General features: G+C 45.7%; 1 long non-coding RNA gene across 6 annotated transcripts; it reads right to left on the bottom strand.

Moving 5' to 3' along the window:
• Positions 1-27,919: 27,919 nt before the first annotated feature.
• On the bottom strand, positions 27,920-63,960 carry LOC122708154. 6 transcript variants are annotated; one of them, XR_006345022.1, is made up of 6 exons: positions 63,521-63,764; positions 59,402-59,465; positions 45,164-45,337; positions 43,340-43,996; positions 40,131-40,218; positions 27,920-28,297 (listed from the first exon to the last, which is right to left on the bottom strand). It is a non-coding gene; the product is annotated as an uncharacterized LOC122708154 (long non-coding RNA). The 6 variants fall into 6 exon arrangements; XR_006345026.1 differs by lacking the exons at positions 27,920-28,297; positions 40,131-40,218; positions 43,340-43,996; positions 45,164-45,337 and adding exons at positions 51,541-51,681; positions 58,104-58,158; positions 63,872-63,960 and having other exon boundaries at positions 63,521-63,682; XR_006345025.1 differs by lacking the exons at positions 27,920-28,297; positions 40,131-40,218; positions 43,340-43,996; positions 45,164-45,337 and adding exons at positions 51,541-51,681; positions 55,472-55,562; positions 58,104-58,158.
• Positions 63,961-71,909: the final 7,949 nt, after the last annotated feature.

Raw genomic sequence — 71,909 nt, 5'->3', positions numbered from 1 at the left:
GGGTTGATGGTGGCTGGCTGCGGGGTCAGGGTCACCGGCAGCAGCAGTCCTGAGAGACACAGTGTGCTGGAATAAGTACTTTTGGAGAGTGTCTCCATTGCCCTTACCACTTTGGCCTCAGCTAAAGTGCAGGGAGGAAAAACATCCTCACTCATCAGCAGAAAATTGGATTAAAGATCTACTGAGCATGTCCCTGCCCACCAGAGCAACACCCAGTTTTCCCCACAGCCAGTCCCTCCCATCAGGAAGCTTGCACAAACCTCTTATTCTCATCCATCAGAGAGCAGACAGAATGAAAACCACAATCACAGAAAACTATCCAAAATAATCACATACATCACAGATTTGTGTAACTTAATGAAACTACGAGCCATGCCATGTGGGGCCACCCAAGACAGATGGATCATGGTGGAGAGTTCTGACAAAAGGTGGTCCACGGGAGAAGGGAATGGCAAACCACTTCAGCATTCTTGATTTGAGAACCCCATGAACAGTGTGAATAGGCAAAAAAATATGACACTGAAAGGTGAACCCCACAAGTCAGTAGGTGTCCAATATGCTAATGGAGAAGAACGGAGAAATAGCTCCAGAAGGAATAGAAAGGTTGAGTCAAAGAGGAAGCAGTACCCGTTTGTGGATGTGTCTGGTGGTGAAAGCAAAGTCCGATGCTGTGAAGAACAATACTGCATAGGAACCTGGAATGTTAGGTCCATGAATCAAGGTAAATGAACATGGTCCAGCAGGAGATGACAAGAGTGAATATAGACATTTTAGGAATCAGTGAACTGAAATGGACTGGAATGGGCAAATTTAATTCAGATGATGCTTATATCTACACTGTGGGCAAGAATCCATTAGAAGAAATGGAGTAACCCTCATAGTCAACAAAAGAGTCAGAAATGCAGTACTTGGGTTTAATCTCAAAAATGACAGAATGATCTCAATTTGTTTTCAAGGCAAACCTTTCAACAACCTGGTAATCCAAGTCTATACCCCAACCACTGATGTTGAAAAAGATGAAGCTGAACAGTTATATGAAGACCTACGAGACCTTCTAGAACTAACACCAAAAAAAGATGTCCTTTTCATCATAGGGGACTGGAATGCAAAAGTAGAAAGTCAAGAGAAACCTGGAGTAACAGGAAAGTTTGGCCTTGGAGTACAAAATGAAGCAGAGCAAAGGCTAGCAGAGTTTTGCCAAGAGAACACACTGGTCGTAGCAAACACCATTTTCCAACCACACAAGAGACGACTCTACACATGTGCATCACCCAATGGTCAATACTGAAATCAGATTGATTATATTATTTGTAGCCAAAGATGGAGAAGTTCTTTACAGTCAACAAAAACAAGACCAGGAGCTGACTATGGCTCAGATGATGAACCCATTATTGAAAACTTCAGCCTTAAACTGAAGAAAGTAGGGAAAACCATTAGGCCATTCAGATATGACCTAAACCAAATCCCTTATGATTATACAGTGGAAGTGACAAACAGATTCAAAGGATTAGATCTAATAGAGTACCTGAAGAACTATGGATGGTGGTTCATAACATTGTACAAGAATTGGTAACCAAAACCATCCCTAAGAAAAAGAAATTCAACAATGGAAAACTGTTGTCTGTGGAGGCCTTACAAATACATATTTATGTAATGTATAAATGATGCTTTAATTCCAACTATTTTTTCATTTTCTTGTTCCTAATTGCTTCTAAGAATAAAGGCTTGTCTGATTTATGTGTGTGTTTATGTGTGTATGTATGTATATTCAGTTGTGTCCAACTCCTTGTGACCCCAGGGACTGTAGCCTGCCAGGGTCCTCTGTCCACGGAATTTTCTAGGCAAGCATACTGGAGTGGGTTGGTATTCCTTTCTCCAGGGAATCTTTCTCACCACAGATCGAACCTGCGTCTCCTGCATCGGCAGGCGGATTCTTTACCACCTGTGCCACCGTGGTCTCAGTTCAGTTCAGTCACTCAGTCGTGTCTGACTCTTTGCGACCCCATGGGCCTCCCTCTCCATCACCAACTCCCGGAGCTTGCTCAAACTCATGTCTATCGATTCAATGATACCACCCAACCATATCACCCTCTGTCATCCCCTTCTCCTCCTGCCTTCAATCTTCCCCAGCATCAGGGTCGTTTCTAATGATCAGTTCTTTGCATCAGGTGGCCAAAGTATTGAAGTTTCAGCATAAGTCCTTCCAATGAATATTCAGGATGATTTCCTTAGGATTGACTGGTTGGATCTCCTTGCAGTCCAATGTGAGTCTTCTCAAGAGTCTTCTCCAACACCACAGTTCGAAAGCATCAATTCTTAGTTGCTCAGTCTTCCTTTTGGTGCAACTCTCACATCCATACATGACTACTGGAAAAACCAGAGCTTTGACTAGACAGACCTTTGTTGGCAAAATAGTATCTGCTTTTTAATATGCTGTCTAGGTTTGTCATGGCTTTTCTTACATGGACCAAGTGTCTTTTAATTTCATGGCCGCAGTCACCATCTGCAGTGACTTTGGAGACCAAGAAAATAAAGTCTGTCACTGTTTCCATTGTTTTCCCATCTATTTGTCATGAAGTGATGGGACTGGATGCCATGATCTTAGTTTTCTCAAAGTTGAGTTTTAAGGCATCTTTTTCACTCTGTTCTTTCACGTTCATCAAGGGCTTTTTAGTTCCTCTTTACTTTCTGCTATAAGAGTGGTGTCATCTGCGTATCTGAGATTGTTGATACTTCCTCCGCAATCTTGATTCCAGTTTGTGCTTCATCCAGCCCAGCTTTTTACATGATATACTCTGCATGGAAGTTAAATTAGCAGAGTGACAGTATATAGCCTTGATGTAGTCCTTTCCCAGTTTGGGACCAGTCTGTTGTTTCATGTCTAGTTCCATGTCTAACTGTTGCTTCCTGACCTGCATACAGATTTCTCAGAAGGCAGGTAAGGTGGTCTGGTATTTCCACATCTTTAAGAATTTTCCACAGTTTTTTGTGATCCACAACAACAACTAAACAACTATTCCACCTAAAAAAATTTCTTGGACAAAAGAGCCTGGTAGGCTACAGTCCGCAGATCACCAAGAGTTGGACACGACTGAGCACACACACAGACACAGACACACCCTATCCTAAATTAATCTTGCTCCCCTTGTTTTAGTCTTTTCATCAACATCATCATCGTAATTTTCACACATTAAATGGCTACTATGTGCCAGGCAATATGTTAAGAACCTTAATATATTGCCTCATTTTCATTTTTATCTCCATTTTCATTTTTATCCCCACTTTAAAAATAAAGAAACTGAGATTCAGGTTAACAACCTGTCAAAAGCCACACAGATAGCACCTATCGAAGATCTACACCTTATACTTCTTCATCGCCCCCTGGCAGGGGTACCCAAGATCCCACAGAAGGAGATGGGGAACAAAATTGGTGGGCGAAGCATATCTCTGCCTCCAGGTCCTTGCCTGATCCAGCAAGAGTGGAGTTGGCACCTTCCTGCCCCTTGGAGTTCTCCAGCCTTGATGCTCTCACGTTACTGTTAGGAATGGAAATTAGCTACCCCCTGCAAGAGCTTATTGTTCAACCTCTACCAGCACACCACTGGGCTTACCCACAAGATATGTCCAGAATCTGATCATGTGTCACTACCCTCACAGCCAGTCCTGCAGCCTCAGGAACCACCATCTCCTTACCCAGATTATCGCACTAGCCTTTTAAAAGCTCTTTCTGCTTCCTTCCTTGCTTCTCTTCAGTTGATCCTCAACACGGAAACAATAATGACCTTGTCACTCCAATGGCTTCCTGTCTACCTCCAAGTGAGATCGGAAGCCCTAGATCCTTTGGCCCTCTCTCCCTCACTCTCCTGTCTCTCGTAGCTAATACTGCTCTTCGCCCTTCTCCTGGCCCCCTTGCTCCCTTCCTGTTTCTCAACCACTCCAGAACCCTCCCTGGGCCTCAGGGCTTTTGTACTTGCTATTTTCTCTTTCTGTCTGTTCTCCCTGCAGGTACCTGTATGACTCCCTCCCTTCCTGACTTCAAAACTTTATCACATTTTACCTTCTCAGTGGCTTTCTCTGGCTACCATGTCTGAAATAAAAAAGCCTGCATAAGACTTAAGTCCTCTTTCTGACTTATTTTTCTCCTTAAAAATTTTACAAATTTATCTTTATCATATGTCTGCTAATTGGAATGTGAATTTCATGAATTTGATGCTTTTTCTGTTTTTATCAATCAAGCAAGATACATCCCGTATCCCTAAAACTAAGTTTGATATACAGGCATCCAGTAAATAATTACCCAATCGTTGGTTTGTGTTGACTTACATGTGTATGACCTACACGGGTCATTTGAGCATTTTAATTCTATTGAGAAGGATGGGGCTTATCGCAGCCTTATTCGCATCTTAGAGGCAGTGTGCTGGCCCAAGTCTGCAAATTGGCAGCCTTAGACAAGTCCAGCCCAAGAAGTTGTTTTTTTTAGTCCGCTAGACATTTTAAACTAAATTAAATTAGTTGCTAACTTTAAAAAATGGAAAATTTCACATTTTAAAAATCCAGATTTCCAGCTTCTCTGGAAAAACCCAAAGACCCTGTAATCCTGAGGCTGCATTCCCACCTGGCGGCGATCAGAACGCGGGCAGAGGCTGCTCCCGAGTGTCGCCTGCTCACACACAAGTCTGGGGCCTGCCTGGTCTCCCGGCTTAGATCTGTGTTGTGCAACAGTGAAGTCCGTAGCAAGACCCCCTAAATTGGAGATCAGAAGTCTGAGTTCCAGTTCCTTATCTGTAAATGGAGATAACAATACCTACCTAAGAGGTAGTTATGAGACCTAGAGAGGCAACATTTACACGGAAGGGGCTGGGTGAGTTACAAGGCCCAGGACACTGGGACAGGATCACATTCACGCTACAGCTGGTGAAGCTCCATCCAGGTCGCGTCTGTCTGAGAATCCCGCCCGCATCCCCTTGTACCATCAGTGTCCTCTCAGCTCACACCCGGCTCCTGTGCAGAGCAAGCTCCTCAGCCCGCTCTCCGTCAGCAGCTCGTTTCAGGTGCCGAGCCCGCCTCCTCCTGGCACAGCTCCTTTAGCACGCCAGCTCAGGGCAGAGAACTGTGGTCCAGGCCTCCTGCTCTCACAACCCTGCTGCGCCGGGCCGGGGAACTGCGTCAGCAAAGCCCGGCAGGTTGACTCTCGGAGGTGATCTTAGGGTCCTGAGCAAACTGGGTCATGGGAGCCAGGTGAGGGCGTGGCCCCTGCCCGCCCACAGTGCCCACCAGCACTGCCAACTGAGCTCCGAGTGGTCCACGTGTGGCTCTCTGCCCAAGCCAGAAATGAAGGCGTGTGGCAAGGGGGGCACCAGCCCCTCAGCCTCTGGTAGATTTAGGGTGGGAATGCAACCATTACTGGGAGGCTTCCAGAATGTCTGGGGAGGCCACAGGAATGCCAGGGGAGGGGGGGATGGAGGCGTGGTAAGGATGCTGGGTTTCAGGGCTTTTTTATGCCACATCTGTGGAGCTCAGAATCCTGGCCGTGAGTGGCCATGTGCTCATGTATTAGCTGTGTTGTCTAAGGCAGGTCACAAAACTTTTCTGAGCCTGGTTTCCTCTTCTGTGAAGAGGAAATATTTTTACCTACTTTCTAGGGTTGTGAGAATCACATCAATTTAATTAATGACAGGATCATATCATGAACTCCTGTTTGTGTGGCAGACACTGTCCAAAATGCTTTAGATTAACTCTTTAGCGCTCTTCACACCAGCCCTATCACTAGGTGCTATTATTATATCCATTTTATGGATGAGGAAACTGAGGTACAGCAAGGTTAAGGAGCTTGCCCATGAATTTACAGTTAGTAAGTGGCAGAGCTGGAATTTAAATCCAAGAGGTCTCAGTCTAGAGTTTAGTACTCTTTTAACATCTTATGTCTTTGGAAAACTGTCCTGGCACAACCCTAAAATCTACATTAAAATGTAAGGGCAAATTCTTCACTCAGAGAGCTGGATGTTATTTTACTGGGAGGGTTTTAATCTTTTAAGACTTGTTGGTAAGCAGAACAGTCAGGCTGTTTGCTCCTGAGCTCCTGTGGGTGCTGCTCCTACGGGAGGTTGCAGGTCTCAGGGGCTCACGTCCCCCTGGGGAAGCTGGGACCGGCACCCTGGGGAGAGGGAAAGGTCAGCATGACGGAAGGCCCTGGGTTGAGCTGGGTGTAGGTGTCTGAGAGAGGAGACTGTGTGCAGTTTCTGGGAAGGCTTCTGGAGGAGGTGGTCCTTGAAGAGCAGGGCTTTGGGAAATGGAACGAGAACAAGGATGGGTCACCCCGGAGCTGTGGTTGTGGTTTGAGTGGGGTCTTGCCTGCCGCATTTCTGCACTGTTTTCTGAAACCTACGTGCCCTTTCAAACAAACCTCTGGCTGGGAGTGGTCCCCCCATTACTTCTGTTGTAAGCAGCAGAATTCTGTGATCACAAAGGCATTGTTCAGCTTGAGGGTGGCAGTGAATGGGCCCAGTGGCCTACTTCCTATGTAGGCAAGGGCTTTATAACAATTTCATGATTTAAACTAGGTTCCTGATCACTTTGCCCCCTAGAGGGCAAATGGCAGCTAGAGGCTGGGCCTTGTTCTTAACAGCCACGAGGAGGAGGCAGGACACAGGAACGCTGCCCTCCCTCCGCTGGCGGCCTCTGGGCCTGCCTGGTGCTAACCCCTCCAGTCTGGAAGAAGTGGGCTCAGCTTGGGCTGTGCTGGGTCCTCTTGGGTGAGTTCCTGGCAGCCCTGGTCTGGTTCTGCCACTACCCGAGTAGGTCTCTTTTCCAGAAAATCATCACATCTGTTCCTGAATTCTCTTGTTCTCCCCTCCCTGGGCATGATCAGAGCAGAGTGAGCTATTTCTTGCCCCTGTAAAAGTCATGTTTATGAAATAAATCATGTTCAGATTTCTTTAAACCAATCCGCTTTCTATAAAGTATGATTCACTTGCTCATTCATTCACAAATATTTCCTCATCTCTAAATGGGATCAATGATATGCCTCATGGGAAATCGTAGGTGCTAAATGGCTGTACATGGAAATTCCCAGAATGACACTGGGCTCCCAGCGGGCCAGGGTCAGGCTTAGCTCATCCTACCTTGCTTTCGCACTGTTCCAAGTGCTGCAGGGATTGGGGAAGTGACTGAAACAAGATCCCTGTTCTCAAGGACTTCATAGTCTGGTGCATCCAACTAATATGAAGCCATAAAAGGCCCTACAACTGTGGTTTAGCATGCAGAGTGTGCTCTAGGGTCCTCTGGGAGCCTCTCTCCCGTAATTTTGATTTTCTGGGAAGGAAGCAAGGCTGGAGCATCTGCATTTCATTGAAAGCTGCACAGGGGATTCTGAGGCACACCCAGTGTGCAAGAGGCTGCCCTACAGTATGATGGATGCCATATGGAGGTGGGGCACTAGGGAAAGGCTGATCAGCTCTGCCTGGGCCAGGCAAAGGAGACTTCCCAGAGGAGGTGCTGCTTGAAGGTTGCAGGCAAAGAAGGTGGGCAACACCCTTCAGTAGAAGAGCAAGCATACATGAAACTGATGGCATTTTCCAAGAACTCCAAGAGTCAGCCACTGCCCGAGAGCACAGGTTCAGACGTGTGGCTTAGGAGTCAGAGTGGACTGCCAAAAAATGAAGCCAGAGAAACAGACAGGAGCTTGACTCTCTAGCTCAGGGGTCATTTTGCCCTTCAGTCAAGATCTGAAAAATCTGCCATCTCTATTTGCAGGCAGGAAGCAAATGTTCACAGAAAATCTTGCAAAAAATTTTAAGAGGTTCATAAACACACCCACCACCCCAGTCCATCCACAAACATGCATGGACCAAAAATCCTATAGACTATGACTCACTAGAATATGGAGTGCAAAGGACCCTCAGGTTTATGGAAGAAATTAAGGAGTCCACTCCTGAACAACTTGAGTTTGAGATGTTTCAAATTTGACCTCCAAGTGGAAGTCTAGCAGGCACATGGGTGCAAAGATGTGGGGTTCAGTGAGAAATGTAGGCTGGACACAGAGACGGGGTCATCTGCTGATCAGGGCTTGCTGAAATCCTGGGGGTAGCTGGAATGACCCTGAGGTGGTTCAGGGTAGGTGGGGGAGAGAAAGCAGATGGGGCTTGGATATGACTCATACACATGACACTTACCTTTATTAAGAACACCACACTAGGTAAAACAAACCCTAATTATAAGCTATTTACATACTAGGAAATGCTAGTACACAGGATGCTATCCTTGGAGGAAGGGACAAGAAGAGAACGAAATGAGTGGGGTGTGAGTGACTACTCCAAGTTCAGACATGATCTGCTTGAGAGATCATTTTGGAAAGAGCCCCTGAAGCAGACAGGATTCCACAGTTCTCTTGATGAGGGGCAAGCTGCCCTGTCGGGCTTAGGGAACCAGGGAGCACATACTCTGTCCTTCAGGAGCTGGAAGTGCTCAGGGACACTCCCCTATTCTTGGGAAGAGCTTTTGAGCATTGTTTTATTTCAACCCAGGTTAGCCAAGGGACCCCTGGACATCACCACTTTGAATGATGCGACATACCTGCAGAGGAAAGCAAGGCGCACCGCGGGAGCCTCCCACTCTCTCCCATCTTTACCGTGTAATGTATAGAGATTCCTGTCAGAGGATGCAATTTAAAACGAATTTAGCTACAGATTTAATAAAGAGTCTCCTTTTAAAGAATAAAATAACTCGAACTGAGTGCTCTCATACAAAATACAGACATATGGTCAACATGTTAAAGGGCTGTGAGTCTTCAGGCTGGGCAGGAAAGCTCTCAGAATTGTTGACTTACGCTCTCCCCCTTTGTTGTCTTCTTCTCTTTGCCCTTTCTCACCAAAGCTGGGGATCTCTTGATTCATTACCTTGGGCAGTGTGGTATCGGCAGAGCAAAAATCACCCGCTGCCCAGTGTTGTCCCCTTGATTAGAATACAGACTAGATACAAGGTTTGGGAGAGAAATGTGAGACTCCATCACCCTGGCCAGAGGGACACCTCCTAAAATTCAGACAGAGTTAGTGGAGGGCGACAAAAGGGCACAAATACTGAGGAGTTTTTGAAAATCGGGCCCTGCACCCGTTTCTTCCCTCAGTAACCAGACTGAGCCTCAGAGAGGGAAGAACCCCAGGGAGATATGAGGGGTCCAAGAACAGGCAGTCTGCTCCTCACCGACAGGACAGCTCCAGGCAACAAGTGTGTACAGAAACGTTGCCTGGACCGTGTAACTCAGGGAAAGGCCTTATGGAGGCTCCTGTTTGTTCTGGCACATGGTTGGAACTCCAGAATCTTCCAAGAGTGGCAGAGAATAACGGAGAGAGCCATCAGCCTGAAGGGACTGCGGGCAGAAGACAGGGCATCTACTCACCGTGAGTCACACCCACCAAGACCATGGAGGGTGGCTGAGGTCTTGGAGGAGGCTTTCTCTGCAAACAGGCCCACTGAGAATCAGACCTAGGCATATTAGACACCACCTTGTGGAAGGAGGTTGGTTCTCAAAGATTCTGCCAGCCCAATTGAATAAAAAGTCAAAATAGAAATGAAAGAAAATGAAGCACACCTCTCGTACATATTAGTTTGTGAATGGTGCCTCATAGAATTTAAATCATATTTATGAATAGATTTCACAAATTCCTTTTAAAAAACTGGGACTTTCTGAGAAAATATAAGACAAGTGGTCACTGTACTATAAACCTAAGTCTTTAGGTATCTTTTAGAAGAAGAAGAAAAAATTATTCCAACCCCACTCTCTTTTTTAAAAAAAAAAGAAAGGAGAAAGAGGATCATGGTAGTGTTAGCAGTAATTTTCCAACCATTTCACTGAAAAAAACAAAAACCGCCCCCCCCCCCAAAAAAAAACCTTCTGAATCTAGTCATTCATTCATCTGAGGTAAATATGGAAAGACTAGAAGTATTAGCAATGAAGAGTGAAGTTACCAGAACAGGGGCTGAGGATGGAAAATGTTTTGCAATCTCGTAGCTGTTGCCACCTCAGTTGGTGTAATGGGTCATGAACACAGTGTTTTGGTGCCTGCTGCTAAGGGGAACTCGGAGGAGGCTCCAGACACAGGCTGAGTTGACCTTTACGTATTCAACGCCCCGGCAGCCTTGATGTCTGGAACAGCTGCCTCACCCGCTCCTCTGAAGTGAGTCCTGTCCCCCCGCCCCAAAAACTCTGTGAGGTGGAGCCCTGGAACCGCCTGCCTTCAGCGAATTCCCCTGGGATGAGCTGTAACCATGGAGTTGGAAAATGTGCTTGCTGAGGAAGAGGGCCCTCTGACTGCCCACTCACTGTCACGAAGGGAGAACAGGGCTTAGGCTGGCTTCAGGGGAGGGATTTGCATTAAACATCGGGGAGCATTTACATTTCACCTGGCCCCAAAACCATTGGCTGATGTCCCCCTGGAAAACTGGGGATTTATCTGTTTGTCACGAGTCAGGTCAGAGTGCCTGCAAGCAGGGGGTGACTGGTTAATGCATCATTCAGTTCTGCATTTTTTCAAGCGTCTTCCACTTTCAAATACACCGACAGACGTGGACTTGGGCGTATATTTTTATTCTCCCAGTTCTCTAAATGGTGCTGTGTCCTCTAAAACCAGCTCTCACGAAGCCTTACCTTGATAAATTTTCTGCTGCTCTCTGGAATATGAGACTGAGGCTAGAAGGTCTGTCACTAGAGCAGAGAAATGAACAGAGCAGAGAGGATGATATGCTACCCCGAGCCCTAGGGTCTCTCATCAAATCTAGGTATATGTCTGACCTCATGAGCCCACCTCCTCTGACCTTACCCATAGCAGGAATGGAGAACAGAAGCACCTTGGGTCAAGGTCCTTTGTGTCTGTCTCCCCAGATTCTTGTCTTCTAGATAAAGAACCAGGGAGAAGTCAGTGTGTAATGACTTATTCAGAGCTAACCAAGCAATGAGAGTCTAAATAACAAGTGCTAGGTGTCTCAGAGGTTAAAGTGTCTGCCTGCAATGCGGGAGAACTGGGTTTGATCCCTAGGTCAGGAAGATCCCCTGGAGAAGGAAATGGCAACCCACTCCAGTATTCTTGCTTGGAGAATCCCATGGACGGAGGAACCTGGTGAGCTACAGTCCACAGGGTCACAAAGAGTCGGACATGACTGTGACTTCACTTTCACTTTCACTTTCACAGCACTTGTAAGCCAGGCTATTGATGTGGTCTGTCTTACTGAATTCCTCAAATAGCCCTATGAGGTAAGGACAATAATTCACTCCATTCTTCAGAAAAGAAAACCAAGGCTTACAGAGCCTTAGTAACTCACTTGTATGGCTATTAAGAGGCAAGCTGGGATTTAAACCCAGGTCTATCTGATTCTAGAATCCACAGTCTTAACTCCTAGACCCTACCATTTCCTAGAGAGAATGCAGAGAGACTCATAACACATATAAAGCTGGAAAAAGCTAGGCTAGCGCTTGAAAAGAGGGGAGGTGGAAAATCTATTTTAAAATTATAGATAGCATCTTTTGTGAAAGGTTGAAAATTTCACTGTTGAAAATGGTGATGCTATTCCTACATTTGACAAATACAGACCTGGCGGTCGTAGCTGCAAAAAGCTTGTGGAAAAGGGAAGTTGGAGTAAATGAACTGGAAGCTTTGGAATGCACCAACACTTCCTCTAATTAAAGGCAGGAACTTGTTCCCTTCTTCCTCGTCCCAGTCCAGCTCTGATTCTAGGCTCTAATTCCCAGACCTTCTGATGAACTATACTCCCCACCTGTTCAACCTCAGCACACTCTAGGCCTAACCCACTGGCTTCCGGGGAGATGGCAGGCGTGGGCAGAGCCTGGGTTGATTGCTCCAAGGAGCGCTGTCAGTTCTGCCCTGCCTCCAGAAGCAGTGGAAGGAATGATACTCAGAGGAGAGCCAAGCTGTAACTCCGGAAGAAAACTGGACTTCTGTCCTGTTGCTCAATGGGTACTTGTCCAAAGATTTCATTCTAGAAACCCCCTAAAGAGGCTGAAGAGACTGGAGGGGAGGTGTCAGGAGACATCTTGGTAAAATTGAGCAAGGATAACCAGCTGCCTGGCTTGGAACAGGGGCTGGAGGGCTGGGCTACTAAGGAGTGTTTTACGACACCTGGGAGGAAGAAAGCTTTCTTGTTACAAGCCTTAAAAGTCCCAGAACATCACTTTTGCCATATTCTACTGGTCAAGCAAACCACTAAGGCCACCCCGGATCTCAAAAAGAGGGATAGTCAAAGTCTGTGGCCATCTTTAATCTACCACACACCCCCACTTTCCAGAAGAGTATGTGAGGCTTATAGTGTGATAGCTGTTTCCAGGGAATGTAGTTGTTAGACACTATATTGGTTTCCTATTCCTGCTGTAACAAGTTGCCATAAGCATAAGTGACTTAAAGCAATCAATTTATTCTCTTACACTTCTGGAGGCTGGAAATCTGAAATGTGTCTTATAGGTGAAAATCAAGGTTCCAGCAGAACTGAGTTACTTCTGGAGGCTCTAGGAGAGAATTTATTTCCTTGCCTTTTGCAGCTTCTAGAGGCTGCCTGCAGTCCTTGGCTGTGGCACTGCCCTCCACAGCGGGAACACACACTCAAAATCTGCTATCATCACACCTCCTCTCTGACTTTGACCCACTTGCCTCCCTCGCATAAGCACCTTTGTGATTAAATTGGGCCCACCCTGATAACGCAAGATGATCTTTCTATCTCAAGATCCTTAACTTAACCCCATCTGCAAGGTCCTGCTTGCCATGTGAGGTGACACATTCACAGGCTCTGAGGATTAGAATGTGGACATTGGGGGTCAATAACCTGTCTACGAGAGACCCTGAGCCTTACCTAGAGTAGGCTCGCAGCTCACGAGGTGCTTTTTGCGATAGTCAGAGTGCTGTGTCAGTAACTCATTGCCTTGAATATATAGCATAACTGACCAACCTCCAGACTCAGGCCTTCAACCTAGAAGTTGGTTTAGCTCACAGGCCTGTGAGGTGCTGAGTGGTTCTCACTTTCCCTGGTGCCACTCACATATTTGTAGGCCAGGTTTCTCAGCTGGGACAGTTGAGACAAATCGATTTCTTTCTGCATGTCTGGGATCCTCCATGGGCTAGCTCAGGTTTATTTTCACAGCAAGGGCAGAAGTGCAGAAGCCCCAGGAGAAACATGCAAGGGCCTTATAAAGCTTCTGCTAAACTCGAATCTACTGACAGCCTATTGGTCAAGGCAAGCCATGTGGTTAGGGCGAGGGTCAGGGTAGGGAGCACACCTAAGAGTTCATGCAAAGGATGTGTGTACAGAGAGTGATGAATAGGTAGGACTCTGAGTTAATTTCCCTCCTCCTGTGACACGGCTGTTTCAGTTCCAGGTGCCAGTGAATACAAAGCCCACCTGTGAGCATTTGTCATGGGTTTGCAAGGGCCAGAGATGTGGGGGCTCTCTATTCTCCCAAGGTGGCTACATCTGTATATTTATCCAATCGTATGAGCTCTCCCGGGGCTTCCCAGGAGACACAGGAAATGCAGGTTCAATTTCTGGGTCAGGAAGATCCCTTGGAGTAGGAAATGGCAACCCACTCCAGTGTTCTTGCCTGGAGAAATCCACGGACACAGGAGCTTGGAGGGCCACAGTCCACAGAGTCACAAAGAGTCAGATGTGGCTGAACATGTACAAGCTTTCCTTAACAGATGACTGGAACTCCTCCCAGTGAGAGGCAGGTTTTATGTTCCCTTTCCTCTTGAATCAGCAGGGTCCTGGGATTGCCTTGAACAATAGAGCACAGCAGAAATGATGCCATGTGACTTCCAAAGTTTAGGTCACAAAAAACTTCAGCTTCTGCCTGGCTCCCTCTATCTCAAAATGTTCAACTTTGGAACCTAGTAGCCATGTTCATGAAGCTCAGGTCACATGAAAATTTCCCCTTGAAGAGGAATCAAGGATTTCCTCCAATAGCCAGCACCAACTGGTCAGCCGTGTGAATAGGCAACCTTGGAAGTAGGTTCTCCAGACCTAATCACACCTTTAGAAACTGTAGCCTTGGCTGACATTTTGACCACAACCTCATGAGAGCTGAATCAGAACTACCCAGCCAAGCCATTCTCAGATTCCTGATCCACAGAAACAATGAATGGTAATAAATGATTATTATCATTTTAAGTCACTAATATTTGAGATAATTTGTTGTGCAGCATTAGCTAACTACTACAGACCCATTCATGAGGCTTAGGACAGAGTGAGAATACACATGGTCTGAGACTTTAAGGACCCTACGGTCTCCAGGTGACCAAACAGACACTAATGGAATCAACAAGAATGTGTGTCTTAGGCCATTGGGCTGCTACAACAGAATACTATGGATTGGGTGGCTCATAAACAACAAGAATTTATTTCTCATCCTTCGGGGGCTGGGAAATCCAAAAGCAGGTTACCTGCAGATTTGGTATCTGATGAAAGCCCACTTCCTGACTCACAAGGGGCTGTCTTCTCACTGCGTCCTCACGTGGCAGAAGGGGCCAGGGAGCCCTCTGCGGTCTCCTTTACAGAAGCACTGATCTGTTCATGAGGGCTCTATCCCTGTGACCTGATCATTGTCCAAATGCCCCATCTCCAAATACCATCACATTGGCAATTAGGATAAAGAGGGTCACAGACTTTCAGTCTGTAGCAATACAGGAAGTATTTAATGCAGTCAGGATATATTTAGGTTACTAAGAGGAAAGGTGGGTCCAGAGATATGGTGACCGTATTTTCCTCAACTCAAAATTGGGATAATTGTCTAATGGTAGCCCATTGTAGCTTTGAATTGGAACAGAATATTTAGATCAAGACTGACCAGAATAGTCAGGTTGGTATGGTCACTTTGTCCAGAAATTGTCCTGTCCAGTTGGGGCTTAATGTGATCTCTAAGGGCTATCTGTGGTGACAGCTACTGTGATGGCGAAAAAGTGAAGATTGCATGAATATTTCCAGGCTTCACCCTCTCCCTTGTCTGGGAGAGAGGGCTTTGCTCAGTCATCTTCCCATCACCTCTCCAGTGGGGGTCTGTGTGTTTTGGGCTTTGAGTTGCAGAATCAGGAGAGAAGTGAAGAAGGGATGTGCCTAGAGTTGGAAGAGGAGTTTGGGAGGCAAGAATTTTGGAAAAGAGCACCACAGGATCAGATTTGGTATACAGAGAAATAAACAGGAGAGGAAAAACAGAATTTTGAGATGTATTGTTTTGATCCTTCTCATAGGATTCTCAAGAACTTGAGTTATTTTGAAACTTTTTTTTTTTTGGTTGCCAGATTGAGTTTATTTGATGGCAAATGCTTTGAGAATGGACCATGTGGGTAATGGCTCTCTGGGGGCCATGCTGTGATTTCACAGCAGACAGAGAGTGGGGTGTGGTGAACACTTCTATGTGTAAGGAGATGGCTGGATCAGTAACTGTGAGGGGAAGAAATTGAAAGTCAAAGGAATGTTTATATGTTTCAGGCTTGGGAGCCTGTGTGACTTAGGGCCTGGAGAATTTGGGCTGCCCTAGGCCCAGCCATGTCCAGATATGTGAAAGGAGCCCAGATATGTGAAAGTCTCAAGGCTTTTTGAGAACTGTCTGTGGCATCACTGACTACTCTGGCGTAGCCCCTGGAGCAGCTCCAGGAGAGGATGGGGAAGGAGGGCTTGGCCAGAGCTTGACCAAACAGAAGATGCTGGGCTGTGGGGAGAAGCAGGAGCTTTTCAGGGCCCTCAACGAGGAACTCAAAAGTAAAGATGGGGAAAAGTTGTCCCGAGAGTAAGGGTGTGTATGTGAAGATCTCCCTCAATTTTCTGAAATTTCTCAGGGGATCGTGAGTTCCTCAAGGGCAAGGGCTGGTTCTTTTCTGCATTTGTTTCTCAGACTTAACACCATGCTCGACAGTTTGTAATTGCTCCATAATTAATATTAGAGGGAGGAAGGGAAGGAAGATTGGTTGATTCTGGGACCTCCCTTCAAAATTAGTTGGCTACCTAATTAAGACATGGCATTGTTCTCTTTGGGCTTCCCTGATAGCTCAGTTGGTAAAGAATCCGGTTGTTCTCACTGAAATCTAATTTCTCCTGGAGGCAGAGCTGGAGTAGAAGACCCTGATTTCAGTCCTAAGTGTTCAGAGTTCTAGATTTCCTTTTATCTGCTCTCGATCCAGCCATGCCTCTCCTCACAGTGAAGACTGGATGATAGGGAAGCCATTCACAATCTGCCTTGGAACTGTGGAGCCGGCAAACTAGTTACTGAAATTCTTTACAGAAGTTTCGGTCTCTTGTAAGAGACTGGCTGAAATGAGAGTTAAATGACACGTGCCTGAAAGGCCCTGACACAACCTCTAGCAAATAAATGGGTCTGAAGACACTCAGCTCTCCGTTTCTCTGGTGGGTAAACACAGTCCTGTTCACTAACTAACCTGACCGCTGTTAACACTTCATCTCTTCAAGCTGCCCTCTTGTACTTTCTCTCTCGTCTCTGGCCTTGCTTCCTCCTGATGTCCTCCAGTCTTGGTCAGTCTTGGGCCCTGACCCTATATTCCTGCCGCGTTTCTCTGGCTAGCTCTGCTCAGGCTTTTTGGTAGGACTGTGGTAGCATGGCTCCCAGGAGATGAGGGGCCCACACAAAGCCGCAGAGATAGGACTGTCCACTGCATGGCTTCAGGAAGGGTAACGCCCATCTTTCAGGTGGCTGCACACAGCATGTTGGGGGGTGGGAACTAAAACTTAAAATGAGGTGCACTGACCTTTCACAGGACTCCAGGGCTCTGTCTCGGCCCTGGGAGCCCCTCCTCCCCTAGCCTTCAGCCCCACCTCAGTTGCCAGCCTCTCTGACTGCCCTCCAGCCTCTGCCTAGATGGGGATGGCAAGCTGCAGGTTAGCCTGGGTTTCTTGTCTCATCTTCCCCAGCCTTGAAGGTGGGGATCTCACACAGGGTGCCCCAGCCCTGCTGTGGGCATTTGGAAAGGCCTCTGAGGAGCCTGTTTTTCAGATTGCACTGGGGAGTGCCCACAAGCTGGTGGTGGGTCTGTGCCTGATTTGGAGGAAGACAGTAGCGGTGAGGTCAGCCTCTCCTGATAATGGATTTGCACACGGCGAGGAACGTTCCCAGAGAGCCCAGGTGAGCGGTCAGGTCAGAGTGGAGGAAACTCAGCCACAGCCATGGCTCGCCCCATTCAGGTGAGCCTCCGCTGGTGACACCCGAGCCCTCAGGAAGCAGGAGAGCCAGCCTGCCTTCTGGCCACCGCGGGGCACCCGTGCGCTGCGAGCAGGCCCGGAGGAGCTGCCAGCGTGGCCGGTCCAGCCTGAGGAGGCCGTGGCTGGGGCAGAGCTGCTCCGAGCCGCCCTGGCAGGCTCATGTCACATTCCAGAGAGCACAGGACCGAGAACCTCGCTCGGCCTGAGACGTCTGGACTGGCATCCAGCCCGGCGTTGCCTCTTCCCTCCATACTCTTTCTGGGTCCTGAGGCCAAAGGTTCAGCTGGAGCTTCCGTCTTTCTTTTTCTGCAGACGGGCTGCGTTGGAACTGAAGAGGACAGGGAAATGGGTGGGTGTCAGCCAGGGGAACTTTCCACTTTGCTTCAGGCTGTTGGAAAGCCAGTTATCTCTAAAAAGTGGGCCGAGTACTCCAAGCGCCCAGCACTGAGCCAGCCACACCCAGAGTACAGAGATGAGGAGGCCTGGTCTCTGCTGTAAGCTGCTGTCTGTCTAGGAGGGAGGGGACTGCTCACAGAACCGTCTTTACAGCCTCACTGGCTGATACCTGCTTACATGTTCAGTCGTGTCTGACTCTTTGCGACCTAATGAACTATAGCCTGGCAGGATCCTCTATCTACGGAATTTTCCAGGCAAGAATACTGGAGTGGGTTGCCATTTCCTCCTCCAGGAGATCTTCCCAGCCCAGGAATTGAACCCATGTCTCCTGAGGCCATGTACCTGGAGGAGATCAAAAGAGGAGATACCACCAAAGTTTCCAAACCACTGAACTCCACAGACTACACAAGGATATAAACATCATCTGCTTGCTCATGGCCAGTGCCTGGCACAGCATCTGGCCCACTGGAGTAGCTTAATGTACATTTGTTGAATGAATGAATAAATGAAATGAGGTAGTCAAAGAAAGCTTCCTGGACTAAAGGGAATCTGAACAGGGCCTTGGAGGATGGGCAGGATTTGACCAGGCCAAGCTTAAAGGAAGTGTATCCTAGGCACCTGGGAGCCTTGTAAAGAGAAGCAGGAAAGGAAAATGGCCACAGAAGAGCTGTTCTAGACAAGGGAGGAGGGACAGCTTCCCTGTTACTTTTAGGATAAAGTCCAGGCCCCAGCGTCTCTTCTGAGCCCCTCTGGAGCTGGCTTTGCCTTTCACTTCAGTACTATCTCTACCCTCCAGGCAACTCAAGTATTTATTTGCAATCCTTGGAACAAGACTCTTATTCTCTCTCCTCCAGGCCTGAAAACAGTCTCACCCCCTCTGGCAGGAAGACTCTGCACCCCTGCCTCTACATCAGTGGTCTCTTCCTCTCAAGGTCTTCCCTTTCTCAGTTAGGTTGGTCAGCCTGTTACTGACCAAGGTTCTTGGCTTTCTTAATCAATAGAAATTGATCGGAGTCCTGATAAGAAATCCAAGCCAGGCTTTATTCCCCCTGGAGCAGCGGTGGGGAACAAGAACTAACAGTAGTTTCCTTTGCTTGCTCATTGGCTGGAGGCAGGAGGGGAGGCAGACTATAATTCCTTATGTTTATTTGTGTTTTGTTGTACAAGTAGACGTGCAGATGCACAAGCTTTTCAGCCACGGGTTCCAGGTCCAGCCTGTCTAAGTTCCGAGTGTGGCCACACCGCCCCACGCTTGCCTCTGTCACCATCCCTGGCCAAGAGTAAGTTGTCCCAGATTCCCCCAGAGACTGCCAATCACAGTTTGGCAATCGACTACAACTTCAGCAAACTGGGTGCCAATGTCAGAGGTGGCCAGCATCCAGGAGGCTGACAAAATGAGAAGGTGTGGCCCCAAACACGCTTGACCTTGGCTCACATACGTCTGTAAGTGGAGGGGCCTGGGCTGAACCGAGCGTGACTTACCAAGCTTTTCCATAAAGCCAAGTGTGATTTCTGATCACAGTGGTGGATGTGGATTTCCCATTAGCCCGTATAGCTCCTTGGACCTTGAGAAAAAGTCTCATTCTCCTTTGTATCACCAACTAAGCACTATACCAGCCACATTGTAGGCTTAATACTTAATTGTTTACTTATTTGGCTAATTAATTGGTCACACCCACTTAGAGAAGGTGTCATCATAATTTCTTGTCTCTGCCCTCAATCTTGAATTTCTCAATCTTAATTCTCCCTTCTGCCGGAAGGGGTACTCACCCCTAGAGAATATGCCCAGAATAGAACATAAAACCAGAAGCAGAAATAAGAAGGCTACTACAGTAAGTGAAAGCAGGTTCCCAACTAAACATTATATGCTTAGAGATAGTAAAGGTCCTCTAAAGAGACACTTAGCCCAAGCTTTCACTTTTAAGATGAGAAACTAAGACTAGGATGTGGAAATTATTTGTTAAGGTCACAAGACATCTCTTGCACATCAGATCCAGATATTTGATCCTGGACTTTGAGGCTCAGTGTTCCTTGCATTGTAGCAGACCACCACTAAGCCTCTTCCTACTGCCTTTTCCCAAGAAGGAGCCTGGTGGAAAGATCATGGTCATGTGTGCCAGTCATGAGTTCAAATCCTGATTCTGCTACTTAACTATCATTAGACCTCATGTGATATACAGATTATTCTCTTGTGAGAGAGAGATCGAGCCCCTGTATGAGGGCCAGCCTCTGAACTTAGTGACAGAGTGTCAGCAGACAGCCGACGCTGTGACTCTCAATCAACGTCAGTCCTGCTCTCCTTCCTCCCAGCTCCTGCTTCTCTGTCCTTTCCCTGGCTCTGGGGAACTTGTAACGTCTGATGAGAAGTGCTTCTGGAGGTCCCTAAGCCCATTTGCCTCCATGGATTCAGGGTCCATCTCTCCTTCCAGCTTCTAAGGAAGACATGGCAGTGGATAAAGGTGGGCAGGTCGCATCCTGAGAGCTGGGATCTTTCAGAGTCTTTGCTGAAGTTTAGCAGTGAAGCTGTCTTCTCTCTCTTGCCCTCCAGGAGGATGCGAATGGCTCCATTGTTTTGTTTTCTTAAGCTTCCCCTTTCCTTTTTCTACTCTGTGTGTTTATTTTTCCTTCACTGTCCTAATCTAGCCTCCTTTCCTCCCTCTCCAAGGCTCCAGGAGCCACCTCCACCCCTTCTCTCCTCCTCCCTGTCCTGTGATTTGTCTACAGATGGCAGCTGAGCAATGGCCCCTGGACACAGCCCTGCCTGACCCAGACGTCTTCCCAGCCACACTCAGAGCTGCCCACCACACCGCAGCTTCCGAGGCGGTCTGTCTGGGGCAGACGGAAACAGCGCAGCCGAACGGAGCCTGCAGGCTGGGCCCGGCAGCTGTCTCTGTCAACTGTCTGCTTGAGGAGAAGCAGGGCTCCAGGCTGTCTTCCCGGCTGCTCTGACAAACTGCCCATGGTCCCCAGGGCCTCTGCCTTCTCCACACAATGGATGCTACTAGCTCTCCTTGCCCCAGATCCTCTTTCTGGGCTGCACTGAACCCTTGCTGGAAAATTTCGGGGCAGGCTAAAGTAATCTGCTGGGAAAACAAACCCTTTGCCCAGCAAGGCAGGATGGGCCAAAGGGTTTCAGTTTAATCCAAAAGCTCAGAGCACAGACCAGACCTCTAAGTTTGGAGGGCCTTTCGGTTGTTGTTTTGACAGCCTGTCTTTACTTGTGTTGACTGCCTCCTTGCTTCTTTTTGCCTCACTCTCTCCTCTCCCCTCCTGGCACTGGGGAAGGTCAGGAATGGAGGGCAGGCAGGCAGGGCCAGAAGGGAAGCAATTTCACTGTCTGGTACTGTTCTTGGTCTTCAGTCTCACTAGAAGACCTCACTGATATTCCAGTGCTGGCCAGCCTGGGGAATGGCGTGACCTTGTGTTCAGGGAGTACAGTCCAACTTTATCAAAGCATCTTCATTTCCATTAATCCGTTTTAGTCCCCTAGCAGCCCTGGATAGGGTGTAAGGTGAGAGACAGGCCTCACAGGTCACAGAGGTCAGCTGTGTCCACACTTAACTCCCTCCTAGCCATTGGCATCTGTAACCATCCCTTTAGAGAACGTCTTTTGTGGATCCAGAGACAAAGTTCCTGAAGCTTGCACATATTGGCCTCCCACTGAGGTTCTTGAGAGCATGGACTCTGGTTCAAAATCTGACTCTCCTCTGAGTGACTGGGAAGCCTTGGGCAAGTTACTTATCCCCTCTGTATCTCAGTTTCCTTGTCTGTAACACAGTGGTAATATTGTACCTAACTCATAGGGCTCTTATGAGGACGTTTTATTGTTTAGTCGCTCAGTCGCCTCCAACTCTTTGTGACTCCATGGACTGCAGCATCCAGGCCTTCCTTCCTTCACCATCTCCCAGAGCTTGCTCAGACTCACGTCCATTGAGTCGGTGATGCCATCCAACCATCTCATCCTCTGTCGTGCCCTTCTCCTACTACCTTTAGTCTTTTCCAGCATCAGGATCTTTTCTAATAAGTTGGCTCTTCGCATCAGGTGGCCAAAGTATTGGAGTTTCAGCTTTAGCATCAGTCCTTCCAATGAATATTCAGAACTGATTTCCTTTAGAATTGTCTCGTTTGATCTCCTTGCAGTCCAAGGGACTTTCAAGAGTTTTCTCCAACACCACAATTCAAAAGCATCAATTCTTCAGCACTCAGCTTTCTTTATAGTCCAACTCTCACATCCGTACATGACTACTGGAAAAACCATAGCTTTGACTAGATGGACCTCTGTTTGCAAAGTAATGTCTCTGCTTTTTAATATGCTATCTAGGATTGTCAAGGAGCAAACGTCTTTTAATTTCATGGCTGCAGTCACCATCTGCAGTGATTTTGGAGCCCAAGAAAATAAAGTCTCTCACAGTTTCCAGTGTTTCCCCATCTATTTGCTATGAAGTGATGGAACCAGATGCCATAATCTTAGTTTTTTGAATGTTGAGTTTTAAGACAGCTTTTTCACTCTCCTCTTTCACCTTCATCAACAGGCTCTTCAGTTCCTCTTTGCTTTCTGCCATAAAGGTGGTGTTATCTGCATATCTGAGGTTGTTGATATTTCTCCCATCACTCTTGATTCCAGCTTGTACTTTGTCCAGCCTGGCATTTTCCATGGTGTACTCTGCATAGAAGTTAAATAAGCAGGGTGATAATATACAGCCTTGGCATACTCATTTCCCAATTTTGAACTAGTTTGTTTTTCCATGTTGGGTTCTAACTGCTGCTTCTTGACATGCATACAGGTTTCTCAGGAGGCAGGTAAGGTGGTCTGGCATTCCCATCTCTTTAAGAATTTTTCACAGTTTGTTGTGATCCACACAGTCAAAGAAGTGTAGTCAATGAAGATGAAGCAGAAGTAGATGTTTTTATGGAACTCTCTTGCTTTTTTGATGATCCAACGAATGTTGGCAATTTGACCTCTGGTTCCTCTGCCTTTTCTAAATCCAGCTTGTACAACTGGAAGTTTTCAGTTCACGTACTGTTGAAGCTCAGCTTGGAGAATTTTGAGCATTACTTTGCTATCATGTGAAATGAGTGCAGTTGTGCGGTAGTTTGAACGTTCTTTGGCATTGCCCTTCTTTGGGACTGAAATGAAAACTGACCTTTTCCAGTCCTGTGGCCACTGCTGAGTTTTCCAAATTTGCTGGCATACTGAGTGTAGCACTTTAACAGCATCATCTTTTAGAATTTGAAATAGATCAACTGGAATTCCATCACCTCCATTAGTTTTGTTCATAGTGATGCTTCCTAAGGCCCACTTAACTTCATACTCCGGGATGTCTGGTTGTAGGTGAGTGATCACACCATCGTGCTTATCTGGGTCATTAAGCTCTTTTTTTTTTGTATAGTTCCTCTGCGTTTTCTTGTCACTTCTTCTTAATATCTTCTGCTTCTGTTAGGTTCACACTGTTTTTGTCCTTTATTGTGCCCATATTTGCATGAAATGCTTACTTGGTATCTCTAATTTTCTTGAAGAGATCTCTAGTCTTTCCCATTGTATTGTTTTCCTCTATTTCTTTGCATTGTTCACTTAGGAGTCTCTTTTCTCTCCTTGCTATTCTTTGGAACTCTGTGTTCAGATGGGTATATCTTTCTTTTTCTCTTATAGGGACTTATTGATTACTGTTTAGAAGGTGTTTAGCACAGTAAGTGCCATATTAGTGTTTGCTCAGTAAGTTAGTCCCAGTTCTGAAACATGGTGTCACAGGGGTCCTAGCCTTCCCTCAGTCATGGACAACACTCATGGCTCCCTGAATCGCTTCTTAGCCAAGCTCTCCATTTGCTCAAGAAATGTCCATTGAACACTCACAGTGTGCCTTGGCCTTCAGTGTGCTGTGTGTGTGGGACAAAATGGTCCCTGTGTGCATGGAATTTACAGCAAATGCATAAATAAATACATAATTTCAAACTGTGGTGTATCATGAAGGAACGAAAAAAGTAGAAAGCTGTGCAAGAGACTAATTGGGGGAGGGTAGCGGTAACAAGATCTGAGCCCCTGTGAGGCGAGCAGAAGTAACGCCATGGCAGGCAGCTTAGATTAGGAAGGAGTAGGCCTTCCTACTTCTGGGTGGTTAAGATTATCAGGCCACCTGGATACAACTAATCAGCTTTCGCTTAACACTGACCACTGTTTGCCAATTAGGAAATTAGGAATGGGGCAGAAACCCCCGGGAAAGTCCTGCGCGCCTGAAAGTTTTGACCAATGAAATTGCTTTGCAAACTTGTAACCAATCTGCTTAAACCAACTACCAACGGCGTGTGCTCACCCTATAAATTTGTGTAACAGCTTGGGCTCGGGGCTCTCTGACCCCGCACCACCGCGTTGGACATGGCAGGAGCCCTGACTTGAGTCAGCAATAAACTTCCCTTTTTGCGAGTTGCATTGTCTTGGAGGCCTTCCGTCTTCCCGCTCAGGGATTCGGACATTGGGCATAACACCCCTAAACCAGGAAATGACCCTGAGCCCAGACTGGAAGGGTAAGGAATAGCAGCTACAGAAGTTGGGGGCTGAATATGAGCTTTCTGGGCAGAGAGAAGAGCTTGCACCTTGAGTAAGAAGAACTGGGACATGTAACAAACAAAAGAAAAGCAACACGGTGAGAGGCCATGGAGTGGGTACTGTGGGAGTGGACCCTGGAGAGTTAGGTAGAACCAGAGCTAGGATTCGGGCTTGCAGGTAACACAGAGTGTGAATTACAGAAGGGTTTTATGTGGTGAAGTGGTCTGGTCCCATTTTGGTTTTCAGAGCTCTCTGGCTGTGGTGTGGAGAGCTGATTGCTGGCAAAGTGGTGAAGAAGGGAGTGAGTAGGAGAGTGAGCAGTGGCCCTAGGGGATGTGACAGTGACTTGAGCTGGAGGAATGGCTGCTGGGGGAGAGAATGGGCTAAGCTGAGACGTGGTCTGGAATTAGAAGGAAGGGCTTAAAAGTGGCACGTGTGAGGAAGCTTTTAGGGTTTCATGGGTGTTAAGCTGGGTGTGGGGCTTCCCAGGTGGTGCTAGTGATAAAGAACCTCCTGCCAATGCAGGAGACATAAGGGACTGATGTGGAAAAAGTGGGAAAAGCTGTCAATTCCTGGGTCGAGAAGATCCCATGGAGGAGGAAATGGCAACCCACTCCAGTATTCTTACCTGGAGAATCCCATGGACAGAAGAGCCTGGTGAGCTACGGTCCATGGGGGTCGCAGAGGGTCGGACATGACTGAGAGGCTCAGCACACACGGACAAAAGCTGGGTGTGACTCAGGCTGGTGATGGGTGGATGTGGGGGAATGGATTTGAAGGTGGTATCGAGGCTGCCTCCCCACATTGTGGCTGGAGCACCCTGGTAGGTGAAGATGAAGAATGTAACACTTGCAAACATTCCTTTCCTCAACACTCCTAAACCCCATCTTTTGAATGTGCTCCATTTGCTGCTAATGAAGACTTGGAGTGCTGATCTTAGACAAACTAGAAGACTCCTGAAAATGGGTTATTTTTAGCACAGAGAATGACTGTTGTCTCTCTGTTCTAAATTCCATGCTTTCATGCCAAAGCATCGAGTCTGGGTCCAGATTAACTCTGACTCTACCACTTACTAGCTATGAGATCTTGGGTAAATTGTTTGAATCTCTCTGTGCCTCCATTTCCTCTTCTGCAAAATGGAAATAATCAGGAGGTACCTACCCCATAAGTTATTCTGAGGAGAACCTGGGATTGTGCTGAGCACATGGTGAAAATTACCATTCATAGGGTGAATGGTTATTCTTACCAGCTCTTAAGGCTACACAAAGTTTACCATCCTCAAAAACCCTAAAAGCTTTCCTATGCATGCCACTGCTCAGTCCTGCCTCATCATTCTGCGCTTGGGCACTTGGATTTTAAACTCAAGTTCAGGTGCTGACATTGATCCCTGTTAAACCCCATCTTGTTAGATGCAGTCTATCAGTTTCCTTCGGATTTTAATGAAAGGTCAAACAATGCATGCTAAGTTCATTTTGGTGGCTACAGAGGCATAATGGATGGTGCTTTCACCACCTTCTTGCCGCCAGCTTAGTGGCCCTGGCCTTGGGAGGGGAGGTGCGGGCAGCTCAGGGCTGGGATGGAGCTGGGATACAGCCGTGCTCTGTCTTGCCCTGAGGCTGATACAGCACAACCATCTTGGAGCCCTTTCTCCCAAGTCCAGTACTGGCTTTGAGTTTTGAAATGTAGGGCCAGAGGGACCTGTTCACGGTCATTTAGTGGGTTGGCCGTGACACAGATCTAGGACTCGGGCCCCAGTTCTGTCTCAAAAGGCCCCTCCACTTTACGTTCTCACCTCTTTCCAAACCACTCCATCACATCGTCTGACTCCAGACCAGAGAAGAATATAGTCCAAAGAGATGCACATCTCCTTGGAATCCTCTTTCCTCTCATGTACTTCCGTAGAGTGGATGTGTACTTGGGTCCCTTTGAGTTTAGGCACCACACCCCGACCCTGCGCACCCACCCCACCATATACCTACCATTTCTGCACCAATCAGAAGACCTTTTCCATCTTGACTGAGGAAATCTGTGCTCTGTTCTATTTATACCTCTCTTCTGAACCTTTCCAAAATCCCTCCGCATCTTGGAGTTTATCTCCTCATGGTTATGGAGGGTGGCTTTGATGTTCATGCTTAACTGCACACATTAACGAGCCTTCTTTCTTCTTTTTCTTCACCTTCTTCTTCTCCTTCCCCTCCTCCTCCTCTTTCTTCTTCCTCTCTAACTTCCTGAGCTCGGGGGTCTCCCATTAGGCTGAGAGCTCCCACAGAAGTGTCGTGTAATGCAGGAGTTCCTCTCCTCCACGTGCTCTCCTAGGACCTACTGGACTCTGTTCATGGGGGGAGCTGAACTTCAAGGTGACCCTGGCACTTAGCAAAGGCTTGTGAAGAGAGTCAAACCTGGAAATTCAGTGCAGCAATGATCCACTGATTCTACAGTCCTTTCAGATTCTGGGAGAGTGTGGAATGTTGGGGACACATTCTAACGCTAGGCCCATGTGCCTGCCCACAGGCTGGGCACAGCAACATGTCTTTGGTACAACTGAAAGACTTAACCAGATTCCAGAACTGACGAATCACTTCATCCAGTGCCTGCCACTGGTCTCCTTCTCTTGTTAATGTGCTCCTTATTCACTGTGTATGCTGAAAGGTATTTTTCCAGGTGGTAGATTCTATTGCGTATTGAATTTAGCTAACAATCAGGCTTAGCAAATGACTAGGAGGGCAAGGAGAGAGGGGAAGACAGATCCTGTTAGATTCTAATGCTGGCACCATAGCCTTCACTGGAGCAATCCACTGAAACTAGGGAATGAGAAAAAAAATTCTGTAAGGCACCCTCCTCAAGTTTCCCACTCCTCAAATAAACCTTGGTTAGCTTTCTCTGCCAGTCTGCTGGTCTGGCCTGGAGAAGACCAGGGAAGAGAGGGACCGGGGTAAGATAGAGAAAAGAGAAAATATAAATGTGTATAGTGCTTTATATCTCTTCAAAGCACTTTCACCTCTGTAAGTTCAACATTCATTCTGGGCTGTCACTACACACGCATTCATCCGTCACACTTCGTGAGAGCCTCCTACATGCCTGGCCACCTGTCAGGTTCTTAGAGGGATGTAACGGCGAATTACAACTGTGGGAGATAAAAAACCTCAGTGGGTGTGGGGACTGGGGAGACAGAACAGACAGATGATGAGAACTTACAGTGGAAAAAGTAATGGGGACCAAAGGGGAGAAAACCCACTCTATGAGAGAGATATCAGGGGCTGCACAAAGGAAGCGATGGAGGACCTGGGTTGCTTCTCATGAGGAGTGAAGGAAGGGGATGACAGAAGGAAGAAAGTTCTTCCTTTTGTCTAGTCTAACTCTCATCACAACTGATACTCATCAGCAGAGAGCAGTCAGTGTGGTGAAAGGCCTAGAAACCAGAGTGTATCAGGAAAAGATGAAAGAACTCTGGAGTCTGATCTGGAGAACAGGGCTGGAGACAAGAACCAGCCTGACCATTATCTGAAGGACTATGGGTGACAGAAAGACAAAGCAAATGTTTCTTGTGACTCCTGGGGGCAGAAACTGGGGCCAGTAAATGGAAGTGAAACAACTGAGCTCGGTAGAGCTTCTCTGGTGGTGCAGACAGTAAAGAATCTGCCTGCAAAGCAGGAGACCCAGGTTTGTTCCCTGGGTTGGGAAGATCCTCTGGAGAAGAGAATGGCTACCATGCCAGTATTCTTGCCTGGAGAATTCCATGGACCGAGGAGCCTGGTGGGCTACAGTCCATGGGGTCACAAAGAGTCAAACATGACTGAATGACTATCACTTTCACTTTTTCACTTTCAGAGAAAGAAAACATGTATGTAATGCAGACAAATCAACCTAGGCTGATGCCTCCTTCCCCCAGGAGAGCATTTGGTAAACTCTGGAGACAGTTTTAGTTGTCACAACTGGAGGTGGTTGTTACTGGCATATTGGGGCTCATAGAGGCCAGGGATTCTGCTGCGTAGCCTACAGTGCACAGGAAACTTTCAGCAAAGACTTCTCCAAGCCCAAGCATCACAGTGCCCCGGTCAGCGGGGTGGACGTCGTGCGAGGAGTGTGGTTCTCATCTCAGATTCCAGCCCTGAGGCAATGGGCAAGTTATTCAGCCTCTCTTGTTGTCGGTGTCCTCATCTGTGAAATGGAAATAATACCAGTTTTCAGAGTCAAAGTGCCGTTTGGTGGGGTCTTTCTGTGTAGTGTCAGTAAAGTGCCTGCTATAGAGAATGTGCCCTAGTAGTTCCTGTTATTATAGCATGAAGATTTTTTCCCCTTTTCATCAGCAGGACTGCCCAAGAATCTATCACAGGGCCAGAGAGGTCATGAGTTGTAGTAAGTCTTCTTTCCCTGAGAATACTCAGCCTCCTGCAGGAATGTTACGGAGGTTTTTTTTTGGAATAAATGGGAAATTAGGCTATGTGATGTACTAGTTACTTGGTCTTCCTATTGTGGCATTTCTTTTCAAGTGAGTCCTGACGTCTGCACTATAGCCTAGCACCCCAGTGGATCAGAGGGATAGCACTCTCTGAAAACCAAAGAGCTGAGGAATAAGTCCTGATGAAAACGGTGCCAGAACCTCACTCCCTGCACCTTAAATAATGGTTCTACCCCACACTATTCCACCACCTGCGTTCTCTCCTTTAATAAAAGGCAGAACTGAAGCAGGTCCTTCCAAAGTAATGCACAGCATGTAAAAAGGTCAGAAGGAGACCAGGAAGAAAGGGAAGTCAGGCACTCTGCTTGGGACGGGGGAGGCTGAGGGGGACGTGGGAAGCCCTGTGACAGCGAGGTGTAGTAGGCTGGCCCACACATTCTCTGCCTCCAGAGGCCAGCAGGGGGAAGGAGTATTGCTGAAGATGGGGGGACCTGAAACTGCAGTGCCTCCCGGCCAAGAAAGCCAGGAGCCCATGAGCTGGGTAGGTGTGGCCACCCTCTGCACTCTAGATGCCAAGTCGGGAATCTCTGGAGAGAGTCCAAGGAAGGGTTGCAGAACACCCTAGACCTGGAATCGCCATCTCCACACTAATCCTTCTGCGCTGCCTGATCCCCCTGCTTCCACTGCAATCAAAACAGCTGAGGCTAGAAGAGATGGGAGAGGAGGATCAACAGTGATAAATAGGCCTCAGGAGAGACACCAACACATGGGTCTAATTTGAAGGCTTATTCAGGGAGTAATGAGGGGCGCTAGGGTATCTTGGACAGTCTGACTTGACTGGAGAGTGTGCACGTGTCCAGCCAAGCAGCCCTCCGCCCAAGGCTGTCATTGCAAGGATGCCAAGAGATTCGTTATCATTTGCCACCTCCAAGGAGCGGCTGCTGCACAGGTGCAGGAGGGCCGAGAGGACCTATTCCACGTTCAAGGTCAGAAGGGGCGGCCGTGAGAAAATACCCCTCGTCCAAGGAGCAGTGGCTGTGCTTTGCTGGAGCAGCCGTGAAGAGATACCCCTCGTCCAAGGTAAGAGAAACCCAAGTAAGACGGTAGGTGTTGCGAGAGGGCATCAGAGGGCAGACACACTAAAACCATAATCACAGAAAACTAGCCAATCTGATCACAGGACCACAGTCTTGTCTAACTCAATGAAACTAAGCCATACCATGTGGGGCCACCCAAGACGGTCGGGTCATGGTGGAGAGTTCTGACAGAATGTGCTCCACTGGAGAAGGGAATGGCAAACCACTTCAGTATTCATGCCTTGAGAACCCCATGAATAGTATGAGAAGGCAAAAATGATAGGATACTGAAAGAGGAACACCCCAGGTCGGTAGGTGCCCAATATGCTACTGGAGATCAGTGGAGAAATAACTCCAGAAAGAATGAAGGGATGGAGCCAAAGCAAAAACAATACCCAGTTGTGAATGAGACTGGTGATAGAAGCAAGGTCTGATGCTGTAAAGAGCAATATTGCATAGGAACTTGGAATCAAGGCAAATTGGAAGTGGTCAAACAGGAGATGGCAAGAGTGAATGTCGACATTTCTAGGAATCAGCGAACTAAAATGGACTGGAATGGGTGAATTTAACTCATATGACCATTATATCTACTACTGTGGGCAGGAATCCCTTAGAAGAAATGGAGTAGCCATCATAGTCAACAAAAGAGTCCAAAATGCAGTACTTGGATGCAATCTCAAAAACGACAGAATGATCTCTGTTCCTTTCCAAGGCAAACCATTCAATATCACAGTAATCCAAGCCTATGCCCCAACCAGTAACACTGAAGAAGCTGAAGTTGAACAGTTCTACGCAGACCTACAAGACCTTTTAGAACTAACATCCAAAAAAGACGTCCTTTTCATTATAGGGGACTGGAATGCAAAAGTAGGAAGTCAAGAAACACCTGGAGTAACAGGCAAGTTTGGCCTTGGAGTACAGAATGAAGCAGGGCAAAGGCTAATAGAGTTTTGCCAAGAGAACGCACTGGCCATAGCAAACACCCACTTGCAACAACATAAGAGAAGACTCTACACATGGACATCACCAGATGGCCAACACCGAAATCAGATTGATTATATTCTGTGCAGCCAAAGATGGAGAACCTCTATACAGTCAGCAAAAACAAGACTGGGAGCTGACTGTGGCTCAGATCATGAACTCCTTATTGCCAAATTCAGACTTAAACTGAAGAAAGTAGGGATAACCACTAGACCATTCAGGTATGACCTAAATCAAATCCCTTATGACTATACAGTGGAAGTGAGAAATAGATTTAAGGGACTAGATCTGGTAGAGAACCTGATGAACTATGGACGGGGAGGTTCCTGACATTGTACAGGAGACAGGGATCAAGACCATCCCCATGGAAAAGAAATGCAAAAAGGCAAAATGGTTGTCTGAGGAGGCCTTACAAATAGCTGTGAAGTGAAGAGAAGTGAAAAGCAAAGGAAAAAAGGAAAGATAGTCCCATTTGAACGCAGAGTTCCAAAGAATAGCAAGGAGAGATAAGAAAGCCTTCCTCAGTGATCAATGCAAAGAAATAGAGGAAAACAACAGAATGGGAAAGACTAGAGATCTCTTCAAGAAAATTAGAGATACCAAGGGAATATTTCATGCAAAAATGGGCTCAATAAAGGACAGAAATGGTATGGACCTAATAGAAGCAGAAGATATTAAGAAGAGGTGGAAAGAGTACACACAAGATCTATACAAAAAGATCTTCGTGACCCAGATAATCACAATGGTGTGATCACTCACCTAGAGCCAGACATCCTGGAATGTGAAGTCAAATGGATCTTAGAGAGCATCACTATGAACAAAGTTAGTGGAGGTGATGGAATTCCAGTTGAGCTATTTCAAATCCTGAAAGATGATGCTGTGAAAGTGCTGCACTCAATATGCCAGCAAATTTGGAAAACTCAGCAGTGGCCACAAGACTGGAAAAGGTCAGTTTTCATTCCAATCCCTAAGAAAGGCAATGCTAAAGAATGCTCAAACTACCGCACAATTGCACTCATCTCACACGATAGTAAGGTAATGCTCAAAATTCTCCAAGCCAGGCTTCAGCAATACGCGAACCGAGAACTTCCAGATGTTCAAGCTCGTTTTAGAAAAGGCAGAGGAACCAGAGATCAAATTGCCAATATCCACTGGATCATCAAAAAAGCAAGAGAGTTCCAGAAAAACATCTATTTCTGCTTTATTGACTACGCCAAAGCCTTCGACTGTGGATCACAATAAACTGTGGAAAATTCTGAAGGAGATGGGAATACCAGACCACCTGACCTGCCTCTTGAGAAACCTATATGCAGGTCAGGAAGCAACAGTTTGAACTGGACATGGAACAACAGACTGGTTCCAAATAGGAAAAGGAGTACGTCAAGGCTGTATATTGTCACCCTGCTTATTTAACTTATATGCAGAGTACATCATGAGAAACACGGCTGGAAGAAGCACAAGCTGGAATCAAGATTGCTGGGAGAAATATCAATAACCTCATATATGCAGATGACACCACCCTTATGGCAGAAAGTGAAGAAGAACTAAAGGGCCTCTTGAGGAAAGTGAAAGAGGAGAGTGAAAAAGTTGGCTTAAAGCTCAACATTAAGTAAACTAAGATCATCTGGTAAACTAAGGCATCTGGTTCCATCACTTCATGGGAAATAGATGGGGAGACAGTGGAAATAGTGTCAGGCTTTATTTTTTGGGCTCCAAAATCACTGCAGATGGTGACTGTAGCCAAGAAATTAAAAGATGCTTACTCCTTGGAAGGAAAGTTATGACCAACCTAGATAGCATATTAAAAAGCAGAGACATTACTTTGCCAACAAAGGTCTGTCTAGTCAAGGCTATGGCTTTTCCAGTGGTCATGTATGGATGTGAGAGTTTGGCGGTGAAGAAAGCTGAGCACCGAAGAATTGAAGCTTTTGAATTGTGGTTTTGGAGAAGACTCTTGAGAGTCCCTTGGACTGCAAGGAGATCCAACCAGTCCATCCTGAAGGAGATCAGTCCTGGGTGTTCATTGGAAGGACTGATGCTGAAGCTGAAACTCCAGTACTTTGGCCACCTCATGCAAAGAGTTGACTTGTTGGAAAAGACCCTGATGCTGGGAGGGATTGGGGGCAGGAGGAGAAGGGGATGACAGAGGATGAGATGGCTGGATGGCATCACCAACTCAATGGGCATGAGTTTGAGTAAACTCCGGGAATTGGTGATGGACAGGGAGGCCTGGCGTGCTGCAATTCATGGGGTAGCAAAGAGCCGGACACGACTGAGCGGCTGAACTGAACTAACTGCCTTTCCCTGAACTTCCATCACTGTTTCCTGTTGCAGTTAAACTTGTCTTTTCCAGATGTTGCTTGTTGCCTGGTGTTGCTCCCCCCAGGCCTGACTTCCACATGACAGTGTGTGTCGGGCAGGAGAGTAACACAAACTACCCCGGTTCACTCTTCCCACTGGTCACACCCTCAGCTCCAGCTGAGCTGGACTATCTGTGATTCCCCACACATTCCTGGCACGTTCCCACCCTAAACCTTTACCTGAAAGTCTTTCCACACTTCACTCAAGGAGGTTCTGAGCTTTTCAGGTTCTGACAGGCACTGCTCGTTGTCCAGCTGTCCTGGACAATGTCCTGCCCTTCTGCCTCATTTTACAGCACACTGATTTCTTTTTTAAGCTTTTTATTTATTTATTTTTGGCTGTGCTAGTCTTTGCTGCTGTGCGTGGGTGGGCTTTCTCTAGTTGTAGCCAGCAGTTCCTAATCTCTAGGTGCGGTGGCTTCTCTCATTGCGGAGCACAGGCTCTAGGGCAAGTGGCTTCAGTAGTTGAAGCATAAGCCTTAGTAGTTGTGCCACACAGGTTCTGGAGGGTGTGGACCCCAGTAGTTGTAGCTCATGGGCTTAGTTGCCCCTCAGCATGTGGAATCCTCTTGGACCGGGGATTGAACCTGTGTCCCAAGCACTAGCAGGTGGATTCCTAACCACTGGACCAGGGAAGTCCTTCCAAACTTCTTGTTGCTAGAGGTGATACTGTGACAATCTGGCCAATGAAATGTACTCTTTCTTTTAACAGGAAAGAGCTGTCACGTATCTGGCAGGTGTCTTTTGCTTTTCCCCTTGCTCCCTGGAAAGTCTATGATGCGATGCCTGGGAGTGGAGAAACCAACTCCAACCCAGGAAGACTGCATGCTAAGGATGCTGGCCTGGAGGACAGAGTGGGTCTGGGTCCTTGATGACATCCTTGAGACCTGTGCTCGCCTCCTTCCATAATTTTTGTCACAAGAGAAAAACAAAACCAAATCTATGAAACCTCAATAGTTAGGTTTCTGTCACATGCTACCACATGCTATCTTAACTGATGAGAAGACTCATCTCAACAGCTGCTTCCTCCATTTTTAACCATTCTGACTGGATAGGCCCTTCCCTGCCACTGTGTTCTCCTGGTTCTTTATATCTCTCCCAGCAAAGTTTTCTCATGCTCCCTAAAATTCCCACTGTGTATTTGTCTCAGCAACTTGAGTGTGCATGCTTTGAGGGGAAAAGAATATGCCCTCTCCCCAGGAACCCCCACAGTAGCACTGGCCTGCAGAGACCTTTGGTGAAGAATGTTGAACAGGCTTGACAGGCACTGGGCCCTCTCCTCCAGGATCTACTAGGATCATAGCATCGCTTGATAATGACCCTACCATAGACTCTCTACTTACTTCCTATGCCGCCTGAGTGTACCCCTCATCCTTTGTCCAGGCTGGGACTCCTCCAGAGCAGTGAGGTGTTGGGTCAGGGAGGCTGAGGAGGAACTATCCTATCAGCTTCTTCTAAGGAGCAGGATTAGAGCGGACGTATCCTGGCCTCCGGAGGGTCTGCTCCCTTTTCCCTTCCTAAGACTGCGGCATGAGGGCACAGACAGGTTCAGAGGAGCCCTTCTCCCCACTCTAGACTCTCGTAGGGCAGAAGAAGTCATTTGACCGGTCTCCAGCCTCCTGGCAGGGAAATTCTACAGCTTCCAGAGCAGATGAAGAAAGTTCAGGATATCTCTTCAACTAAGACTGGGCAAATGTTAAACTGTAGGAAGGGCCCGGGGCTAGACCTGTTGAGGTTTTTCTGCAGTGTGGTGGCATGCTGCCTGCTGTCAGTAGAGGACAAGTCAGCAGCCAGTCTGGGGTCTAGGGCACATCTCTTCAAAAGTATTTCCCCTATTGCAGAATCAGGGGCTGGAAAGAGTTGATTTGTCTCTCCACTAATCCTATGAGCTGCTTCAAGACAAGACAGGTCTTATTCACATTTGTTTTTACCACCTAAGAGTATACCTGTCACAAAAGATGCTCAATAAATATCTGTGGGAGGAAGGAAGCAAGGAGGGGTGGGAGGCCTTGAATGAAGTCGTCAGGCAGTCAAGCCCTGCCCTTGCCTGGCCCAACCCACCCTTCCCTGTGGTGCGCTGGTCGCTGGTCATCAAATGCTGCCCGGGCCCTCCCTATCCTGCAGGCCCTGCTCAGACCGCACCTCCTCTCCACTCTCTGGGGTTCCCATGTCCTAGCAGAGTCGACCATTCAGGGCTTCAGCTGCACATTGGATTCTCCATCATAGCATTTACTCAACTGGACTGAGAATCTCTGCCCCTGTCTCTTCAGCAGCAGATGGAGCTACTTGAGGGAAAAGATCAGGGCTTGCTTTTCAGGCTGGCAGAAAGGATCTCCAGGTCTCTCAGGTAAGAAGGGTGCCCAGCAGGGTAACTGAGAGGAAGGTTTAGGTGAACAGCTCCTTCCTGGCCTGAAGAGGGCGTCGGGGTGGAGCGGAAGATCGCTTCTGAGGAGGACTGGCAGGCACTCGGGGCAAGTGAGGTACGCTTAGGCCGTCAGGAATGTGCCATTTCATAAAGGAAGTGAGAGAGCGCCTGGCGCTGGAAATAACACCTGGACCTAGCGACTTCCCTGTGGCCCGGTGGTTGGGACTTCCTCTCCCCGTGCAGGGGATGCGGCTTTCAGACCCTGCTCAGGGCGCTAAGATCCCACATGCTGCAGGGGCCAAAGAGCCAAAACACTGAACAGAAGTGCTACTGTCACAAAGCCATAAAGACTTGAAAAGAAAAAAAGAACTGGGCATACAAGCAGGATGGAAGATGTTCCTCCACCATCTGCTAAGGGGCACAGGGCTCTGGTGTCAGGGGAGATGGGATTGGACCTCAGTGATTTCCTAGACAAATCCTTAGATTATGACAAGTCCTGAAAGGTAATCATGTGGATCTAAGAAGTATTCCCAGGTTTCCAAAGAACTAATGAAAATTTTATCCAATGATAAGACTAAATTTAAAAGTTGCGTTTCTTTGCTATTGCCTGGAATTATAGCTCAGTTGGTAAAGAATCCGCCTACAATGCAGGAGACCCCAGTTCAATTCCTGGGTCAGAAAGATCCACTGGAGAAGGGATAGGCTACTCATCCAGTATTCTTGGGCTTCCCTTATGGCTCAGCTGGTAAAGAATCCGTCTGCAATGTGGGAGACCTAGGTTCGATCCCTGGGTTGGGAAGATCCTCTGGAGAAGAGAAAGGCTACCCACTCAAGTATTCTGGGCGGAAGAATTCATATATACAGTCCATGGGAAAGAGTCAGACACGACTGAGCAACTTTCACTTTCATAGCAATAGAATATTCTCATGGGAATATGAATAGTTTGATAAATGCAGTTAGGTAGATTGAAAATCTTTTTAAAAAAATATAGGGTTCTTCTTTTGGATGGTTCTCAAGTTGAGAACACCGATGCAGCTCAGACCCTTCATTCTACATGCTGAGGCACAGGGAGGCCACATCACTCGTTCGTGGTAGGCGGGGTGCTAGGACCAGGACACCCACTCCCAGACAACTGCTCTGTCTGCTACATGGTAGGTCGCTCTTGTCTGCCCTGTGAGTGTGTGTGCTTAGCTGTGTCAGACCTTTTGTGACCCCGTGGACTGTAGCCCACCAAGGCTCCTCTGTCCATGGAATTTTCCAGGCAAGCATACTGGAGTGGGCTTCCCCTTGTCTTCCCTATTCCTTCCCAAAGAGAGGCTTCTCTGAGTCTACTAACCCAGCTCCTTTGGCTCTCCTGTTGTGTTTATTTATTTTTGTTTCTTTTAAAAAATTAATTTATTTTGATTGGAGGCTAATTGCTTTACAATATTTTAGTGGTTTTTGCCATACATTGTGGTTTTGGCCATTCACTGACATGACTCAGCCGTGGGTGCACATGTGTCCCCCATCCTGAACCCCCCTCCCACCTCCCTCCCCATTCCATCCCTCAGGATCATCCCAGTGCACCGGTCCTGAGCACCCTGTCTCATGCATCGAACCTGGACTGGTTGATCTATTTCACAGATGGTAATATACATGTTTCAATGCTATTCTCTCAAATCATCCCACCCTCAGATTCTCCCACAGAGTCCAAAAGGCTGTTCTTCATATCTGTGTCTCTTTTGCTCTCTCGCATGTAGGGTTGTCATGACTATCTTCATAAATTCCATATATATGCGTTAATATACAGTATTGGTGTTTTTCTTTCTGACTTACTACACTCTGTATAGTAGGCTCCATTTTCATCCACCTCATTAGAACTGATTCAAAAGCGTTCTTTTTAATGGCTGACTAATATTCCATTGTGTATATGCACCACAGCTTTCTTATCCATTCATCTGCCGATGGACATCCAGGTTGCTCCCGTGTTCTGGCTATTGTAAACAGTGCTGCGGTGAACACCGTGTCTCTTTCAGTTCTGGTTTCCCCGGTGTGTGTGCCCAGCAGTGCGTTGCTGGGTCGTGTGGCAGGTCTTGGTACTCACATGTTCCCTGGCACAGCACACTGAGCCCCGGCATCTACCACCATCAATACTGCATCCACAGATGTCAGGGGAGAGCATCTCTGAATTAAAGGAAGCCTCCCAGAGGCCCCAGGGGATGCATAAGCTGGTTCATGTTTAGTCATCAGCAGTGGCTTAACTAAGAGAGTTTCTTTCATTCTTTCTTCCTTCCTTCCTTTTTTCTTTCTTTCTTCCTTCTTTTCATCCTCCCTCCCTCCCTTCCTTTCTACTTCCCTCCCAACCTTCCTGCCTTTCTCCTTCCTCGCTTCCTCCCCTCCTTCCTCAAGGCAATAGGAAATATGGAGATAGACAGGATAGGGCAAGTACTGCGTTCAAGGAGATCATTAAGGTACCAGGCTCTTTCTATCTTCCTGTTTCATCTTCCTTAGTGTGTGGCCTTTCTCTTCATGGTTGCAAGATAACTTTTGGATCTCCAGGCATCAAAGCCAATGTCCAGATAAGAAAAGAAAGGAGGGGGGACAACAGAAAGGGAAAAGTCCACTGCTAGAGCAGAGATGTTTTAGGCTTCCCCAGTAGCTCAGTGGTAAAGAATTCTCCTGCAATGCAGGAGACAAGGGTTTGATCCCTGGGTCAGAAAGATGCCCTGGAGGGGAGCATGGCAACCCACTCCAGTATTTTTGCCTGGAGAATCTCATGGACAGAGGAGACTGGAGGGCTACGGTCCATAAAGTCTCAAAGAGTAGGACATGACTGAAACGACTGGGCAGGGACCCAGAGATGCTTTGCCATTTTATGACAGGAAAGGGAAGTCCTCCTCTGGGATTTCAGTTACTAGAACTCATCCCATGGACACTCCTACTGCAAGGAATACCAGAAATTTTAGCATTGCCCTTTCCAGACTCTGTAGCAGAAGAAGGCAGTATAGAAAAGGATTGAGGGAGTAGAGCAAGCCGACATAGATAAACACAATACTGCTCGCCCTCATTCCCTCTCTCTCTTCCAGCCTTCCTGCTACCATGGAAGGTGACTTGTGGGGCCAGTCTTTCCACTGCTGCTATAGATCCTATGCTCTACCTTCTTCACACTATCTTTTGTATCTTCAGTCTTTTCTGCTTTCCTGGGTATTATTCATTTTTTAAAATACATGCTCAAATCATTCCCTTGGGAAAAAAGTCAAACAACCCCAGGGGTGTTGATTTAGGGGCCTTGATAGAAAAATGTTAGGATGCTGACTTGTGCTGGTCAGCTCCTGCTGACCTTCAGTGAGTTGCTGCAAGAGAGAACAATAACCACTCATGCCTTTCTACATGATGATGAGAAAGATAATTTACAGCTTCATTGAATGGCCCTTTCCACTTGTAGCTGCAGGTCCAGGAGCTCTGAGAGTCAGATTCATGTCACTTGCAGACTGTAAATCTAAATTCCATTCCCTTCTTGAGTGAAGACAGGCCACTTAATCTTTCAGACCTTGACTTTTCATATTTAAAGTGGGGACAATAATATACCTGCTTCAAAGACTAGCCATGAAGATTATACACAAGAATGGTTTGTTATAAAAGATAAAGAAAAGTGGGGGCTGGAGGGGAGAGAAAAAAACCAACCCCTCAATTTGAGTATCAGATGCTCTTGGACCAAAATTTAGCCTCATCCTATGTATTTGATAACATTTGAATCCTTTGGCTGCCCAAGTCGATAACCTGGAAATCAACCTTTTCCTCTTCCCTTCCTCTCTTCTCCACATCCCATCACCAAGTTCTGTAACTTCCACTTTTTAGATGTCTCTATCTCCAATGCACCGTCTTATCTGGGGCCCTTTTCTCTTGCCTCTCTGACCATTGCTTTTTATTTCCTACTCAACAGTCATTTTTCTTTTTATCTGGCTATCAGAACCCAAATTTTGCTCCAGGCAACAATGTATCTAGCTTCAGGCACTGAATTATAATGTACAACTCAAATATTCAGTTTTGTATTCTTGTTTGCAGTTGGAGGGGTATTGTGATCCAATTCTGACCTATGAGATATAAAAACAAATATGTGATGAACTTCTGGGAAAGTTTTTGCTTTTCTGAGAAAAGGAACAGATGATGGCTAGTGATGTTCCCTCCCTCTTTTCTTTGCCTTCAATAGAATTATTGTGTCTGGAGGTAAGACAATTATCTTGCAACCACAAGGGAACAAGCAAGAGAATAAAAAGCCACCATCAAGAGAGTGGTAGAATAGAACAAGGCTGGGTCTTTAATGATACTGAGCTGCCCAACCATTTCTTGTGGGTGCCTGACTTCCTGGCTTCTTGTTGGTAAACCAAGTTTTAAACTATGTCGTACATTCTCTTGCTTGAAGCATTTCTAACAAAATCTCCTAATTAGTCTCTCTGGCTTTATCATCTTTCTCTCCTTTCATGCATTCCTCGCATAATATTCAAAGTAATCTTTTACAAACAAAATTCTGATCTTCACATTTTGCAGCCTAAATGCTTTTGATGGTGTCCCATCAAAAACATTTAATGTAACTTGTATAACTAACGCTACCAGTTTGGAATAAAAATAAGGACTTGCCTCTTTTTACTATTCACACTAACCACTTGAGCTCCAATCTGTTTCCATTTTGTGCCCAACGACCACAGTGCTTGCTCAATCCAAAAGAGTCAATCTGCATTCAAATGTCTAAAGGAGGGGGAACTTGAGACTACGCCAGCCCACCATGAGATCTTCCCTTTTGGCCACCAGTGAGTGTTGAAGAGTGTCTTACCTGTATTGCATTTGACCGATGTTTCCCCATCTGATGCTGCGTGACATCCTTGTTGATCCACATCCTTGTACCAGCCACAGTGGTGAGTCTTTACAGGAGGAGAACCCCACGCCATCATGTGACGCTTGGCTACAGTGTCCCCAAGTCTGCAGCTCTGTTAGCTGTACTCTTCCTAGACCACGTCTCCCATCCCAGGCTGCCTGGGTGCAGAGGGATTCCCGGCCCAAAGCTCTTTAATCTCATAGCGTTGAACTCAGCTCAGAGTTAAACTCCAGGCTCTGCCTTCTTAGAATTCCCTCTGACTCTGTGCTCAAAAGTATCAGAAGGGTTATGTGTGTTGAGGGGATCCCCTAATACGTCTCCCTGGATGAGGGCACAGCAACCCACTCCAGTATTCTTGCCTGGAGAATCCCATGGATAGAAGAGCCTGGTGGACTACAGTCCATAGCGTCGCAAAGAGTTGGACACAACTGAAACAACTCAGCATGTATGCACTTAATATGTCTGGGCACTGCCTATTTCCTCAGCCTCACTTCATGCCATGCTCCTTCATGTCTCTCAGCATCAATGACACCAAATGTCTTGCTACTTCTCATAATCATGAAACTCTTTCTTGCTTTTAGATTCAAGCATACTCCTTCCTCTGCCGGAACATGTTCTCACTCTCTTTCATCTAGTTAATGCTTATTCTTTCTGTAGGTCTAAGTGTCACCTCCGTAGGAGGGCCATATGACTCAGTTTCCCCTTCTAGAACACTCCTATATCTGTTAAAGTCTATAGTTTCTATTACAAGTAAAGTCTGTCTGTCTTGTTCATTGCCTAGCACAGTCTTAAAAATCAGTGAGTGAAGGAATGAATGGATGAATGAATGAATGGTGGCTTGATTTGGTCCTCAGTAATATCCCCTTTTTTACATTATGATGTTTTAGTCAACCTGCCCACCTTCTCCACACTTCCCCTGCCAAACTGATGAAATTACCCTTCCTCTGTATCTCAGGAGCACATTTTACTTCCCCATCGCAGGTTTAATCTCATTAAAACATGCTGCGCTTTGTGCTTATTTGCCCCTCCATCTACAATTTGTGCTCCTTGTGCTTCATGGCTTCGTTTTATTTATCTTCGTATCCCAAGACTGGTTGGCACAAATAGGCTCTCAGTGATGTTAACTTTACAGTTTAGTAAGTCCATGGTGAGAAAACCATGAATAAGTCCATAGAACCCCTGAAGTGCGAATGAGGAGAGGTAGGGGAGGAGGCAAAAGGTTAGATTTAACATCCTGGCCCAGCTACGGTACAGACGAGTCCATTTCCTGCCAAATCCTTCTGGGGACATGGACAGAGTTCTGTGTTTCTGTGTCTCAGTGTATATTTGCAGATTTATGTTCAACTAGAAAAATATAAACTACCCCTGATAGATGAAGGTGGGAAAGGCAGATGGCCTTAATCAGCAAGCCACAGGGTCTATTTCCAGAGTTTCCAGTGAGTTTTTGGCTATACTATGGGGGTTCAGGAGCCAAATTTGGGGACAGAGGTTGGAGGCAGCTGAATTGCTCCATCTTAGAAAATGAGAAGAATTTGGATTTTGCCCCTGGGAAGAAGACAACAGACAAGAGGAGAAATAAGATTTGCTGAATAAGGTGGACAGATTCTGAATCTGGAGTTGTGAGAATGACCAATAGATTTTAAAAAATAAGTACCGAAATGCCTGTCATATAAGTTGTTTGCACTGTTTTAATGGAAATCTCTTAATTTCTTCAAATCTTCTGGAGTTGTGAGAATGACCAATAGATTTTAAAAAATAAGTACCGAAATGTCTGTCATATAAATTGTTTGCACTGTTTTAATGGAAATCTCTTAATTTCTTCAAATCTTCTTAAGTTTGCCACATCACTGAAGCCTTCCATGCTCTCCATCTGCATGGAGGTGGTGTTGGAACAGAGGTGGTAGTGAGGAATGGCCAAGGGACCCTGGTCTGAGTGATTCATCAAAAGCAGTCATGCCCTCTGGAAGTATGCAGAAAACTGGGTATAGGCATTAGATTTTGCATCATCCAAGGGGTGATGATGGTTCAGTGCACACTGGTCTTGATCTTTAGGGTCAGTGTGACTCACTCTGGTAAAGTGAACATGTCTGCATGTGTTTCAGTGGCGGTTTGTGTGTAAGTGAGATGTGAGAGCTTTCACTGTATGTGCCGGTGATGGTTGTGTTTGCAACCATACTTGAAGACGTGTGTGTTTATGCACACCTTTTGAGTTTATGTATGAATATAGCTGCATGCTATATCTTTGTTGGAAATGCTGCTAAATGTTCACGTGATCATACTTTTCTTCCTCACTGAATCTTCACACAAGGAAACTGAGCCCCTTCCTACTCCATATGGTATAGACGCCGTCCCAGGATCAAATCAACTCTCCCCCTCTGAGCCCAGCCAAATAACATGCACCCCCTGCCCCCTTCTTCCTTACTAGGGCCTCATCCCCTTTTCCTGACTTCTTTCTCCAGCCCTGAGCACAGCCAAAGCCCTTAACCAAGAGTAGGAAAACAAAAAAACCAGGTCACCAGATGTGTTCCATTCCACTCTCTCCCTCCCACCCCTCCTCACCACAGGCCGACAAGTTCTGAGCGTATATACAGCAAGCACTGGCATGCCCCCAAGCCCAGCTGTGCTTCTGCCTCGTGACAGACCCGGCTGAGGTGGAGACAGGCTACATGCCTAAGCCCACCACCCAGCCCACCCATGTCTCTAGCACCAGTTCATCTGCTTTGTCTAGACAGCCCAAGCAGATCCCAGAAGCTTTCACCCCTCTGAACGAAAGGTGATATATTTGCGCCCTCTGTTTCTGCCAGGTCCCCTTCTCCCTGTGGCTGTCCGGGGGCAGGAGGAGACTGAGGTCTCCTGGGCAATGACCCTGTCTGGATACGGGAGGGGGAGAAGCCCCTGGCTCTGCCTCAGCTTGTGCACGGCTCCCTGAAGCTGGTCCCCATTTGGAGCCCAGGATGAGTGTCCGGGTCTCTGCAGGGAACCAAGCATCTGGGATTCTCATTGGAGACTGTTTACTCGTCGATTTGCATGGCAGATTAACAGCCCGCAGCAGCCCTCCCCATGCCAGGGACTTTCAGGAACAGTCTCTCCAAGCCAGCGTGGCCCATCCTGGGCAGGAGCCCTCCCTGCCCCTCCCTTCCCGCATCGGCCACGTGGACCTGACTCACATAGGCTCTCCAAAGCCCTGCCAAGAGCAGTCAGAGTGCTGCCTGTATGAAGCTGGATGGGTCACTTCAGGAGCAGGGAACAGTCCGGAGTCCCTTTGGAATCCGTGTGCCTCCGTGGCCTCCTCCCACTATCACTCCCCAAGTAGCCAACCATGCTACCAGTGGAGGCCACATGTCACCTCACTGCTCTGGAAAGAGCTCAACACCCGGTACATTGCTTCTTCCAGTACCACGCAGTAAACCACACACAGCAATCAGGGCCCACTGGGGAGGGGCCTTGGGCTTTTAATGGGCATGTGATACAAATAACACACTCCTAAAGCAAGGCACTCATGTATATTACTGCATTTTATCCCCTTGATGACCCAAAGAAGAAGAAATTGAGGATAAAAGGCAGCGTGAAGGCAGGGAGCAGAGAGGTTTTGGGGTAGTGACACTATTTCTGTATGACACTGTAATGGTGGATTACACAGTTCCTACAACCCACAGAATGTGCAAACCAAGAGCGGACCTGAAGGCAGACTATGACGGTACTATCAGTGACGTCCCCTCGAATGGAACAGTCCTGCCTGGTGCAGGGTGCTGGTCGTGGGGGAGACAGGAGTGCCTGGGGAGCTCTGTGCTTTCTGCTAAATTCTGCTGTGAACCTAAAATGGCCTAAAAAGAAAATCTGTTGTAAATAAACAAATAAATAATTAAGTGACTTGTTATCAGCGCAGAAGGTGGTAGACCCAGGATTTGAATGGAGGGGATTCTGCTCACATAGTCCGTGTTCTTTCCCACTGAGATTTCTCTGCCTGGGATGGGAAAGGAGGAACTAATGAGCTGGGCTGCGTGAATAGCCACCGGAGGTTCTCTGAGTCTTGTCTCCTTGATCCCAGCTTCCCCCGCTCTAGATGTGCTGTCTAAGCCTCTGAGTAGACTTGGAGACTTACCAGTTAACTCTCTTTGCCAGCTGTTACTCCTCACCCAGCCTGTGCCCCACCCCCCAGAGGCCGTAGAGCCTTGAGCTTTGACTTTTTGACTCTGTATTCTCAGCTTACAGCACGGTGTCTGACATACAGCAGCTGCTAAAGAAATGCCTGCTGAGAGAATGCATGAACAAATGAGTCAGAAACAAAGAGGAAGGAGAGAGAGAGAAAACAGGGGAAGCAAGAAAAAGACGGAAGAAAGGGAATGGGATGGAGAAATGGTGGAGGAGAGTGGGGAGGAGGAGAAAAATCTTGGCCCCCTAACCTGACCTCATCCCCACTACCCTTCTCTCCCTGTCTTCCTTGGGGGCTTGACAGGCCCCTCCATTGCTCGGTCCTGCCTTCCCTTCCAACAGAACTTTGGCTGAGCCCTGCCCATCTCCCAGGTATTCCTCATACAGTCTTTAACCCCTGGAAGAAGAACTGCCCCATCCTTTCCTACAAAATGAACGTGTTATTTGGGCAAAAGAGAAAAGGAGAAAAATTGAAGTGGAAAAAATCTGGGATTTGGAAATTCAGCTGACTGCCCTCCTTTGGAATAAAAGCTCCTCCAGTCCCTGGCCGCGCTGCAGGCAGGCAGTAGAGCCAACAGCAACACTGGAGCTGGAGGCAGGGATACGGGGAGGGAACCAGGGGACTCTTGAGGGGAGCTGCCAGAGTGGTGGGCACACCTGCAGCCCAGGGAGACGGTGCTGGTTCTCATCCCTGGAGTGGAGTCCCAGCGTCCCCCTCGCCTCCCCTGGGCAGCGGTCAGCCGGCCCGGTGGATCGGATGGAGCCCCATCTAAGGAGGAGGGAGAGGACCAGAGGAGGCAGGCCATGGACTCGGTCTGCCTTCTGTCTGCAGCACCTACCTCAGCGCCTGACACGAGGGAGGTGCCCAAAGCCCGCAGGCTGGGGAGAAAGAGAGCAAATCCCAGTTCTGTGGGGTTGATGCAGACCCAGGCCCTCCGTTTGCCCTCAGGCTGCTCAGAGCCGGGTGGTGGAGAGAGAGCAGCACTAAAGAAAACGGGCTTCTGATCCAAAACCTGAATAACAAGTCAGATAAAAATAAGATTGGGTTGGCCAAAAAGTTTTTTTGAGCTTTTTCATAACATCTCACAGAAAAACGCAAATGAGGTTTTTGGCCAATTCAATATAAGCCAAGGGCTTGCTTTCAGAACAGCACAGTGGGCTGACTGACTTGAAGGCAGGAGGCTAACTGACAGGACACCCTCAGAGTCGATCTGAAGCGGTCCTTTGAAGGGGCAGATGAAAATTATTGGGCTAAAACCAACAGGATAGATACGAATGGGGAGAGGGAAAATTTGGACTAAAATTGAGAGTGAGGAGGCTGAGGGGAGGGCTGGGGTGGGTCTCCGTGGCCGCAGAGAGGGGCTCACTGGCCCGGACAGGTGTCTACAGGGGTGTGGTGAGTCTGTAAGCAGGGCTGGAGTTCATAGTGGCTCATTCATTACCTGGGTAGCGGAGAAAATAGAAAAGGATATTTTACAGGCTTCAGTGTAATCTCCCAGATTGTTTTCAGCTGTGGTTGTGCTTATGGGGGTATTGAGTAGAAAGTGAAAAAGTGAAAGTGAAGTCGCTCAGTCGTGTCCAACTCTTTGTGACCCCATGGACTGTAGCCTACGAGGTTCTTCCATCCATGGAATTTTCCAGGCAAGATTACTGGAGTGGGTTGCTGTTTCCTTCTCCAGGAGATCTTCCCAACCCAGGGATTGAACCCGGGTCTCTAGCATTGCAAGCAGATGATTTTACCATCTGAGCCACCAGGGAAGCTCCCCTAGACTTGTGAAAGCCCAGAGATCAAATAGATTTCCACAAGAAAGGGCACAGAGACCAATGAGGGAAAACATGGAAACATAGGAGAGGAGGTCGGAGGTGTGACTTTGTTTAGGAAGAAAGAGGTATTGGAATAGTACTGGAAGGAGGCAGATGAAAGTATAAGGAGACTTTTAAAGAAGGTTGACTGGGTGTCTGTGTGATCACATGTGCATGGAGGTTTCAGTAACAACCCATATAAACTTCCAGGTTTCTGCAGCTGGCGTAAGACTTCCTTCAAATGTGACCTGATGAAGTAGACTTTAGAGACAAAGAGAAACAAAGGCTCAATTTTATTCTAGTTATGCCTTCCTGGCAGAAAACGTTTCTCACCCACTATCCATTCTTGCCTTACTAATAAATCATAGTTTGTTGCCCAGAGTCAACATGGCCGTTCCTGGCCTCTCTTGCATCTAGGAGTTGTGACCCAGCTCTGACCAATGAGGCATCTGCAGAAGCTGCTGGAGATTTTGTGGGAAAGTTTGGATTTTCTGACATTAGCCCACCCCTTCCTTTTTATCGTTGTCTCTTTTCTTGTTCCTGCTTGGAACGTGTGATCAGGAGGCGATCATGAGAATGAAAATCATAAGCAAAGGATGATGGAGCGGAGAGGCTGAAGGAGCCTGCCCCAGGTAGTCTGACTTCTTGAAATCGAAAAGCAGCCTCACTGACATGGGTCTGTTACTAACCACTGAGTGCAAGCCTGCCTGACCCAGTGGCCCTCACCAAGGCCTAGGAAACAGGGAATAGCCCCCAAATCACAACAGCCAAAACAAATCAGAGTCTCAGGGCATCTCACTGTGACTGGTGATGGGAGAGCAGACCCTCCTGCAGCGGAAGGGGGCCCCCAACAGGGCTGTGAGCGCTGGGACCTGAGGGGCTCAGCAAGGGGCCCGAGGCAGGACCAAGGGTGGGAGGAGGGGGCACGGGGAGGTGTTCTGCCTCTCACCTGCTCTAGCGTCACAGGGGACTCCGCCACCCCACCCCGGGCTGGAACCCAGTCCTGCTTTTATCTGGGGCTGGAGGAAGGAGAAAGGAAGGCTGCAGTGGCCAGACTTCCTCCTGGTGGCTCTCGACTGACTTCATTGCACCGAACTAAAGTGCCAGCTCCCTGCCCACCCCTCCAGACACTGTATAAATGCCCAGTGATTCCATCCACTTGCCAAATTCAGTTTATTCTAGGAAACTTCAGAGATACATCAGACTTGGTCAATAGACTTGAGTTCTACTCAAGTTACATAATATGTTCAGTAACTGGCCATGGACCTTAGCGGGACAAGTCATGTCTACTCTGAGCCAGTTTTTCCTTATCTGGAAGAGGAAGAATTTGCTCTCTCAGCCATTTCCAGAGGCCAGTATATGAAGACTTCCTTGTCTGTGGGAATATAATAATAATGACTGTTATTTACTGGGTGTTTCATTTGTGCCAAGTGTTTCTCACATATTAGCTCTTTTAATCCTAATAATGACTCCAGAAAAGTGTGTAAACACCTTTTCTTAATAGATGGTAAAACGAAGGCTTAGAGGAGCTAAGTAATTCATCCGAGGTTCTTCAGACCATGAGTAGTGGAGCCTGAGTCTGAGCTAGGTGTTCTGGCCCCAGAGTTCATATATTCAGTTAGCACACTACAGCTGTCTGTGTGATAGAGAAAAACTAAGATGGATGATGACAAGTATGTATGCATTTGGATTCATGTGCATCCACACACATACACATATGTGTCCTAATATATTTATGTAATGTTGTAAGCTTGACACTGACTTTCTAGGAAAGAATTGGGATATATTCTTTATGTTAAGAGTAAGAGAATGAGTCTTTCATATTTTTATGTTAAAGTGTCTTTCTCTGAAATGATGACAGAAGATGAGTATTTTATTTGCTCAACTGGCAAAATAAAGATTGACAGCCTGTTATTTTCAACCTTATTCCCCCTACCCTCAAGTCCTAACAGACCATGAAATTAAAAGTCTGGAGGCTCCTGGGCTACAGGACATCAAAGTCCTTTCTGGCTTGAACAGTCTGAGATCTTCGACCTCCAGATAAGGTGATTTAGGCCACATATTTCAGGAGACATCCCCCCTGAACTGAGCCATGCCACCCTGGTGCCCTGGTGAACTTAGCAAAGGATGGCAGTCAACAGAGGGGCCTGTTTGTACCAAGCTTGCTTGAAATCCTGCAAATATTTTGATCTATAAGGAAATTTCCCTTTCATGTCCTGTCCTGGCCCCAGCTTTAGCTCCAGCCCACTCTGCACTTATCTGCCTTTTGGGATAAGCACCATAGAAAAAGTTTTAAATTATTCATTAACTGGGTGGAGATATTTCATCTGAGATCAGGTCCCAGACATAACCTATCCCCAACCAGTCTTGAATTCCAGGTGTCAAAGACAACCAATCTCCAACTAGAATATTTAGAAAGAGGAAGCAAAAGGCAGAGTTATGGGTTATCTTGAGGATATCTGTTCAAAGCAATTGCTCTCCACTTATCATGGTTTCTGCTGACACCTGGAGCTGATCAGAAACAAAACAAGCAGTGTTGTGGACAGTCCACTGGTGCTTTCTTCAACACAAAGCTGGTAAACTCTTATTTTGAAGGTAATATAGAAGAAGTAATTTGGGGAAAAAAAGAATTTGTATATCCCTATGTTGTAATTTTTTTTTCTTATTAAAAGTCTCAGAGACCCTTGTGAAGAAGGGACATTGCTAACATCCCAACAGCAGCCAGGGACATTCTTAGGAAGAGCAGTGGAAGCCACAGTGCTGCTTTTGCTATGGGGCCCACATGCCTAAAACCCATGAAGAATTAGCCTTGGTGGGCTGGGCTAAGACCAGATAGACTCAGGGTTAGGATTTGAGGAAAGGGGGGTGCTTTTTCTTTCTGTCACATAAGCACAGAAACAAGAGTCATGAAGGCTACCAATCTGGCAGAAATCTAAGGATTTAGAGGAAGATGAATAAAAATAAACAAAAAGACATCAGTTTTCCAGTTTTTCAAACCAGATGTGACCCTGGAATCAGGTATAATTGATTCCTGGAATCAGGAAGTCAACCAGCTGTTGAGTATATCATGTGATGACTCCAACGATATCATTCTTTCATCATCAAGACTTTGACAAAGTCACCATTCTCAGTGAGATTAAAAATAGAGAAAGAGGAATGAGGATCTGGGTTACAGTACTAATCTGACCCATTTGCTTCAGAAACCCAGGCTTGTGTCCTGAAATGGAAATAGAAATGGTAGTCACTAAAAATGACTTGCTCTGGTGATGGGATTTTGAGAAATGAAGTTGACAAAGTGGATTAATCTGTTTAGAAAAGTGTTTGCTGCTGTGGTGGTCCATTAAAACACCAAGAAAAAGAGAGAACAAAAGAAAAAAAAATTACTAGCAAGATCCCATATGAGGCCCACAGTCCTATAGTTTCAAAATAGCAGGAAGCCACTTACAAATTAAAGTTGGAAAATTGTTTTGTGGGTTGGAGGGCTGGGGAGGGACTGTCTGCTTCTTACAGTGAGAAGTGATTTCTTGTTCCAGAGGACCATGATTCACATAATCAGTTATTCCCTCCCTGCCCCCCCACCCCCGCCACGACTGTGTCTTTCAGCCTCTCCCACCGCGAGCTTTTTCCCTTCAGTCTACGAACAGACCGCAGGTAGTGTTGCTGTCTGCTCTGTGTGTCAGACAGTCCCACCTAGACACGACTTTCCGCTGACCTGGGTCCCCTCCAGCTATGGCCCTGGCACTCTTCCTTTTTTCCCGGCCACACTGCTTGAGTGAGAAGCCCACATGCCATTCTGTTAGGATTGCCTCACAGAATACAAGATGTCCAGTTAAATTTGAATTTCAGATAAACCACAAATAATTGGTTTGTTATAGTAACACTAAAAATACTATTTATTGTTCATCTGAAATTCAAATTTCAGATGAATTACATTTAACTGGGCACTTTATGTTTTTATTCACTAAACCAGACACCCCACTGACCTTGTACCCCTGGCTCACTTTTCATTTGCTGCTCAGCCCATTGAAATCTGCTTTCTGCCTCTTCCTATCTACTGATACTGCTCTCTCTGACTTCCTCAGGGATCTCCTAGTGATCAAATCCAAAGAAGGCGTTTCTACATCTTACAGCGAGCACCTCTCTAGAGCCTTCAGCAGTCCCCGTTGGTGTCCGCTCTCTCAGGGTGAAACTGTCCTCACATTTCTTGTTTTCTCCGTCTTTTTCTGACAGCCCTTCTCTGCCTTCTTCTTGCACTCCCCTTGTTAACCCTGGTGCTCCCTAGGGTCCTGCCTTTGGGCCTTCATCATTTCCTACACACAAAGCTGTGTCGTGGCCATATTTCTCTCCCTGCTCAGCCCCACCGGTCTCAGCGACCCCGAGCAGCTCTTGCCTCCTCATCCATCTTCCTGACTGCAGGGCACCAGAGTACATCTCCCAGGGAAACCTGCCTGCCCTAGGCCTCCGAGGAGAGAGAGCCTCCGCTGTCAGAGAAGAGAGTGGTTTCCAAAGGGGTCAGAGCCCTAGGCCCTGCAGGGCTGACGGGCTGTGAATTCTGGACGTCCTGCCCCAGTCAGCCCGCGGGGTGTCCCTGCCTGCCTTCCGGAGTCAGCCTCTTCTCCCAGGCGTCCCTTCAGCACGCGTTCACTGACTTTAGGTGCAGTCCTGATTTTCTTTGTCACATCTGTTGTTTTTTAATGACTATTTTTCCACACGCGCACCATCTGATCGGGAGCTCCTTGGACCCTCCTCTGCCAGACTGCCCTGCGGGAGATCAGAGGCGACGGCGCCCCACGGGGATGTCCCACACACGCTCACGACTGCGTGACTCAGGACCAGGGCTGTGAAGGCTGAGGTAGAGCGTTTGAGGGGAGAACCAGGAGGCTGTGAAGGAAGGGATGTCACCAACCCACCGCAGTCTGGTGGCTCTAGCCAACAGCAACCTGCACAAGCTGTTCTCAGCATTGCTAGGCCTTCCAGCTGCCCATCCAATAGTTACTTCCCAGTCCGTACCAGTTTGGACTTCTCTAATGCATTGGAGCCTGTTAATCACTCTCCTCAGCAGCTGTTTGTTTTTTAACATAATTTATTATATAGCCAATGATAGTGATTCTCTGGAGAAGGCAATGGCAACCCACTCCAGTACTGCCTGGAAAATCCCATGGACGGAGGAGCCTGGTGGGCTGCAGTCCATGGGGTCCCGAAGAGTCGGACATGACTGAGCGATTTCACTTTCACTTCTCACTTTCCTGCACTGGAGAAGGAAATGGCAACCCACTCCAGTACTCCTGCCTGGAAAATCCCATGGACAGAGGAGCCTGGTGGGCTGCAGTCCATGGGGTCGCTGAGGGTTGGACACGACTGAGCGACTTCACTCTCACTTTTCACTTTCATGCATTGGAGAAGGCAATGGCAACCCACTCCAGTGTTCTTGCCTGGAGAATCCCAGGGATGGTGGAGCCTGGTGGGCTGCCGTCTATGGGGTCGCACAGAGTCGGACACGACGGAAGCGACTCAGCAGCAGCAGTGATTCTCAGTCCTGCTGTCATGGTACGTTCTAGTTGGGGTGGGAGGGAATGCATAACACTTAATCAACAATTTGGCAAATGGTTACAAATGTTTAAAGATGAGTAAGGCAAAAGAGATAATTCAGCCTCTTTGAAAAGGTCATATTTGAATAGATACCCAAATGAAGTGATGGCGCGAGCCACGGGGATAGCCGAGGGAAAAGCGTTCTGCAAAGAGGAAGTAGCAGGTGCAGGGGAGCAAGAGGAGAGTGTGAAGGTCAGAGTGGTGGAATCAGAGTGAGAGGCGGCGAGCAGGAGACAAAGTCAGAGAAGTAGCAGGGATGGTTAATCACGAATGGCCTTGTGAGCCATGGCAAACACTTTGTGTCTACTCAACGTGAAATAAGAAGCTGTTGGAGATTTTGGTGGCAGTTTCGACTACAGTGTATTGGTGGAGATGGTAATAAATTATTGGACTTGAAGGTAGAGCTGATAGAAGTTGCTGATGGATTACATATGAATACTACAGAAGCAAAGACCAGCCCCCACGTTTTTCTTCCTGAATGGTAGGGTGGTGATGCCATTTATTGAGGACTACAAGATACATAGATTTTTGGGGAAAGATCAAGTTTAGTTCGAGACTTGTCTAATGATACCTATTAAATATCCAGTCAGTCGCTCAGTCATGTCTGGACTCTTTGTGACCCCATGTACTGCAGCATGCCAGGCCTCCCTGTCCATCACCAACTTCTGGAGTTCACTCAAACTCATGGCCATTGAGTCAGTATTGCCATCCAACCATCTCATCCTCTGTCATCCCCTTCTCCTCCTGCTTTCAATCTTTCCCAGCATCAGGGTCTTTTCAAATGAATCAGCTCTTCACATCAGGCGGCCAAAGTATTGGAGTTTCAGCTTCAGCATCAGTCCTTCCAAAGAATATTCAGGACCTATTTCCTTTAGGATCGACTGGTTGGATCTCCTTGCAGTCCAAAGGACTCTCAAGAGACTTCTCCAACACCACAGTTCAAAAGCATCAATTCTTCAGTGCTCAGCTTTCTTGGAGATGTAGACAGTTGAAGAGAATAGTTAAATGCAGGATGGGGGTAGAAATAGGGGTGTAAAGTTGGAAATCATCAATATATGAATAGACTCGATGGATCATCTAGGTAGTAAGTATGGATTTAAAAAAAAAAGTCAGAAGCTGAGGAGGAACTAGCAAAAGAGACTGAGTTGCCAGTGAGGTAGGAAGCCTGGTGTGCTGCAGTCCATGGGGTCACAAAGAGTCAGACACGACTGAGCGACTGAACTGAACTGAACTGAGGAAAAGAGTGATGAGAGTGATTTCCCAAAGGCCAAAGGAAAGGAATGTTTCAAGAAAGAGGGCATGATAAGTTATGTCCAAATGAGAAGCTACAGAAGATAAGAAATGTGGAACAATTACTTGGTCTGCAGCGTGGAGGACAAGAACCGTTTCAGTGAAACGGTGAGACAGAATGTGAGAGAGAGAAGATAGAGCAAGTGTAGAGAGCTCTTTCAAAAGTTTATCTGTAAAGAACAGAGAAGTTGGACAATAGCTGGAGTAGGAATGGAGGGAGAGGTTTTTGTTTTGTTTTTCAAATGGGAGATATTATTGCATTTTAAGCAATTTTAGGATTTCCTCAGTTATAACATTACACTCATTTACTATATATTGTAAATGCAATAGTAATAGTAAATGTAAGCAGACTATTACTACTACAGTCTGTTAGGATCTGAGTGGAAAAATGGGCAGAAATTTCTCACTAACCGTAGACTGTCTCCCGTGCTGCATACTTTACTTGATCCTCCCCATGGGAGGAGTCATCCCCAGGAACATCGTCTATTGAGGGGGTCATGGTGGTGGTAAAGTTGGATTTATGTACTAATGTATTAGAATTTCGTCAATCTGCTTCTGCAAATATGTGTTGTTGCCTTAAATTTTTTTCTAAGTACTTGGGGTTGTGGACAACCAGGCAAGTAAAGACCATGAAGACTTCCATTTCTGTCTGTAAAGGAGTAAGAAGGACTGGACTTGGTGCCCCCCTCCCCACCTTAAAGAGCTTTAAAAAAATTGACAAAATATATCAAATAATGGTTTTCAGAGTTTGGACAACAGACAGCATAGGATAATGACTTTTGAGGGAAGAGAAACAAATGACATGGTCCCTGAATTAAGGATTAGAGTCCAGTTTTGGAAGCTCAAGTTGGCCCGACTTTGCAAAGCAGAACTGGAGAGGAAAGAGCTACACACAGAGAGTTTCAGAGACCTGCAGAGGATTCCTTTAAGTTTTAATCTGAGTATTGACCAGTGCATGCATATGAGGAAACTGCCCAAGGCTAGGGAAATAACTACTTGAAGGAGAAGGCAGAACAATCCCCATTGCTAACACAACTCAGGAAAGTAGGTTCTTGCTCCCATTCACCAGAAGGGAAGGATGTCCTAACTCATGGGACACAGAGTTGAGTCCTCAGACTGGTATTGCCTCAATAGTTGGGGCCAAATTAGCCTCATACTAAAGACTGTTATAGACCTGCTTAACAAAGTCTGGAAGCAGTTCAAGAATAAATCAAATTATTAATATTTACATATGACTTAACTGTGTTCTAGAACAAAGATAAAAATTATTAAAATATGCACACACACACACATATATATATAAATTACAGATGCATACTATAAACCCTAAAGCAACATCAAAAATAATGATACAGGACTTCCCTGGTGGTCCAGTGGTTAAGAACCCACCTGCCAGTGCAGGGTACATGAGTTGATCCCTGGCCTGGGAAGATTCCATATCCTGTGAGGCAACTAAGCCCAATGCACCACAACGACTGACCCCGCACTTAGGGCCTGTGTGCTGCAAGAAAAGCCACCACAATGAGAAGCCCGTGCACCACAGCAGAGAGCAGCCCCCACTCACCCCAACTAGAGAAAGCCCACGTGTAGCAATGAAGACCCAGAACAGCCAAAACAAAAAGGAAGAACAATACAAAGTGTAGCTAATAAGCTAATAAAGGAGAAAAAGTAAAATCATTAAATTATTAATGAACAAAATGACAGGAAAAAAAGGATAAAGGAAATCAAGAAGAGACAAATAGAAAACAAATACCAAGATAATAGATTTAAGCCCAATCATGTCAATAATCATATTAAAATGCAGTTAATCTCAACACTCTAATCAAAAGGCAAATTGTCAGACTGGATTTTTTAAAAAGACAATTATTTTCTAAGATACCCATTTAAATATAAAGGCAAAGACAGATTGCAAGTAAAAAAGGTGAAAATGGTATACCATGTTACTATTTCAAAAGAAAGCTCTAGTGCCTATACTAATATCAGACAAATTAAGCTTCAGAACAAGAAATTTCACCAGGAATAAACAGAGTCATTTTGTAGTAATATAGGAGTCGATACCTCAAGAGGAAGCAATAATCTTAAAATATTTATGTACCTAATACTAGAGCTTCAAAATACATGAAAGAAAAACTAATGGAAACATACAGAGAAATGGCCAAATCCACAATTACAACTGGGAATCAACATTCCCATTTCAGTAATTGATAGAACAAGTAGACAAAAAAATTAATGAGGCTATAGCAGACTTAAACAACTCTATTAACCAATTGGCCTGATATTTTGAGAACATTTTGTAATACAAAATTAGAATACATATTGCTTTCTAGTGCCCATGGAACATTTACCAAGACAGATAATTTGGGCCACAAAAAATTTCAAGTGGTTCAAATCATACAAAATAAAATGCAATACAAAAATATCTGGCCAAAAAGGAAATACATTAGGTATTAAGAATAGAAAGATACCTTAAAATTCCCAAGTATTTGTAAACTCAGCAACACTTCTGAGAACACCTCATTTTTCAAGCAAATATCTGCAAGGGACTTTAGAAGATACCTTGATATGGATGAAAATGAAAACAAGACATATAAAAATATGTGCAGTGTAGTTAAAGCAAGGTTTAGAGGAAAATTTACAATTAGACACTAATGTTATAAAGTTATACAGATTTACAATCAATAACCTCAACTTCTACCTTACAGAATTAGGAAAAAAAGAAAAATTAGACCCAAAGCAGAAGAAAGGAGATAAAGACTAGAAAACAAATTGAAAATCAAAATACAGCAAAGAACAATCAATGGAACCAAAAGCTGAATCCTGGAGAAGATCAATAAAATGGATAGATCTCTAGCCAGATTGATCAGAAAAATAATAGAGAAGACACAAATTACCAATATCAAGAGTGAGTGAAGGGGAAGCCCTATAGATCCTACCGACATTAAAGTGTTAACAAGGTAGTATTTTGAACAGTGTTATGGTAGTCAATATGGTGTTGTAATGACTTTATAAGACAACTTGGTCCTAGACAATGCAATAAAGAAAAAAGAAAAGAAAAGAAGTAAGACCCATACAGATTGGAAAGAAGGAAGTGAAAATGTTTGTACTTTCAAATGACATGACATTCTGTACACAAAATCCTAGGGAATCTACCAAAAAAGAAAAGGCTACAGAATTTTTCAGTTAGCTCAACAACTGGGAGCTATCCCATTCAGTTAGCTGCGTGATATAAGGTTGAAATCAAATGTATTTCTATATATGAGCATCAAACAAATAGAAACTGAAATTTTAAAATACCATTTGTACTGGTATAAAAATACAGTCCAGGGATGAATTTGATGAAAAGTGTACAAGACCTTTAAACTCAAAAGTGCAAAACATTGCTGAGAAACTTACAGAGGACCTAAACAAATGGAAAGAGATACCTATTCACGAATATTTGGGGTTCTGGGACCCAGTTCTACTGTAAAGTCTGACAATACTAGACACTGGCAAGGAAGCAAAAAAAAAAAAACAAACAAACGTGAATTTGGTAACCCGTAGTTGGAATATAAACTAGTAAAACCAGTTTAGCTTTTCTGAAACCATTTTGGAAAAATAATTAGGCATAGTTGAAGATGCACATAGCTTATTTCACTGCTAAGCCCATATTCTAAAGAAATGTACACAATTGCATAAGGAGACAAAAACATTTATTTCAGCAATACTTTTAATAGTGGAAAATTGTGAACAACCTAAATTGTCCACCAACACAATTTAGATGAATAACTTGCAGTATGTTCATACAATATGCTGTATGCTGCTATGCTGTGCTTAGTCGCTCAGTTGTGTCTGACTCTTTGGGACCCTATGGACTGTAGCCCAGCAGGCTCCTCTGTCCATAGGATTCTCCATGGACACTCCAGCAAGAATACGAGAGTGCCATGCCTTCTTCCAGAAGATCTTCCCAACCCAGGGGTTGAGCCCAGGTCTCTTGCATTGCAGCGGGATTCTTCACAGTCTGAGCCACCAGAGAAGCCCATTCATACAGTGTACTGGACTGTAATTTCAAGGGATGAACTAAAGCTATGCAATATACATAAATCTCAAAATCATGATGTAGATACAAAATATGCAAGATAATGTATTCACTATAATATTCATAAAATTTAAAAGCACACAGATTTATACTGTATGTATAATAAAAGTATAAACACATGCATAGGAATAATTTACACCAAATGACTGTAGTGTTTTCTCTGGGAAACACTAGGAAAGGAATGAAACCAGGAATAGTTCACAGTGGAGCTTAACTGTCTCTGAAGAGTTTTGCTTGTGGTGTGTGGAATAGCATGGTGGTTTATAGCAGGGACTCTAGAACTGATTTGCCCAAGTCCTGGTTCCATCACTTATGAGCTCAGTGACATTGGACATAAACCTCTCTGTGCCTCAATTTCCTCATTAACGAACTAGAGATTATAATTATACAACCCCTTTAGAGGCTGTGAGAATTACCTGGGTTGAGTATACAGTGTTTAGGCCAATGCCCAGCATCCAGCAAACACTGTGAACCTTAGCTATTATTGTATCATAAGAAAAAAATCTGAGTAACTATGTAAAGGTTTTTAAAACCAATCTTACTTCTTCCCCTTCCTGAACGGTTCAGTCCTGAAGCTGTTAGGTAAGGCAGAGCAAGGTAGGCATCCATGGAGAGCAACGACCTGTTGTGGGGTGTCAGAGCCAGAACAGAGAAGCAAGACATCCACATAGGCAAGGCAAATGCTGATACGGGGAGTCAGTGCCCAAGCAAAGTGGGAAGGGTATCCATGTGGGGACGGCCCAGAAAAGATGTTGGAATCCAAGGGGAGAGGTGTAGGAAGACGTTCATGATGTGAACAGTAGGAAGGTAGTAGCATCATCCATCAAGGGCTGTCAACCCAAACAGGCGAGCAGAGGTTCCAAGTAAAAGGGCCGCTTGCCGTGGGAATCGGAGCCCAGGCGTGATGACCAGACCTCCACCCAAGGGTGGTGCAAAGGAGGGTATCAGAGAGCCTGAGCAAGGTGAAGGGGGCAGCAGTAACGCGAAGGGCTGGCGGCAGGGCTGCGAAGGTGGGGACTTACTGCGGCACTGATCAGCTGAGGAAGTGTTTCAATGATAATGGAGCCAGGTTTCTCTCTGTTAGAAAAAGAAGGTATAAGTGGGGGAAGGGAGGAAGAGCAGGAACACCCCTGTGGTGATGCACTGGGATTGGAAGCACTGGTACACACGTGTATACTCCAGCTCTGTCCCCCAAGAGGGCCTGGCAAGGGGGACATCCCAGGAGCAGCGAGCACACCTGGCACCCGGAGCTGTTTCTGAGTCTCCTTCTCAGCCGAAAGACACGCGGGCTCTGTGAACCTACGGCTACTGTCAAGGCTGGTGCAAAAGGGCATCTTGTGCCAAAGGCAAGGAAGTGTGCAAAGAACGACAGGGATATGGCAAAAGGACACAGAGGCCAGCTCAAAGGTGCTTGTACCAGTCAACTAAGAGGAAATTTCAATTTCAAAATACACGTTAGCAACAGATTATAACCCATTGAGCAAAAGGCAGAGCCGTGAATCTGAAGACTATGGTCTGTGGACAAAATCCAGCCCACTGACTGATTTTGTACAGCCCCCAGGCTCAGAATGATTTTTCAGAGGAACATTTGCAACCAATTTGATAATTGCGAACACTGACCTTGAAGCCCAAGTAAGTCTAACTTCCCCCCACTCCCCAGAGAATTCTATTTTCATTAGGAGATCTGCACTACAAAAAAATTGTACTCAATAATTATATTTTTAATTTCATCAGTGAAAATGTTGTTGAAATTTTTTTTCCTCTCATTATGAAAGTACCTACATAATATCCTCAACTTGGCTTCCTGGCCTGGTAAAAATATTTACTAGATAGTAATAAACTTTGGCCACCTGATGCGAAGAACTGACTCATTTGAAAAGACCCTGATGCTGGAAGAGATTGAGGGCAAGAGGAGAAGGGGACGACGGAGGATGAGATGGTTGGATGGCATCACCGACTCAATGGATACGGGTTTGGGTGGACTCTGGGAGTTGGTGATGGACAGGGAGGCCTGGCATGCTGTGGTTCATGGGGTCGCAAAGAGTTGGACATGACTGAGCAACTGAACTGGACCGAACTGAACTGAATATCCCTAGCCCTTTACACAAAGGGTTTGTTGACTTCTGGTCTAAATTAATTAAATGTCTGAGGAAGAATGGGCTGTCTGAGTGTTTCAAAGCACTGCCCATAAAATAATCATAAAATACCTTTTTAGTTACAAAGGAAACAGGAAAAATGCCATAGTGGAGAAGCCCAGCAGACACCAATATAAGTAATGAAAGCCCCTTCAGTAATGGGACAAACTGAATTCAAGCCTCACCTGGTAGGGTGCAATGAAAAAAACACAGATCACTCCTGTGACGTTCCTGCTGAAGATGCACAACCTGAAAATAATCAGGAGGAAACAAGATAACTAACCTACAATCTTCAAAAGAGACCAAGCTGTGAAAGTCAAGGAAAAGCTGAGGAACTGGTCCAGATGGAAGAGACTAAAGAGAAGCAGCAACTAAATGCAGCATGTAATGCCAAACTGTGTAATTGTGCTATAAAAGTTTTTGGGACAAATAGCAAAACATTAACGATACCTAGGGATTAAAAGATGGTACTATACCAATGTTAATTTTCTGATTTCTGTGATTGTATTGTAGTTATACAATATGCAGGAGAATATCCACCACCACCACCCCCCACTTTTTTTTGTAGGAAACACACATTAAATTTCTCAGGGGCTCTGGGGCATTAGTCAGTGACTTACTCTTAGCAGTTCAGGGAAAAGAGGTTTTTGTACCATGCTTGCAACTTTTCCCTGAGTTTGACATTATTTCAAGACAAAAAAAAAAAAGTAAACACTTTGACAGGGTTAGAGGCTTCTATATTATTCTCACTACCCAAGACTCCTTTAGAGCTAGGGATGCATAGTTCTAGCCAGTGAGACACAAGCAGAAGAGTGTGGGGGATTCATGGGGAAGCCTGTGCTTCTTTCACAGACTTGAGCCCTCCTCCCTTCCTCCTGTTTGGAACATGGACGTGGTACCCCAGTGCAGAGCATCCTGGGTTTTAAAGCACTGTGGTGTCAAGCATGAAGCAGAAAGCTGATACCCTAAGATACCAGGAAGAGTGCTCAAAAGATGCTGGGATGCTCCGAAGCAAGACAAAAGTCAGTTACAGAACAATGGGGAGTCATTTCAGCAACTCCTGAGGATGACTGCAGAGCAGCCCAAAAGGAGTGGAGAATGATTCCCCATTATCCCCTTGCACTGTGCGGCCTCTTCCTAATGCTATCATTCCTACACCCCCTTCTTGCTGGCTATGATAGAAACAAATCATCAAACTAAATATAAATTTTAAAAACAGGAAGAGGAGAAAATTAAAATAAAAATTTAAAGCCAGGAACAAAAGTTGGAAAAATATAAAATAGAAAAAAAAAATCCTTAAGAATCAAACCTTCAAAACCTTAAATATTTTACAAGGAAACAAAGTCCTATTATGTAAAAAAGTAAATGACATGAAAAATAAAGGCAAATAGAAGCTAAAACCATCAAAGGAACAAAAATACAGTAGCAAGAAGATAATAAATGGATAAATGTCCATAGTAAACAAACAAGAACAAAAAAGTTAGGTATAGACAGTCAGGGAAAGTACCTTCCCATCCAGAAAGACTAGAAAAGACAAAAACTGCTAAAGATCATGGAGTAGAATTAGGGGTTAATGCAACCAAAAAGAGGAAGGAAAAGAAGGAAATATAAAGAAGTAGAAAAGGGTCTGAGGGGCAAACAGCACCCTTCTGGCCTGCAAGGAGAAACTAACACTTGTCCCAAGAAAGAGCTTGGTATCTGCTCTAACCCAGGAAATGAAGTGCCTTTTAGGAATGCCTCTGGGAAGATGGTCTGGGGGAATCCATGCTCCTCTTGTTTCACCAGCCTCCAGAAGGTTCTGACCCCCGCCCTGGAGTGTCATTTAAACATAATTACTTCCTATCGAGTAATGGTGGCTCAATGGTAAAGAACCCACCTGCCAATGCAGGAGATACAGGAGATGCCTGGCTGGGGAAGATCCCCTGGAGGAGGAAATGGCAACCCACTCCAGTATTCTTGCCTGGAAAATCCCATGGACAGAGGAGCCTGGCAGGCTACAGTCCATGGGGTCACAAAGAGTTGGACATGACTGAATGACTGAGCATGCACAGTCAGGAAACACTAGGCAAAGAGGTTCCAACTAGTCTGTTGGAGTCCTGAAATTTCCCATGTTGTTGCTGGTTTCAGGTTTTAGTTCCTGTTTTGATGCCTCCCTTGGTTGTTCCTTGGCCCGGCTTTGTAGGGCAGGACTGAATGAGATGAAATCAGGTGTTGTTGGAGTGAGCAGTCCTACAGAGAAGTATTTGATGAGAGGAAAGTCTAGTTTTGGAAAGTTCCCTAGGTGAACTTTTGGAGGCAAGGAAAAGAGGCTTATTCAAGTTGCCTCAAGAAACATACACAGGAACCCAGGAAGATTGGCCAGATCTTAAGAGAAACAGAAATTGGAGGGTGTCCATGCCCCTTTGGTGACAGAGGATGAGATGGTTAGATAACATCAATGACCCAACGGACATGAGTTTGAGCAAACTCTAGGAGATAGCGAAGGACAGGGGAGCCTGGTGTGCTGCAGTCCATAGCGTTGCAAAGAGCTGGACACGACTTTGTGACTGAACTACACAGCACGCCCCTTACTCTGACGGCTCACTGGTAGGACCCAAACAGTGGAACGGGGCAGGGAAGGTGGCCGGTAACTTCATACGGAGACCTGGCCAGTAATCCAGTACTCTTGCCTGGAAAATCCCATGGGTGGAGAAGACTCACAGGCTATAGTCCATGGGGTCGCAAAAAGTTGGACACGACTGAGTGACTAAAGTAAGAATTTTCTTGCTTCTTACGTCTCCTCCCTCTCGTTGAGCAACAGCCTTAGAGATCAGAGCAACCTAGTAAGAGAGGGGGAGATGAGATGCAGAAGGAGTGAGCATGGAGGATAAGCTGATCACCAGCCCTTTGCCCCCGGTAGCTTCTGGCCTGAAGCAGAGAGAAAGGCAGAGAGGGACAGAGAGAGGGAGGGAGAGAAGTCTTATAAGGAATTTAGTTTTGATTGAGTGGAGAGGAAATAATTGATGCTGCAGGAGAGAGGGGGGATAACGGCAGGACAGAGGCTACGGTTGGTGTGTAGTCTCCCTTGACCCTAGCTGCCAAGTAAAATGCGGTTTCTCTTATGCATGAAGGTTTCCCACAGGAGAGCTCTGGGAGACAAGTTGTATCCCAGCTCCTGTAGGCAGGGTCCAAAGAGTTACAAGGAAAAGCACATAGCCACAGAAACTCCAGGATCCTCCAGCTAAAACGGCAAAGGTCTGAGACCTAAATAGTACTGGGGAACCCCAGCCAGAGAATGATACTTACAGCACATGGATCTGAAGAGAATAAAACTAGAAGTTGTCAATCTCAACTATGCAAACCAAAGTACAGACAATTAGGCGCTGCCTGGGTAAGGTGGAACCCCTGACTCATGTGCCAAGCGCTCACAGTGGGTAGAACAACAAGAAAAAACCCACACAGTGTTATTCAACCTCTGTTCCCACACAAGTAGTCGTCTGTCCTGTCTTCTGAAGACGGAACCTCCTTAAGGAACCAGGACCCACGCTAAGCCTTTCCCCTGGTGATGTGGCTTTGCGTCTAGTGCGAGTGGCTTTTAACACCAGTGCATTTATTCCCTGCCTCTAAGTTACAGAAGGAACCCATCAGGAGTGCCCTACATGCAGCCCACACTGGCCTGCGAGGACTGAATGCTCAGTTTTCCAGAACTTTGTGAGCAGGTTTTTAAAGGCATACTACATCATTTGAAGTTAAATTATGAAAAATGACAATTATGTCACATTAAAAAACAAAGGTGGGGATTTCCTGACAGCCAGTGGTTAGGACTTGCCTCTTTTACTGCCGGGGCCCAGGTTTAATCCCTGGTTGGAGAACTTGAATCCCAAGAGCCATGCAGCACAACCAAACAAAAAAGAAAAAAAACAAGACAGAAACAAAGGCAATAAATACTAAAGACTCATCACTTACTATCTTGTCACATTTTATGATTACTTACATTCTGGAGGTTACATACATCTATCATATCTGATGGTAGAAACACTATGAAACGGAATATCAGTGCACATCCCTTCCCAACTCCATGTTCAGGGCCTTCATTCTGGTAGTTTCAAATGAGCCATGGAATCAGCAGACACTACGAATCAGCCCCCAACCCCCAGCACAAGAAGCAGCTGTTGAACATTCACCAGCTCACCACTGGACTCCACAGACCTGAGGGAAGTCAGTTAGAACAAGCCCAGCATGAGCCCGCCTCGGGAGCCTGCCATTTTCTCCACCTTTTTCATGCACCCTCCTCTGCTCCGGGAGGGGGTATGGTATTTACTTACTTGAAGGGCATGTGGGTCAGATGTTCTCCTCAGACAACAGAGCTGAGGAGCTGTCTGAGGAAATATTTTCCCAGGTCTGCCTGGTTTCCTTTTGAACAAAACTTGTTCTAAGGAATGCGGCCGGTAGGTAAGTAAATAGAGCAGCTGTGATGTGAGTTCTAGCTGAAATAAAGAAAACTTATGAGTCTAGTTTATATAAAAAGAAAGGTTATAGATTCAGATTTTCCTCCCTTCCTGCCTCCAGTCTCTCTCTTACCACAGGACGCAGTCTGTGCTTGCATTGCCCACCCCTTCCCTCTGGGGTGTAATCGGCAACTCATTTTCCTTGGCTCTGGTACAGGATAAACTTACTGTTTTCTGGACTCTTGTTCCAGTGGTGAAGTTATTTATTACTCTTTTCATAGTGGACATTGCTTAGACTCCATAGGACTCTCTCAAGGGCCCATGTTCAAGGATCTGCTATTCTGAGTTGGAATAATCCTCCAGTCCCAAATCTGTTCAAAGCTCAGTCATTTCCCTTGAGAGTCAAGAACAAAAGGAGGAGCTGGGGAAATCCAGCACATTTAGAAGTTCAACCAGATTCTGATCCTCCCTAAAAAGATGCAACTTTCTTTCCTATCCCCACATCTGATGGTGAATTAGTCACACCACAGATGCATGAGTGTATGCTCTCCATGTCAGGCAGATCTTGGAGATAGACCACCACAACAAAATAACTATTACAGTAAAGTGAGCCACACAGTTTTTTGGTTTTCCAGTACATATAAAAGTTACGCTTACACTATACTACATCTATTACGTGTGCAATAGCATTAGGTCTAAAAAAAAGTACATACTTCAATTTAAAAATACTTTATTACTAAAAAAAATGCCAAGTACCATTGAAGCCTTTAGTGAGTCTTAGTAGTCACAACAAAGATTATTGATCAGATATCACCATAACAAATATAATAATAATGAAAAAATTTGAAATACTGAATTATCAGAATGTGACACAGAGACGTGAAGTGAGAAAATGCTATTGGGAAAATGGCTCCAATAAAGTGAAGTAAAGTTAAGCACAGTAAAATGAAGTATGCTTATGTGCCAATAACACTGCAGAAATGGCTCTATTTACTACTTGCTATTTTTTCATGTGTATGTGTTAGGTTGTAGTATAGCCATCTATTGTGAACCAGAATGCTTGCAGGTATATGTGTCTAGGAATTCAAGAGATACCTGGAGTAAAAGGCAAGTTTGGCTTTGGAGTACAAAATGAAGCAGGACAAAGGCTAACAGAGTTTTGCTAAGAGAACGCGATGGTCATAGCAAAGACCCTCTTCCAACAACACAAGGGATGACTCTACAAATAGACATCACCACGTGGTCAATACCAAAATCAGATTAATTATATTCTTTGCAGCTGAACATGGAGAAGCTCTATACAGTCAGCAAAAACAAGACCGGGAGCTACTGTGGCACAGATCATGAACTCTTTATTGCAAAATTAAGACTTAAATTGAAGAAAGTAGGGAAAACCGCTAGATCATTCAGGTATGACCTAACTTAAATCCCTTATGATCATACAGTGGGAGTGACAAATAGATTCAAGGGATTAGATCTGATAGAGTACCAAAGAACTATGGACAGGGGTTCATGATGTACAGGAGGCAGTGATCAAGACCATCCCCAAGAAAAGAAAATGCAAAAAGGCAAAATGGTTGTCTGAGGAGGCCTTACAAATAGCAAAGAGAAGAAGAGAAGTTAAAGGCAAAGGAAAAAAAGGAAAGATATACCCATCTGAATGCAGAGTTCCAAAGAATAGCAAGGAGAGATAAGAAAGCTTTCCTCAGCAATCAATGTAAAGAAGTGGAAGAAAACAATACAATGGGAAAGACTAGACATCTCTTCAAGAAAATTAAAGATACCAAGGGAACATTTCATGCAAAGATGGGCACAATAAAGGACAGAAATGGTATGGACCTAACAGAAGCAGAAGATATTAAGAAGAGGTGGCAAGAATACACAGAAGAACTGTATGAAAAAGATCTTCATGACCCAGATAACTGCAATGGTGAGATCACTCACCTAGAGCCAGACAACCTGAAATGAGAAGTCAAGTGGGCCTTAGGAAGCATCACTATGAACAAAGCTAGTGGAGGTGATGGAATTCCAGTTGAGCTATTTCAAATCCTAGAAGATGATGCTGTGAAAGTGCTGCTGTCATTATGCCAGCAAATTTGGAATTCTCAGCAGTGGCCACAGGACTGGGAAAGGTCAGTTTTCATTCCAATCTCAAAGAAAGGCAATGCCAAATAATGTTCAAACTACCATACAATTGTACTCATCTCACACACTAGCAAAGCAATGATCATAATTCTCCAAGTGAGGCTTCAACAGGATGTGAACCGAAAGCTTCCAGATGTTCAAGCTTGATTTAGAAAAGGCAGAGGAACCAGGGGTCAAATTGCCAACATCTGTTGGATCATGGAAAAAGCAAGAGAGTTCCAGAAAAACATCTACTTCTGCGTCATTGACTATGCCAAAGCCTTTGACTATGTGGATCACAACAAACTATGGAAAATTCTTAAAGAGATGGGAATACAAGACCACCTTACTTGCCTTCTGAGAAACCTGTATGCAGGTCAAGAAGCAACAGTTAGCACTGGACATGGAACAATGGACTGGTTCCAAATTGGGAAAGGAAAATTCTGAAAGAGATGGGAATACCAGACCACCTGACCTACCTCTTGAGAAACCTATATGCAGGTCAGGAAGCAACAGTTAGAACTGGACATGGAACAACAAACTGGTTCCAAATAGGAAAAGGAGTATGTCAAGGCTGTATATTGTCACCCTGCTTATTTAACTTATATGCAGAGTACATCATGAGAAACGCCGGGCTGGAAGAAGCACAAGCTGGAATCAAAATTGCCAGGAGAAATGTAAATAACCTCAGATATGCAGATGACACCACCCTTATGGCAGAAAGTGAAGAAGAACTAAGGGCCTCTTGATGAAAGTGAAAGAAGAGAGTGAAAAAGTTGGCTTAAAGCTCAACATTCAGAAAACTAAGATCATGGCATCTCCCATCACCTCATAGGATATAGATGGGGAGACAGTGGAAACAGTGTCAGACTATTTTTTTGGGCTCCAAAATCACTGCAGGTGGTGACTGCAGCCATGAAATTAAAAGATGCTTACTCCTTGGATGGAAAGTTACGACCAACCTCAACAGCATATTAAAAAGCAGAGACATTACTTTGCCAACAAAGGTCCATCTAGTCAAGGCTACGGTTTTTCCAGTGGTCATGTATGGATATGAGAGTTGGACTGTGAAGAAAGCTGAGTACCGAAGAATTGATGCTTTTGAACTGTGGTGTTGGAGAAGACTCTTGAGAGTACCTTGTACTGTAAGGAGATCCAACCAGTCCATCCTAAAGGAGATCAGTCCTGGGTGTTCATTCTAAGGACTGATGCTGAAGCTGAAACTCCAGTACTCTGGCCACCTCATGTGAAGAGTTGACTCATTGGAAAAGACCCTGATGCTGGGAGGGATTGGGGGCAGGAGGAGAAGGGGACGACGAGGATGCGATGGCTGAATAGCATCACTGACTCGATGGGCATGAGTTTGAGTAAACTCCGGGAGTTGGTGATGGACAGGGAGGCCTGGTGTGCTGTGATTCCTGGGGTCGCAAAGAGTCGGACACAACTGAGCGACTGAACTGAACTGACATCAAGGCTATATATTGTCTCCCTGTTTATTTACCTCATATGCAGAGTACATCATGAGAAATGCCAGGCTAGAGGAAGCACAAGCTGGAATCAAGATTGCTGGCAGACATATCAGTAACCTCAGATATGCAGATGACACACCCTTATGACAGAAAGTGAAGGACTAAAGAGCCTCTTAATGAAAGTGAAAGAGAAAAGTGAAAAAGCTGGTTTAAAACTCAACATCCAAAAAACTAAGATTATGGAATCCAGTCCCATTATGGATGCAGTCCCATCACATCTACAGCAAATAAGTGAGGGAACAATGGAAACAGTGACAGACTTTATTTTCTTGGGCTCCAAAACCCCTGCAGATGGTGGCTGATGCCATGAAATTAAAAGATGCTTGCTCCTTGGAAGGAAAGCTATGACCAAACTAGACAGCACATTAAAAAGCAGAGACATTCCTTTGCCACAAAGGTCAATCTACTCAAAGCTATGGTTTTTCCAGTAGTCAGGTATGGATGTGAGAGTTGGACTATAGAGAAAGCTGAGCGCTGAAAAATTGATGCTTCTGAACTGTTGTATTGGAGAAGGCTCTTGAGAGTTCCTGGGACTGCAAGGAGATCAACTCAGTCAATCCAAAAGGAAATTAGCCCTGAATATTCATTGGAAAGACTTATGCTGAAACTCCAATACTTTGAGCACCTGATGCAAAGAGCTGACTTATTGGAAAAGACTCTGATGCTGAGAAAGTTTGAACATGGGAGGAGAAGAGGACGACAGAAGATGAAATGGTTGGATGGCATCACTGACTCGATGGACATGAGTTTGAGCAAATCCAAGAGGTTTTGATGGGCAGGAAAGCCTGGTATACTGCAGTCCATGAGGTCACAAAGAGTTGGACACGACTGAGCGACTGAACTGAACTGAACTGATATGTGTGTGTGTGTAGACAGGCATACATGAGTGCCGTTTTGTAGATGCCTGTGTATTTGAACATGTACAGAATCACATGTGTGTGTATTTCTCTGTGTTTTTGCAGATGCAGATGTGATTTGTGTGAGCAGGAGTGAGACTTTCACAAACGTGGTTGAAATGCTTGGAGAATGTCACTATCTTCTAAAAACAGAGGAATGAAACATTTTGAAGAAAGGATTTAAAAAAAAAAAACCCAAATATATTTCAAGACTCCGTAAGTTCTCTCTATGGAGAAAATACCAGATATTTACTTTTTTCTGTCATTATAAGGATTGTCGATTTCATCCAGGGAGAGGATTTCAATATTCAGCTTAAGCTAAGAGTTCTTTAGAAGGAACATTGTAAGAGGAAGGATGAGACGCCACGGCCCCTGAAGGGGCAAGTTTGGAGATAGCACCTTTCCCTTCCCTTCTCTCCAACTACTACCATCTGCTTCTAAAACATCATGACCCTCTTCCCACCTTTGGAAGGGAAAGAGCTGGCCTCTAGCTGTGGATCCCTTAAACACATGGGCAACATGCCGGGGTCCATGCCCTTCTTCTCTTCTTATTTAATTCTTTGTGTCTCATTTTGAGGACAAGGAGACACAAAGAAGACATGAGACTGTGTTGTGGCAGAATGAGGTCAAAGCCAGAGGAAAATGTCTCTACTTCTTCATGGGCCATGGGATGTAATAAGAACTTTCTGAAGTGTTTGTAAATTCTCTTCCAGATGATTCTAAGAGGAGGCAAGTCATAGCTCTCTAAAGTGAATTAATAGGGTCATGGAGGGGCATATGATCAGCAGGATGATCTTTGGAAGTTTTAAGAGTACAATAACTTATGTTCATTGAGCATTTGTTATGGTGCCATGAAGACTTTTTGTGGGTCAACTCAATTAATCTCTGCCACAACTGTTTAAAGATAATTATTACTTTTACTCAACATATGAGGAAAATGAGACACAAAGAAGTAAAGACACTTGGCCAAGGTCACATAGTAAATGATGGAGTCAGGATTCACACCAGGTCTGGATCCAGAGTCCACACTGTTAGCCCTTTGACTGTCTTAGCCCTGCCAACTCAGCCCTAGGGCTCTGTGTCACTTCAGAGAAGCTGATGCCTCTTCCCATTGGTGACACATAGAGGATTAGGACTAAAAGGAGTGGATATCAAAGGACCAACTACCAGGAATACTTTCATATGCATGTACTTATTCCATGAAAATCCAAAACTGGAAGAGAACCTCAGGAAAGCACCTGCCCTCCATATTTGGGGATTGAAAGCTTCTGGCAGAAAGGACACTCACATATCGAGCCTGGGGGTGTAATAGCTGCGGCGCCCCTTGCTTGTTACAATCACCTCGTCCTGATACACTGCTGTAACAGACCTTTTGTCTTGTTGATTCCCCTAGAGTTGTAAAGTGCTTCTTCAGTGAAAGCTTACTGTAGGGAAGGAGCAAATAGGCAAGATGGCATGTTCAGGCTCTTTCGCCCCAGATTTGTAAATAACGACTCTGTAGCAGCTGAGATCATTTGTTGCACTGCGCATGCGCGTCACGAGGTACTTGCTTGGTTGCGGGCTGCTTGGTGTGGTGCGCGTGTATGAGCTTCACCGTGAAAGCCCTGATTACTGCTGCTTCGTGGCTGGGTCCGCTGGGTCAGCCATGAGAGGAGAGAATATAGGGTATCTGCTGCCACGGTTGCTGCGTCAGCCAGGAGAGAGGCTGTGTTATGGCTGCCATGCCAGCCAGGACAGAAGAAATGTGTCTTCAGTTCCTGCGCCTCCTGGGGTCTCCACCCAGCCTCTTAGCTCGTGTCTTGCCTGCCCTGGTTCAGCGAAGCGTGAGAACAGTGTAAACAGCAAGATAACTGGCATCACAGACAGGAACAGCAAGATAATTGGTGTCATGAACAGGAGGAAGAGCAATCCACTTACCATGTTCACAGACTTCTAAGTAAAGTTGCCTGCCCACAGGCCCTGTAACCGTGATTCTGTCTTAGATATAGCTGGCTGGGCAAAGGTGACCCAATGGCAGCCATTCGTAGACTGGCCAGCCCTGGCTAGATTAACCAGGACACTCAGATGGTTGCTTTCAGAAGCCAAGGTTGGAACTCTTGGAAGGAGGAGGTAGTTAGCGGCGGTAGTTGAGGTGGAAGGAGGCAGAGAAGGGAAAGACCATGAAGACTGTGTGCAAGATGAGGTTATAAGGAGGGAAAAACGTGGAGTGAATGGAGGCATAAGGAAAAAAGGACATGCACAGTGAGAGAGAGAGAGAGAAGTGACTGAATCCCAATAGCCTTCTGGTTTCAGAATAACCACCAGCTTGTCTTTGCCCTAAAGTGGCTTGAATGAACTCTCTGCTATTGAAAGACCTCTTAGAATACCAAAGTTTTCAAATTATTTACATTTGTAATATTATGGTAGAATTAAAACACAGAATCAAATTTTTCCTATAATAAGTCTTTTGTTGATTTCTGTTCCAAAATGCCATTTTGGGTGGGGGAAATGTTAGTAAAAGTAGGCAAATTTCATGTAACATGAGATTTATCTTATCTGTGCTTATAGTAACTACATCTCATACACATTAATAGTTGTGACAAATACAGTTTATTGTAGGGCTTTATTTCTCTGAAAAATTGTTTTAGGTATTATAAAAATTTGGTTTATCACTCATTAAAATGTCATCCATTACAATTTGTAGAGTGTGGCAGTGGGAAATGGATGGGAACCACTGAGGGGTATTCTTACATGCCTTTTCACAGACAGTCAAATTGGAACTCAAAAGGTTAAGTTTCCTACCCAAGATCATGCAGCTAGAACATGTCAGAGGCAGGACACAAATTTAAATCTTGACTTCATATGGACTAAAAATTCTGAAGGTTTCTGCTACAAAACAACTAGATCCTATACAAACACAGTTGTTATTTTATTGCAGATTCATGATGAATAACTCTACAAGGACCAAAGCAGGCCTTAAAAGTCATGAACTAAAACCAATATTGTGAATGGTAAGCATAAGTAAAAGGTTGTCCAGAGGACAAATGCTGGTATGATGGCTTCAGTTAGGAGACTAAGTCTTTGGCCATCACCAGAGTGTGGGAGCTGAACCTAAGACCCCGCAGTTAAGCCAAGGATCCACTAGGGTATAAAGCTTTCCATGGTCAGGAGTGCTTCCAGTAAAAGCCCAAATGCAAATTCTAGTTGAGGAAAGAATAATTTTAGTTCTCCAGGTTTTTCAGAAATAAAAATCAAATATGACCTCACTACCAAAGATCTAGAGATCTCTTCAAGAAAATTGGAGATATCAAGGGAACATTTCATGCAACGATGGACACGGTAAAGGACAGAAGGAAGACAAGGACATAACAGAAGCAGAAGAGATTAAGAAGAGGTGGCGAGAATACAAAAGAACTGTACAAAAAAGGTCGTAATGACCCTGATAACCACAGTGGTGTGGTCACTCACCTAAACATCTGGCAGTGTGAAGTTAAGTGGGTCTTAGGAAGCATTACTTATGAACAAAGCTAGTGGAGGTGATGGAATTCCACCCGAGCTGTTGAAAACCCCAAAGATGATGCTGTTAAAGTGCTGCACTCAATATGTCAGCAAATTTGGAAAACTCAGCAGTGGACCCAAGACTGGAAAAAAGTCAGTTTTCATTCCAATCCCAAAGAAGGGCAATGTCAAAGAATGTTCAAACTATCATACAATTGTGTTCATTTCACATGCTAGCAA

The sequence above is a fragment of the Cervus elaphus genome, chromosome 14 (assembly GCF_910594005.1).
Source record: "Cervus elaphus chromosome 14, mCerEla1.1, whole genome shotgun sequence".
Taxonomy (NCBI): domain Eukaryota; kingdom Metazoa; phylum Chordata; class Mammalia; order Artiodactyla; family Cervidae; genus Cervus; species Cervus elaphus.
This window is presented reverse-complemented; position numbering and strand designations above follow the sequence as displayed.